This window comes from Ricinus communis, chromosome 1 (genome assembly GCF_019578655.1).
Source record: "Ricinus communis isolate WT05 ecotype wild-type chromosome 1, ASM1957865v1, whole genome shotgun sequence".
NCBI lineage: Eukaryota > Viridiplantae > Streptophyta > Magnoliopsida > Malpighiales > Euphorbiaceae > Ricinus > Ricinus communis.
Genome location: NC_063256.1, coordinates 29829807 through 29897430, shown reverse-complemented (window position 1 = coordinate 29897430; position 67624 = coordinate 29829807). Strand labels below are relative to the sequence as shown.

The 67624-nt window shown below is 33.2% G+C and overlaps 3 protein-coding genes, 1 long non-coding RNA gene and 1 other non-coding gene across 7 annotated transcripts; 3 read left to right on the top strand and 2 right to left on the bottom strand.

Moving 5' to 3' along the window:
* The first annotated feature begins 13222 nt into the window (after positions 1 to 13222).
* On the top strand, positions 13223 to 22232 carry LOC8276844 (oligoribonuclease). The gene is made up of 9 exons (XM_002515613.3): positions 13223 to 13418; positions 13560 to 13693; positions 13857 to 13991; positions 14347 to 14423; positions 15817 to 15898; positions 15961 to 16016; positions 18139 to 18225; positions 19763 to 19853; positions 21859 to 22232. Exons 2-9 carry the CDS (start codon positions 13582 to 13584, stop codon positions 21975 to 21977), a joined length of 759 nt encoding a protein of 252 aa, XP_002515659.2. The 5' UTR covers positions 13223 to 13418; positions 13560 to 13581; the 3' UTR covers positions 21978 to 22232.
* Positions 22233 to 38120: 15888 nt separating this feature from the next.
* On the top strand, positions 38121 to 38227 carry LOC112534241. Its single transcript, XR_003078542.2, has one exon. It is a non-coding gene; the product is annotated as a small nucleolar RNA R71 (small nucleolar RNA).
* Positions 38228 to 43473: 5246 nt separating this feature from the next.
* On the top strand, positions 43474 to 51602 carry LOC8276845 (ABC transporter B family member 14). Its single transcript, XM_015717179.3, has 10 exons — positions 43474 to 44043; positions 44338 to 44392; positions 46344 to 46519; positions 47028 to 47228; positions 47361 to 47620; positions 47714 to 48027; positions 48224 to 48447; positions 49082 to 49425; positions 49512 to 49942; positions 50105 to 51602. The coding sequence occupies exons 1-10, from the start codon at positions 43699 to 43701 to the stop codon at positions 51580 to 51582; spliced, it is 3828 nt and encodes a 1275-aa protein (XP_015572665.3). The 5' UTR covers positions 43474 to 43698; the 3' UTR covers positions 51583 to 51602.
* On the bottom strand, positions 46718 to 48023 carry LOC125370477. Of its 2 annotated transcripts, XR_007216492.1 has the most exons (4): positions 47886 to 48023; positions 47723 to 47772; positions 47450 to 47648; positions 46718 to 47152 (listed from the first exon to the last, which is right to left on the bottom strand). It is a non-coding gene; the product is annotated as an uncharacterized LOC125370477 (long non-coding RNA). The 2 variants fall into 2 exon arrangements; XR_007216491.1 differs by having other exon boundaries at positions 47450 to 47772.
* Positions 51603 to 51654: 52 nt separating the features above from the next.
* Positions 51655 to 56215, bottom strand: LOC8276846 (zinc finger-containing ubiquitin peptidase 1). Of its 2 annotated transcripts, none has more exons than XR_003078528.2 (5): positions 55759 to 56215; positions 54728 to 55681; positions 54429 to 54540; positions 51927 to 52041; positions 51655 to 51844 (listed from the first exon to the last, which is right to left on the bottom strand). XR_003078528.2 is itself a non-coding variant. In XM_025156750.2 (5 exons), the coding sequence occupies exons 1-5, from the start codon at positions 55818 to 55820 to the stop codon at positions 51761 to 51763; spliced, it is 1308 nt and encodes a 435-aa protein (XP_025012518.2). In that variant the 5' UTR covers positions 55821 to 56208; the 3' UTR covers positions 51655 to 51760. The 2 variants fall into 2 exon arrangements, 1 of the variants encoding a protein (XP_025012518.2); XM_025156750.2 differs by having other exon boundaries at positions 51927 to 52022; positions 55759 to 56208.
* Between the last annotated feature and the right edge of the window lie 11409 nt (positions 56216 to 67624).

Here is a 67624-nt window from a genome sequence, read left to right as displayed (position 1 = left end):
AGTCATGGAGAACTAACGAATCCGAAAAAATATAAATGGAGACCGGTCACCGAGAGTGAGTTAAAATCAAATAATCTAGGGACTATTGCTTCTTCTCAGAAAACATAGATTATTCAAATCAGTATATCAAACCATACTATAATCATACCCTACTATTTCCTTCACATAAAATATTAATCATTCGAATCAATATATCAACCATGCACGTAAATGCAATCCATATAATAATCAATACCATAATAAATAAATAAATGAAATAAATAAAAATATATTTTTACTTTTACGGGACGAGTGGCTCGGTAGAACCCTAAACCCCAATTTCTAGTAGCCTTTCGGCTCTCTTAATCCAACAGTCCGGGCGCCCGGAGAGCAAGCTCGATCAGGTCCTTACCTCCAACACACTTGAATTCCAAATAAGCCAGAGAGCATCGCCGATCGTGGACCTTAACTCCCAGAATTAATCAACTCACCTGCAGAGCAATGCTCGACCGTATGCATAAATCCATAATAATCTTATATCCATGATCATTACCGGTATGACGCGTCCGATGTAACCCATCAAAGTGGCATGTTCTACAAGCCACATTTCCCAATTCGCAATCATCACATATAATAAATATCATTATCCGATGAACTCATCCAACACATATCGGAAATAAAGATTAAAGATTTAAGATAAAACAACGTGCAATTTGTGAGGGGGAAAATAATAACGTTTGTCTTATTATAACATACTAATAATAATATTTTTATTATTTCAAATATTAATAATCAAGTGAAATCATTTATCATGCGATACTAATAATCATATTAAGCACAAATTCTAAATAGCATATTAAAATCAGACTAGCAATAGCGAAAGATTAAATGACTTTAACTCACGGGATTGGGCGACCTCCTAGCTCTCGCCCGGTTGGAGCAAGCCGAATGTATGATCATCTAATCACGGAAAACAATTTATCAAAATGCTGAAACAATCGATCATTAATCCTAGGTCTAGACTCCTAGGACTGACTGTCTAAGAATCTCGACTCGGGAGAATTCTACCGAAAATCCAGCAGAACCTCCCCTACAACACGAACATTACCCCCCGTAAAAATGGGTCCAGGACCTGCCAGAAGGACACTTCTAATATCCAACAATTTAAACAACGGGAGTCGGGTCCCCAAACTTCACTATTTCCCGACTCCGCCACACAGCACAAAATACAAGGCAGGCAAACTGACAGACAATTATTTTTGACTCACAAAAATCATCAAATATTCAATATAAACCATTAGACACAATTAAACCAAGAATTTCTAAAATTAACGGGCCAGAGAAAATTACCGAGACGCTCGATCGCTCGGTCGACTCGCCTCCGGTCGCCGGAGTCCGATCGACGATCCGAACACACCATCGAACTCACAACGACGCGCCGAAGACGATCCCTGCTTCCGATTTTTCGATCTGACACCCGATCATCCGGAGAGATTTGCGGACGATCTCGACCGTCGATTTGCAAACGAAGCCCGATCGCCACGAAATCAGTGCCATCGCGAAGCTTGAGCTGAGGAGAGTCGGGATACGTCCTCCGATCGTCCATCCTCCGCCGGATCTCACGGAAAAGCCCAAAACGCTACCGCCTCCACTTCGCGAACTCTCCTCCTACCACCAAACCGACAGCCGCCAAAAGGAAGCTCTCCGCGGGGAGTTGATCGCCACCGAGATCGGCCGGAACGGCCGGAACGATGTTTCTAAGCCACGCCACACGTCAGCGATTCCGCCTCACGCCGCTTTGCCGCACTCGCCGCCGACGCCTAGCGCAGATCGACGCCCGGCCGCCACCTACCGACGACGCAAAGACCCGGCCTCCTTCTTCTCGCTGACGCCTGCTTTTTCTCTCTCTTCCTCTCTTCTTCCCCGATTTCTTTCCCTTCAATATCGACATTTGACCCCTGAACTTTTCCTTATTGCAATTTGGTCCCTCAACTTTCTTAATTACTTACAATTTCATCCTGCAGAATTCCAATTTGACCCCCATACTTCTTTTTAGCCTTTCAATTAAGCCCTTAACTATTTAATTTGGGTCAAATCCGAATTATTGAAAATACTCAATTACAAAAGTACCCCTGACCAACATATTTATTTACAAAAATACCAAGCTCACAAATTTCCATTAAAACCCCATAAAAATAACATTATACTTTCAATCCTTATTCCAAAATAAATTTCCAATTTAGTCCTAACACACAATTAAATTAAATAATCAATTTCCAACTTAAAATTTAATACTACTAATCAATTATAATACCAATTTTCCAAAATTCTTTTATAAAAACATCCTTTATAATTTCTTCCAAAATTTTCCAATATATAATTTTACTTATATAAATATGCATTTGGGAAAATTTGAGTAACCAAAATATAATCATTTCTCAAATAATTTACTTGAATAATTTCTTAAAATTTCAAACTAATTGGGTATAGAAAATAACTCATTTATTTGATTAATATTAAATTTTTCATTAAATCATTTCAAATTAAACCCAATAATAATGAAGCTAAAATTAACTTAAATAAAAACTCATTATTAAATATATAAAAAAATTTCGGGTGTTACAAAGACCAACTATAGCATAAAATACTAAGAATAAATCTAAACACTTTAAGCCAATATTTTGAGAATGATCTTAAGGTTTATTAAAGAAATTGAATAACTAAAAAATAAATATGCAACTAGAATGATTAATATAAACTATATGATAAAATAGCATTTAGTCTAGCTTATAGTTAGTAATCCCCTTATTTTCCTTAAGTTAAAATCTAATGAATGAGATGGTGATGTCTCTTTTCCTTAAATCACTCAAGCTAATGATGAAATCTAGATTTCTTATATCAACATAGATTAAAGTAAAGATGATGTTTCTAATACTTTTAACCTAAAGATTTTCATAACAAATATTACTACTAAATTGATATGATGGTCAACTAATAAAAATAGATGAAACTAATATATATATGAAAGTAAAAAAATCATTTATTAAACTCATAATATATAAGTTTATACATAAATAAAGCCAAACTAGACATTTATGGAACTTAGCCTGACATACTTAATTCAATGGTCATTGTAATTAAATAGAAGGACATAAGATACTGAGAACAGAAAATTAAAACTTCCTCAAAATCTAAAGGCCCTTCAAGGAATGAAAAAAATTGATCCTCACTCTTAACGTCTTTAAAAAGTTTCTTTGATTCTTGAAAGAACATACAACAATACTAACTAGATGTAGAAGATGATGAACCATATGAATTCCTGCAAAGAGAATAGTAGAAGCCTTCCGCAAAGAGAACAGTTGAAAAAACCTCTCTTTGCTTAATTAACCTATACTTCTTATAGAGATTTTCTTTTTAGAGTCATATTCTCTCAACACATAACTACTATAATTATATTTATACTGTTCTAAACAAAATAAACAACTTAAAAAATAACTAGCCATTAATTACATCATAACTAATTAATTCTCCCTTTGTGGGCCTTGATAAATTCGGCTAGACCCGCGCTATTGGTAGTCCACGTATTCTATTCCAAGCCTTTTACAGTCGGAGTTCATTTAAAGTCCATTTATGGATTTTTGGCTCAAAGTTTTTTCTTTAGCTATTATTTTATGAAATTAGATAAAAAAAAAAAACTAAAATGAGGTAAAAACATATATTTTCACTATATTATATATAGAAATATATCATTAAAATTTTAAAATATTTTAAAATATTTATATATAATTTTGACATGTTAATATAATTCTTTTTATTGATTAAAATTTGTATACAAAATCAATTTCCTATCAAATCTAACCAAAAAGACAAAGAAGATATAAAACATGACCTGAATATTAAAAAATTGATTGTATGCAGCAGACCAATTGAATGTGTGGCACTGAGATTGCAATGCCTTGAGAGGTAACGGCCAACACTAATTTGATCAAAATTCTTGACCGAAACCGAAGAAATCTGAAACTCTAATTTATTTTATTGAGTTTTACAATTTGTCGTTAGCCATTTTGGTTTTCCTTTTCCTTTCTTTTGGTGAATTTATTTTCTCAGTTTGAGCATGATTACAGAGTAAAAGCTGACACTCCCTTTGGAATAATTTCCTTTAAAAAAGTTGATTGCTTTCGTATATAAAAGGGCTGCAGCCAGAAGTACGTGGATCTATTTGTTATATTCCTCAATCATGATATTGTATTTATAACTTTACAGTGGCGTTGGAATCCATATATTTAGCCGTTTATATAAGCAAATAAAAAAAATAAAAAAAAATTTCAAACATTAAGAAACGGAACCCTTATATTGACGTTGGAAACATGTAAATTAATTAGCAGTGTACTTTATATAACCAACATTATGGAGTTGGACTTCTAAAAATGAATTTACAATTAATAATTATTAATATTATTTAATAATTTTAATTAATTTAATTAATTAAATAATTTATAAGGCCTTTTTAGTAAATTTATATATTCCTACTTGTTTACACTTTTATATATATTATTTTTTTATTATTTGTTTACACTTTTATATATATTATTTTTTTACTCAAGTGTGTTGTACATGAATATTAATAATTAAATTTATTTAAATACTACTAATATAAAAATTGTATAATTCTTAAATTATAATTGATTCATATAAATTTCATTTTTAAAAACTAATTAATCCATTTATATGCATTGTGTAATAGTTGAGTTAATTTTAAATTTTTAAATAATTAAATTCAATATTCTCATAATTCAAATTAAATTTATACTTACATTAATAATCTATCATCACTGAGTTGATACATTATTGACCAAAATAAAAATTTTATTTCTCCAAACATCTCATTATATGTTTGTTTGGTAAATATGATTCATTCAATTTAAATATTCATGGTCTTCTTGATTAATATTCATCTCATAAATATATTGTATATTTTTTATTTATCTATATTATATGTGATAGTATGCACTACAGGGTAATCCTATCACGCATTTTTACAATGTGTAAATAAAAATAGTTCATCCGGTGCTATTTCACAATAAAAAAATACACATAAATTGAAAGAGTTTCTATTTATAGCTTATATATATATATATATATATATATATATATATATATATATATATATATATATATATATATTTATTTCTTTCTTTATTTAGTCCACTTGATACCAATTCCTAATGTACAAATTGAAAGAGTTTCTATGATTTTATCTATTTTAAGTAAAATTTATGGTTGGGTCAACATTCTAAAATATTGACTCAATTTTTTTTATTTTTAAATAAAATAAATATAAAATTTTATGTAAATTATTAACATTTTTTAATTATTGTTTCAAATTTTGGATTGATGATATAACTTTTTTAATGGTCAATATCCACATATTCGTTCAATTTGAAAAACTAAAAACTTTGATGCTAGCCAAAATATAAATTTATTGGTAATTTATTAAATAGATTTAGTATTTGATTTTATTTCTCTTAAAAAAAGTAGTTTTCATACATTGGATGTCAATAATTTAATTTTTAGTGATATAAAAAGTCTATGTAGTTTATAAGACATATAGATTTATTATATAATCACTTTGTTGGTTTTATCTTAATTATAATTTTTTATAAAATAATATAAATTTATATTTGTATATGTAATTATTCTCAATATTTAAATTTTATATTTACAAATTAAATTATAATTGAAACTGATTATTTAATTTTACTTAAGTAGTTAGATTTATAGACAATTATTTTCTATTTAAATACTTCTTATCCATTTAAATAAAAATAAAAATATTTTTTTATCTAACAGTAATTGAATTTGTTAATTTTCACATAATAAATAATAAAATAATCATTAAAATCTAGATGAAATGAATATAAAGACTTTATATAATTTATAAGATAAAATTTAAATTCAACTCTTTAAATAGAAATCTAATTATATTTTGCTTATAATATTATAGTTTTTTATTTCTATATAAAATTCACCTTTATATTTTCCTATTAAATTAGCAAAAAATTACCATTAATTATAAAAGTTTTTCAATAAATTTACCCTTTTTTTTTCTCTTCACATATATATATATATAACGCAACAATTCCAAAAACCATTTAATGGAAAGACATCACTCTTCCAGAAGAATGGATCCTTGAAGGTGCAACCCAACCTGAATCCCCAAAGCAAACAGAACAAAATACAAATCTCAAAAATATAACCCAATTCCCAGATGGAAAAGTAAAGCTTACATTCAACAGGAAATCAACCTCTTCTAGATTTTCTGATGATGATTCTTCAACATCGACCATAGATATTGGAAGGGTATCAAAAATACCTTATATTATTTATGCTCCTTACAAAGAACCAACTCCATCTCAAACACAACCCAGATTTTCAATATCTGATATACCAAGCTCAAGCAATATACTATAAAATGTTGATTACCAAAGCAATATCCCCAGACCAGTCTACAATGAACCAAAAAAAGAAGATGAGGATATAGAGATCGCCTCTACCCCCTCTTCACCATCACCATCTGCAATAACACAAAATCTAGAAGTAGAGATCAACATGATTTCAAAAGATTTTCAAATTGATAAAAAGCTTTTGCATGAAGATTTCTATTCAAAGAAAAACCATTCTAAAAAACCAAAGTTTTTTAAGAATTTTTTGAAAGAAAAAGATAGTATTCAAGAAAGATACTATCAATTTTGCATCCAAAACAAAGTCCAAATCAAATTTTTTGATTGGTTTCAAATCTATTGCAAAGAAAATGGTATCCTTTATCCTTTCAAAGAAAAGCTCATTAGTCCTGTCACAATAAGGAATAAGACTCCAGAGTGGAAGGTAGGAGAAAACCTAACTATCCGATTCGAACATCCTCCCTTAGGAAAATAACCATTCCTTATGGAGAGAATGAAATAGAGGCTACACCTTACAAACTGGTAGGAGAAGATCTTGAAAAGAATGTCAAGAATATTGTTCAACAGAACAATTTCTCGAACACCTATCTTAACACAATAGGAAAGCAGCTTGTTAGGATAGAAAGCCAGATCCAAAAACCTCCTATAGTCTTCACCTCTCCAATCCCTAGCACTGAGCATCCAAAAGAGACAAACCAGTCAGAAAAGCTCAAAAATCCAGTCTTCAAACCCTACCAAATCTCAAAGCCTAGCCAAGATCAATTTCAAAAGCAAACTGAGTTTGCTAGAACAATCAGAGAACAGCTTAGCAAATTAGCAACCTTTGAGTCGTCCAAAAATTTAGTGCCAGATACTCCTCAAAGCAGTAGGAATATCAGTACTATAGATCAAGCCAATGCGATGAATCCAATGATTCAGAGCTTGAAAGTGTCATTGACAAACCCTCCAACATCAACAGATTGGGATGGCAAGCCCCTAGATTGACCTGACATACTCCTAGGAATACTGCCCCAGATCTAGGAATAGAAAATAGGAATAATATCCTGACCCAATCTAGATTCAATGCCTCCTCTGTCTATGAATGGAAAATAGATGGAATGTCAGAATACAATATCCTTGGTCTCTTACAGCAGATGACCATGGCAGCCAATGCTTACAAAACCCAAAGCGGTACCTCTGATAAAGCTATTGCTGAACTCCTCATAGCTGGGTTTTCAGGCCAGCTTAAAGGATGGTGGGATTACCATCTCACTCAAGCTCAACAGCTCCAAATCCTAGGTGCTATCCAAACCACAATAGAATGAACTCCCATCTTAGATGAATTAGAAAATCCAATTGAGGATGCAGTGTCAACCTTAATCCTTACGATTTCCCTTCACTTCATAGGAGACCCTTCTCTTCTGAAAGATAAGAATGTTGAGCTCCTCAGCAATCTTACCTGCAAAAAGCTTAGCAATTTCCAAACCTACAAAGACACCTTCCTAACCAGAGTCATGCTTAGGGAAGATTCAAGCCAACCTTTCTGGAAAGAGAAGTTCTTAGTTGGTTTACCTAAGATTCTAGGTGAAAGAGTTAGGAATACCATAAGAGAAGCCTATAATGGCCATATCCCTTATGATTTCTACACTTATGGTGAATTAGTCAGCCTCACCCAGAAAGAAGGATTAAAGATATGCCATGACCTTAAGCTCCAAAGACAGCTCAAATGGGAGATGAAAAAGACTAGGCAAGAACTAGGTAGTTTTTGCAACCAATTTGAGTATAATCCCATAGAGCCCTCTACTACCTGCAAAGGGAAATGCAAAGAAGATTTTTCCAAATCTTTTAAGAAGAAATAATTTTTCAAAAATAGAAAGACTCCTAAAAATAAGGAGAATTTCTACAAAAAGCCATCTTCTTCCAAATTTCCAAAATAAAATTCTAAAAGAGATTTTAGCAAAATTACTTGCTATAAATGTGGCAAAAAGGGCCATACTTCAAAGTATTGCAAGTTTTTCAAAAAACTCCATGAGCTTCAAATAGAAGAAGAAGTTTTAACAAAAATTTCTGCTCTTCTTGTTGATTCATCTGAGTCAGAATTTTCTAATAGTGAGGAAGAATTTCAAATTGATGAAATCAAAACCTCATCCAATTATTCTGAAACAGATTCTGAAAGTATTTCAAAGAATATTAATATGCTCACTAGGCAACAGGAAGCCCTTCTTGAAGCCGTCAAGCATATTAATGATCCTCAAATCCAAAAACAGGTTTTGAAAGAGATTTTAAAAACTGAAACCCTTGTCCCTTCTTCTAGTAGGAATACTTATGATCTTACTATGATTTTGGATAAAGGGAAGAAGCTGAAAAACCCTCTTCCTACCGTCCAAGAGCTTCAAAAAGAAATCAAAGCTATCAAAACAGAACTCAAAGATTTGAAAGAAAAACAACAAAATGATTCTGTTTTGCTCCAAAGTCTGATCCTCAAACATAATAATGATTCTGATTCTGAAGAGGAAAATAATTTTCAAAATCTTGAAGTTTTTGAAAATGTCCCAGAAAACTTTATCAATGTTTTGAAAGAAATTACTTCAAGAAAATATTTGATCCAAATCAAGCTGATTTTCCCTGGTGATTTCCAGATAGAAACCATCCCTTTGTTTGATACAGGAGCAGACCTCAACTGTATCAATTGTGAGCTGGTTCCTAAAAGGTATCATCAAGAAACCAAAGAAAGGCTTACTTCAGCCAATAGTTCAAAAATTAAGATTGCGGGTAACACTGAAGCCGCAATTCTTAATAACAACATTGCTTTAAAAAATGTTTTTATTCTTACAAAAGATCTTCAGCAAACAGTTATTTTGGGAACTCCTTTTATCAATTTAATTACTCCCTTAAAAGTAACTACTGCTGGTATTATCTTTAAAGCTAAAGATTTAAAGATAGTTTTTCCTTTTATAGAAAAATCCAAAAAGAGAAATCTCAATCTCATTAAAGCCCACTCGATTTATAATTTTGAGATAAATGCTTTGATCAAAGGAAAACAAACCCAGCTTTCTCATTTGAAACAAGATATGGGTTTGAAAAGAATCCAAGATCAAATGCAAAATGATTTTGTCCAAAGAAAAATCTCTGATTTACAAAAGAAAATTGAAAATGAACTCTGTTCTGATCTTCCAAATGCTTTTTGGAAAAGAAAACAACATATGGTAGATTTACCATATAAAAAAGATTTTTCTGATAAGCAGATCCCTACAAAAGCTAGACCCATTCAAATGAATGAGACCCTAGAAAGCCATTGTAGGTTAGAAATCAAAGACCTAGAATAGAAAGGTTTGATTACAAAGCCTAGATCCCCCTAGTCTTGTGCAGCTTTCTATGTCAACAAGAATAGTGAAATAGAAAGAGGAACTCCTAGGTTGGTGATCAATTACAAGCCCTTGAATAAAGCCCTAAAGTGGATTAGGTATCCAATTCCAAACAAAAAGGATCTTCTTCAAAAGCTTCATTCTGCATTCATTTTTTCAAAGTTTGATATGAAATCAGGATTTTGGCAAATCCAGATTCATCCAAAAGACAGATACAAAACTGCTTTTACAGTTCCATTTGGCCAGTACGAATGGAATGTGATGCCATTCGGATTGAAAAATGCTCCTTCTGAATTTCAAAAAATCATGAATGACATTTTTAATCCTTATTCAAAGTTTTACATTGTCTACATTGATGATGTGTTAATCTTTTCAAATTCCATAGAACAACAGTTCAAACACTTAGAAACATTTTTCTACGTTGTTAAAAAGAGTAGTTTAGTGGTTTCAAAATCCAAGATATCTCTATTTCAAACAAAAATTAGATTTCTTGGACACTATATCTCCCGGGGAACTATCACCCCAATTGAAAGATCTTTAGCATTCACTTTAAAGTTTCCAGACAAAATTTTAGAAAAAACACAATTACAAAGATTTCTTGGTAGTTTAAATTATGTCATGGATTTCTATCCAAATTTAAACTGTCTTGCAAAACCCCTTCATGATAGGTTAAGGAAAAATCCCCCTGCATGGACCGATGAGCATACAAAGATTGTCCAAAGCATAAAAAAGCAAGTTTTAGAGATTCCATATTTACACCTAGCTGATCCATCTGCATTCAAAATTGTTGAAACTGATGCATCAAATTTAGGTTATGGTGGGATTCTTAAACAAGTTCAAAACAACAAAGAATGTATTGTCCAGTTCACTTCTGCACACTGGAACGATACACAAAAAAACTATTCAACTATCAAAAAAGAAATTCTTTCGATAGTTTTGTGTATTTCAAAATTTCAAAGCGATCTTTTGAATCAAAAATTTCTTTTAAGGATTGATTGCAAATCTGCTAAAGAAGTTTTACAAAAAGATGTTCAAAATATAGCTTCCAAATAAATTTTTGCTAGATAGCAAGCTATTCTTTCTGTTTTTGATTTTGAAATCGAATATATAAGAGGAGATTCGAATTCAATTCCAGACTTTCTAACCAGAGAGTTTCTTCAAAAACAGGAGTGAAAAATGCCGAGAAAATCAAAATCAAAAGAAGAAAAATGGACAGCAAGTTCAAAGCCTGTCCAAAGCCCAAAGAAGGAAATTTTGCCCTCTTCTTCAAAGCCCATCAGAACCTGGACCGAAATCATCCAGGAAGAAATTGAACAAAGCAAAACTGATCCGGCCCAACAACAAGTCCAAATCCAGGAATGGCTTGCACAACAAGACCCTGAATTCCTTAAAAAGGTTGAAGAATATTCAAAACAAATGGTACAATTTCAACCAGAAGCATCTCCAAAGTCATCCTCCTCCTCCAACAAGGGTAAAGGTATACTCTCTATCCCTTTTTCAAAAACTGAGATAGAAATTTTCCCTCAAAACCTATCTCAGAGTTCTAAAAGCATTTCAAAGCCCAACTCTCAAGAAATAGTTTTGTCACAAACAAAACGTTTTAAATCCAATGAATATCTAGAAAAATAAAATTTCCAAAATATTTTGACTGTTGAGGAAGGATTTTGTACAGAAAGCCCCTCAAAACTGGTTTCAAAGATTTTCCCCCCAGGATGGTATTTCAAGCCCTGGAATATTTCAAAGCCTCAATCCTATTACCAGTCTATCCTTGAGATAACTGGTTCTGCAAAATTCAAACATTTCAAAAAATAAAAAGACCATAAAGACCCTGCATATTCTACATGCACCATACAAAGAATCCTTCACCCTACAGATTGGGGAATGGATTTACACTCTTCAAGATCTTTTCCAACTTCCCTTCAAAGAACCTACCCTTCAAACCTCAATACTTCCTTCAATTATTGGGATTACCAACAAGCTTGGTTTAATACCTTTCTTCTCCAAAACGAAGGACAAAGCCACTCTTGGCTTTTCTACTTCGATACAAGCTTAATTCAAACTTCAAAGATCCCCTATTGGTTTAAACAATGGTGGAATTTTTATGGCAATGTTCCTGAGACCATAATTCCGGAAGTTCTACATTTGTTCAACATTTTCAAAGCCCACTACAAACCAAACAAAATAGAAAGACGTTTTCCCCCGTTACTTCTATTTTGTTCCAACTTTTTTCTCCCCTGGGTATGTGTTTGGTATTTCCATTTCAATCAAGCTCCAGATGGAGAAATCATCCTTACCCGTAGATTCAAAGTCAAATGGTGGAAAAAATTTAACCACCAAGATAAGTTATCTTTAAAATCAGTCCAAAACTTCCTTTCAAAAAATAGCTTCTTGCCACCTCCAAAAGAACAAACCACTTTCCTGGCACATAAGTCCTTCATAATTCCAAAGCTTGCAGCAGCTCAAATAGAAGAGGATTTCTTACAGTTAATCAAACAATTGTCGGAAACCGCTTCTTCCAAAGGAAAATCAAAAGCTTCATCTTCCTCCTCCAAAGACTACCAAGAATCGACCTAGATGGTGATTCAAATGAGGATGATTGTTTTGGGATTTTCAAGCCCATAAAGTAACATCCCTGCAAAGCCCGTGGGTTGAAAACCAGAAATGGCAGCCCAAAATATTTTGTAATGGGCCAAAAGCCCAATAATAATAATAAAAAAAAAAGACAAAAGAAAAAGAAAAAGAAGAAAAGCAAAAGATTCTTTCAAAGCATGGCCAACAACTTTCTGAAAAGGCGTAAAGCATCATTACAAGAATACAAAGACAAGTGGATCCATCTTCACTCCACTAAGAAGGTATCCAAAGCTTGAAGACCTCTATATAAAAAGGAGTTCTCCTTAGAAGCAGTCAGACTGAAAAATACGAAGAAGAACCTCTTGTGTTCTTCAAGTCGCACAAAGAAGGAGAAATATAGTGAGAAAAGAGAGAAAATAGAGAGAGAGATAGTGAGAAGAAACACTTTCCCTCTTGTATTCTTTTCTTCCTCTTGTAAGTTATATTTCTCTAGTTTAAAGCTTTCAAAGTTACATTCAAAGTTTGTATATTTGTTTAAAAGTTTATGTTCAAAGTTTGTAATTATCAATAAAGTTTATCTTCTTTATCTATTATTTTAAGATTTAATAAGCATATGCTCTGTGATTGCCTCGTCTGAGGATCTTGCACACCAGAAACTTGTTGATCTGTTTTTATTTCTCTAATCTTGGTACTTGATCTGTTTTTATTTCTCTAATCTTGGTATATATATATATATATATATATATATATAATTAATGATCATATGATATGACAAATTATACATGAATTTTTAATATATATTTTAAATGTAAAGGATCTATCAGTACAATAAGCCAAGATACAAATTACTCAAGAAAATAAAACTCGTGCTGACTCAGCTTGACCTAGCAAAACTTTCCCTTCCGTGCTCTTCTTCCTCTGCTTTTTCTTGCGGAAAAAAAAAATCAGCTCCCACCCAACAACGCTAATTTACTCTCTCTCTCTCTCTCTCTCTCTCTCTACTGCAAAAGAAAATCCATCGCTGTTACTCAGAGCAGCATAAGTCGAAAGCTCAGCATTTCAGGTAATAAATCTGGGGAGCAGGTAGCCGGAAGCTAAAAATTGTTTCAATAGTGACTGCTCTGCTAAATTTTTTTCAATGTTGATTTGTTTTGGTTACTGTCTTCGTCTAAATAGTGACTGCTCTCCTCTCCTCTGTTTATAGCTGTTTGCCCTAAACTGAAAGCATGGACCACCTTACCAATGCGTTTTCTGTGCTAGAGCTAGATGCTGAAGATATTCAAGTTGACGCTTTTACTTCCTCCTCCATTGCTAAACCATTCACTGCAAATAATGCAGGTATTAATGCCACACTTATATTTAAGTTGTAGGCTATTAGGATTTTTGATTTTTTCCTTGTAAAACTTTTTTGATTGTTTTGAGAATTATCTGATGGATTGGGAATCCAGTTACTTCTTCTATACTATTTTGGATTACACTTGTGGAATTTTATTTGTGGCAGGGAATAATAGGAGCAATGAGAATGAGTCTGCGTCTACTTTGATGGTTAGAAATGGAAGACAGAATGAAAAAGATCTAGTCACATGCTCAGTGGAGTACAATATGCCTCTTGTTTGGATTGACATGGAAATGACTGGTAAATTGTTTCACATTATGAATTGTTTTCTCCATATATCAATTTTTGTGTACTCTCATTTTATGAAAGAAAACTAGTCAACAGCTAAAATGAAAAGTTCTCGAGAAAAATCTAAAATCTCAAGATGATTTTACCTCTTCTAAATATTTTATAACTTGAAAGTTTATATATATTTTTGAAGTATTGAGTACTCATTTGCATTAATCGTGCTCACAGTCAAAAGCATGATTCTGAGCAAAACTTTGTTTTATTCGTTGAATTTTCTGTAATTACCTTATTTGCATGAGCAAACTATATGGTGATTGGAGAAAAAAAAATCTTATTTTCTCTTTCTTTTACTTGCGCTGCTGTGCAGGCTTGAATATCGAAGTTGATAGAGTACTAGAGATTGCTTGTATAATTACAGATGGCAATTTGACTAAATCAGTGGAGGTTCTTTTCTATTTATAGCATATTATTATGTGTGATTCATGGCCGTGGTTTTACATTTCTTATGTTCTGATTGCTGAAAGTGTCTTGTGCCGTTTGTAATGCTATAACTTATGCAATTTGTTATTTGTTAATTATAATTGCAATTTAGAACAAAGTGAGATTCCTCTGCCACTTTCTTTCCTTTTCTTTCTATTTTTATTTGCCAATTCTAGATAATTTCTATGAAATAATATTGGTTTGTTTGCAATTTTAAAATGACATTTTGAAGAGGTTATAGCTGGCGCTCATAACGTTCCATGAAAGTGTTGGAGAAGAGTGCATGCTTCTTTCTATTTGTATGTTTTATTTACTTGGGCCTAGTTTGACCAAATGATTTTTGGTAAATTTGGTAGAGGGTAAAATCTAGCAGCTCCGCACTTAGATCTGTTAGGTTTATTGTGAATTTCATGGAAGGAATAAACTAGAAGGGCATCCTGTAGAATAGAGATATGCATTTGTGATGTTAAATATTTTCTTAGATAGTTTTCCTGCTGGCTATTGGCTTTGACTAATTCAAGATGGTCAAATTCATTCTTGGGGCTTTTAGGTGTGGACCACATGGTATAACTTTTCCCTTTTTTGATGCAATTCCTTTGCGTCAGTCGTGCTTGGTTGCACCCTATTGTTGTTTTTAGTTCAAAATAAAATAAAATAAAGGAAAATATCAAAATAGAAAAAGAAATTGGTCCATCTTACATCCAAAGGTTAAAAAGTATAATGTAACAGACATTAAGGTATTGCGGGAAACAAGGAAAGAGGAAGTTGCTAAAGATGTTGAAAACAATGTGAATAATTTGATATCTTACTTCTACAGGTGCTTTCTCTAGAGGGCTTGAAGTGCTCCACTGTGCTAATTATACAACGTCCTCAATACTAGTCATAAGATGAAGCCATGCATTTGTGTACCTAATTGTTCCCTGAAGACTCTTTTATCATCATCTTTTATTTGGATGCTTAAATTTAGGACGAGAGAGTAGGAGCTGACCATGCCCTTGATTTAAGAGATCCAAGACACTGTGTTAATTTATAAGGTTCCCCAATGATATAGGAGAAATGGCTTGGGCTTTATTTATTAAGGATGGTTTCCAAGTCATAAGCTAATAATTTTAAATTTCTTGTTCTGTGATTTTTAATCTAATAAGTCAAGTTACTCTGGAATCGACTACTTGTCTATTAAAGAAAATCTTTCTAGCATTAATGTAAAGAAGGTGTTTGAATGTCTGCATGCTTGCATGTGCTGTAGTATTTGCATGTAATTATGTTGCATTAATTGTACTTTCATATTCTTCTTGATTTGGCATAATTGAAATATGTTGAATTGTATCCTATAATTCAATTGTATCTCCTGTTTTAGGGTCCAGATTTGGTTATCCATCAGAGTAAAGAGTGCTTAGAGCAGATGGGAGAATGGTGTCAAAGTCATCATGCAGCTAGTGGTAAGAACGCTAACGATTTCCATGCATTCTTGAAGGCAATTTAACAAGTCAACAATTTCTAGGTTTGACAGAGAAAGTACTTCAAAGTACAGTGAGCGAAAGAGAAGCTGAAACTCAGGTTTGCAAGATCTTTATCAAGTGAATGTGTTTGTTTTGGCTCATACTTACTATGATGACTTCAAATGAATATGTTGCGTATTCTATTGTGGTAGATTGAATATAGGATCAGACAAAAACTCTCTTGCTAAATGGATCAATCATGGAGTTAAATTAGTTATTGCATAAGCAGAGCAATATTGTTTTTCTTTGTGCATGGAGTGGTGTTTCACATGGTCTTTTAATAGTTTGAATGCATTTATTAAATCACCTTGGTGTATATATATATATGCGTCAAATGATTTTAATCTAGTAAGTAGTAACAAAAATTTTGACATGCCTTTACATGTATGGAGGGGCAGATTGAGACACCATTACTGTGGAAGAGTAATTATTAACGAAAGGGAGAAGGTGCATTTTTGCCCTCAATGTTTAGCTTGAAGCGCATATTTGCCCCTAAACTAAATTATGGCGCAAATAACTTGCAAATCACACAAAATCGATTATTTAGGCACCACCTTATAACTGTACCCTTAATGTCATATATTGCTGAAGTGGCAATTTTGATGGGTACCATATCTTCTTCAACCTTAGATTCACACTCCTCTGTCTCTCTCTCTCTTAACAAGGAACGATGGAGTTGGCATTGAGCAATATTTAGTCAGCGTTGATTGAGCTAGCTTTTTAGGTATTGATTGTGGATTTGATTTTTGTTAATGAACAATTCTTAGGTTAGATTATAAATTTTATTTTAATTGATTTTGGACTTTGATTATGGATTTTCTGGAGGGGATTTTAGAGAAAAATTTAAAGGGATGCTTTACAATTTGGGATTGTAGATTTGATTTTAGTTCATTGTGGATTTTTGGATTATAGATTTGGTTTTTATTGCTTTGTCTCTGCCTCATCCTTTCCAGTTACATCCTCGGCATAAGATCTCTGTATTTCTAATACTTATATATCTGTTTAGGTGGTTATGCTTCTTTTGGCTAGTTTTGGTACCAAAAGAAGTTTGAAAATGGGATAAATTTAAGGGAACGAGCAACTGAAGCTTGCAATGGCATATGAGGAAAGGATAAAATTAAGAAAATGAGCTACTGTCGCTGTTGATATATTTTGCATCATGAATATTATTATGTTCATAAATTTGTTAGAGTTTCTTAGAAAAAAATTTATAGGATGGGAATGATCTTTTCTTCTATTGTAAAAAAAATAAAATAGTAAAATAGATGCTTTATTTATGTTGGATGATGATCAAATTGATAATGAATAATAAACAATACTATTGGCATTTGGTGAAGTACAACTTGTATCAATATATAATAGTTATCCAAAAATCAGTCATGGTGTCTTTAAGGTTGAAGAAGAGATGTGAAAGGATAGGTTATGTGAGGAGTGTCAATTCAAGGTTAAAGAAGAGATGATGCCCAGCAAAATTGCCACTTCAACAATTCATGATGCTGTTAAATTCATAGTTAAATGAGGGGCCTAAATGTCCAATTTTCATGTGATTTACAAGTTATTTGCGCCAGAAATTAATTTAAGGGCAAATGGGCATCTTAGACCGAGCATTTGGGGGAAAAATGCACCTTCTCCCTTAATGAAGCAAGCTTGGACACTCTACATGCATGCTAGCTTAGTTAGATCGATAGAGAAGATGTGGTTTTATAGCATGTTATGCAGCACAATTGGATGACCATCAACATCTCCATTGACCTGGAGAGTAGTCCTAGTGCTGCTGCCCATATGTAGAGCTTGCTCTAGGTCTGACAAAGGACTTGCCACTGACCATCTTGTTTCAGGAAAGCATGGAAGCTTCATAGGGGCTTGCTACTTACCATCTTGTTTCTGTAAAGCATGGAAACTTTGTAGCAGCACTAGGATCTAGGATGTAATCAATGATCATGTTCCTTTTTCCTTCCATTTTAACTTTAATCTAGAATCTAATTATATAAGTTTGATTGTTGTTGCTTTACCATAGTCTCCTCATTTTATGTAACTCAAATTCTAGTTGACTACTTTGTTTTTCTTTTCTTGTTACTGTATTTAAAGGACTAAAATTTACTTATGTGTAGGTTTAGCAAATTAATTAAAATAAATAAATATATAAAGATGTTATATTATTTTATTTTGGAACCATGCAGGTAATAGAATTTGTGAAGAGACACGTCGGTACATATACGCCTCTTTTGGCAGGAAACTCGGTCTATGTGGATTTCTTATTTCTGAAGGTATCTGAAAGAATTTTCTATTCTTGTTCTTTTCCTCTACAAATGTTCTTGCAGATGTTAGTTTCAATTTTTTATTTGTACATTGATTTTTATCAAGATATGAGTTATAGCATCAATAATCAGCAATGATAATTTCAAAGTTTTAACCTTTCATATAATCCAAAGGCTATATTTTGATGCATAAAATAAACTGTCTTTTGTTTCTTCTTTTCCTGGACGAGAATATATTATCATAATGGGGAGTTAAGGTAAAACACCAATTGTTAGCAGGCATAGAATTGAAAACCTAGATGAGTGCTTTAGATGTACCTGATAATTTCTTTTGGCAAAAATCATAATTGGGCCCATGTACTTCAACTGTTTTTGTAATTAAGCCCCTCATGTTTAAAACGGTGGAATAACGATTTGATGTCATGAGCTCCCTAGCTTAACATCCTAGAGAATTTTTTTATTTTGACTTGACGCTGTTTAGTATTATTTACAAAGTGATTTATCATTATTTGGAAAGAAAAATAAGAACAGAAAATAAAAATGGAAATGTGTATAAAATAGAGATTTGGATTTTAGGGTTAGAGTTTTATCTTAATTTGAGGAAGAAAGGGTGTAAAATTTTCTTGGAGAAGAAAGATTGAAGTGGAAATTATTTCAGGGCTATCCTTGTGAAATTATAGAAAATTATTTATTTTAAGATCACTACTGAAGAAGAAGAAGCAATAGATGCAATGAGCAACCAAGATATAGGCAATTTTATCACCATCATGTAGTTCCCTATTTTATATTCCACAACCATCACCTCAACAATTTCAGCCTTCTGAACCACAACCACGACCACCTCCTCCCCCTCCAGCACTATCACCACAGTACCAATACCAACACCAACATTTGTTCAATAATCCATAATTTTTCTAGGTCAGATTTTGATGTTCTTAATTATTATCTCAATCACCACTAGATCTATGTTTTTTTTGTTGATTTTTATCTTTCATTGTTTTCTCTTTGTTTTGCAAAGAGATTGAAAAGAGAGGAATAGAAGAGAGAGAAGATGTGAGAATTTCTTTTTGTTATTTATCTGTTGAAATTCGGACATTATTACCTAAAATGCGATTCACACGACTTGTGAAGCAAGTGCCAAACACCACAAAAGTCTGTCTAGTTAGGTCATTCAATTGATTTAACTGCTCTCCAAAAAATAGATTATCACTTCATAATACTACCATTATCTTTGGTATTGAAAATATAAATTCAATAATAATTAGAATTAATATGAATTATTATTTGGAATTGTAAACATCTGTCAGATTCCAGAAAACTAGAGCTTTAATACATCTGGTGACTGCATATTTATGGTACTTAACTGTTTATCCTACTCTTGCATCTTGGTTTTCTGTTTCTTTTGTTAATTAAAAACATTAAACATATCTGCTACCTTGATGCTAATCTTGCATATTTTTCATTACTAGATGAGCATTCTCCAACTTTTGTTTTCCACTTCTATACCTGTTTTTTTTTTCCTTACCAATTTTTTCTTCTATGGCAGAAATACATGCCAGATTTGGCTAGTCTCTTCTCTCATGTTGTTGTAGATGTTAGCAGTGTTAAGGCTTTGTGCATCCGCTGGTATCCCAGAGGTAAAATATCTACTTGCATGCATTTAGTCCAAGTCATAATGATTCTAATAGGTGGATGAGTGGTGCAAACATTCATCTGTCTTGCTAAAATATTTGAGTTTGACTTGCATTTCCCTCGTGTTATTGTGTGATTTTTGGAGAGAGAAAGAGGAAGTTGACATCTTTCAACCGGGGCTTTTGAGCTTTATGTTTTCCTGTTGATCAATATTCTTAAAATTGATGAACAGAGTATTTTCACTACTTGAAGCACCACTTGGTCATTGCTTGTGTGCTTGGGCCATAGGCTAAAAGTGATGTTTCTTTGGGAACGAGTTCCCATTACCCTAAATCAAGTTTCATTTAACCAACTATTAACTTTGGGAACGAGTTCCCATTACCCTAAATCAAGTTTCATTTAACCAACTATTAAAACTATGTTAATGCATGAAAATTGAAAAACATTTAATGCCAAAGGTGCTAAAAAACAGATATTAAGATGGCATTTTTGTTAATGCTTACTAATTGGTGATCATAATTCAGATTCCAATCACTTTATTAATACTTTTTATAGCAGTAAAACATTTTACAAAAATTCAAATTGCGGTTCTTTCATCCTTGAGATTCTACAAGTGTTTATGTAAGATAATGCCCTTATATTTAAAAATTGTTAATTTTGTTTTTCTGTTCTTCCTTTTTGAGATTCTTTTGGATCCCTTCAAATTCGATTACTCTTTTTCCTGCAAACATGAGCAATAAAAGAAGAATATTATAACGGATAATTACAAAACAATTACCATTTAATTAACTATGCAATTACCAGAAGTATTTCACTCTAAAGAATGTTGAAACGGAAAGTTCAAATTTGTAGGATACACGAGTGTCTCCATTATAATGGATGCTTTATTCATTATTTATTATTTGGCTAATGCCAAAAATTCTCGAACCTTTTCGTGTCTTTTTTTTTTTCTTTTTTTTTTTTTGTTTCTGGAATCTTTTATCCAAAACTTCGTAAGGTTGGTTTCAATTCTATCCTATCGGTCAAAATTGGAAAAATGATAGTATTCTATTAACTATCAGATTATTTGATCGTCTCCCTTTTCCTTTCCCTCCCTCTTTCCTCCTACACTCCCCCTTGCTCTCCTTACCCTCTATAAAATCAATACCCCATCCCTTCCCTTATTTTGGCATCTCTCTTAAATTAATGGGAGATTTTACTGATTCAAGATTATAGTGATATGTAAAAGGAGAAAAAGATGATGAGGTGTTGGCATCAGAGAGAGACTGGGATGAAAGGGGTAGGTAAATGAGAGGGAGGGGAATGCATGGGGAGGAGACAAGAGAAATTAAAATAAATTTTATTATGATATCTAGTAAAATGATGTTCTTTTAAGCCAAATCTTTCTATTTTTTAAGAAAAATTTTGCATCTCTGGCTCTAGGGGTGAGCAAAATTCCAAATAAACCAATAAATAGAACCAAACTGGTAATTCAATCAAATTTTCTGATAAATTTTGTTTATTCGATTTGCAATTAAAAGAATTGAAACTCTTTCGGTTTGGTTTGGTTCTAATGTCAAAAACTTTGATTAACCAAAGAAACTGAAATAACTGAATTTATTTATTATTTATTATTAAAAAATATTAAATATATCGTAATATTTAATTTATTATGGTGAATTTTATGTAATTTGGATTATTTGATTCGCTTTTCTGGTTTATCCTCTTGTTTTGTTCGTTTTTTCAGTTTATCATCTTATTTGGTTCAGGTTGGTTTACATTCATATAAAGTTTGATAATTTCAGTTTGGTTATTTCGGTTTGATTTGGTCTAAAAAATTTAATCTGGTTTGGTTTAAATTCACAAAAAATTTGATTTATTTGGTTTTGAATTGAACCTACCGGGCCCCTATCTGGCTCTATGCCCATATTTGCTTTAATAAACTAGCGCATTAGCTCTTAGTAAACAACTTGCAATGCCTTGTTTATGTACTGAATTCAGTCTTGTTATGGATAATCTTTACCCTTTCAGATCATAAGAAAGCCCCATCAAAGGAGAATAAACATAGGGCGATGGATGACATTAGAGAAAGCATCAGGGAGCTCAAATACTACAAGGAAAATATCTTTAAGGCAAAATCCAAGAAGTGATCTGCAAAGCTGAATTCTATTATTTCTTTTGGTATAGCAGGCGCTACTCATTTCTATGCAAAGGCGGGTTCAATTTTGGTTAGGATCTCAGATTTTAATTGCTAGTGATGCAGAATTTGAATTTGGTTCCAACAAGCTGAAATTCCTGCTTTGCATGAATTATACATAAATATTTTAGGAGAATAGGTTCACACCGTGTAAAATATATGCCAATTAACACTTTATTATACATGTACAATTATGCAAGCTTTATTATATAGGGTCTCTTACGCAAATAACAAGCTAAAATTTTGCAAAAGTACGCTAAAATAGCTTTTGACTAAGGAAAACGTAGTATTGTCAAATCTTGTCAGAGTGTTTAGCACGTGAGTTGCATTTTTCGCTACTCATTTTTAAAAAAGAAAAAACTCTAAAAATTACAGCCTTGAATCATTAAATTGTGAGATTATATTTTTGAAGTTGCATTTTTTGAAACACAATTCCAAAAAGTTGTTGGAATCTCTTTATTGGAAGGGTGTGGTTAAGGCGACTCCCCAAAATTTTAAGGCTAGATTTAATATTACCAACACAATATTTGAGCTTTTAAAATGTTTTTCTTTTAAAAAATTGTTTAGTTTCTGATTTGTTATTATTTCCTATGATATTTTAAATTAATCATGAAAAAAGGACTACATGATTACTTTTTCAAATCATGTAGAAAATATTTGGATAAAATACCTAACATCATCTGTTTCTTAATTGACTAAAGAAGAAGTATTTATATATTATCTTTTACTTAATTAAATAAAAAGAACAATTTTACTATTGATTTATCAAAACTATTAAATTTCTAATAATTAAAATAATTATTTTATTTTCTTAATAAATCTCCTTTATAAAAGAATAATGGAGAATTTATAAAAAAGAAAACAAATTAAAGATGCAAACATGACATTGTAAATATCTGAGGTGCTAAATTAGTAATATAAAATTCTAGCCTAACCATATCTTATTGTCAACACCTACTTTCCGGATCCAGATATCAAGGGAATTAAAGAAAATTCTATGATAAAAGTTACCGTCTTTCTCGAGTATCGGGAGATTGAGGATGGGCAAATTCAAGTAAGGATGGAGAATAATTGGATCTAAAATTACTGTTCTAGAAGCAATTTGGATCAAATCAACAGGAAAAATTAAGTTTGGAGTGAAACGACAGTTTTTATAAGTTCAGGGACTAAATTGTCAAGATTTTTGAAACTTTTTTACTCCTTAGAGCCAATCGGCTTTGGGTATAGCCGAATCGGCTCTGTGCAGAGCCGACCGACTCTACACAATGCAAAATTGGCTAATTTTCAAAATTTCATGCCATTTTATGAGTATTTTGATTTTAAAATACCACAAATTAATAAAAAAAGAAGATTCTAGAAGGTATTTAATGATAATTGATGATTTTTATTGATATTTAAAAAAAATTATTTATTGGATATTATTAAGAAATTTTTTAAAAGATCGAAGCTTATCGTTCTGTTCTCTAGGGTACAAAACCCTAGCTCTATATATACATCGTTAAAACCTAATTATAGGATTACCAATGATCATCAACCTTTAGCAATTCATTTTAAGCTCATTTTAAAAACAAAGAGTTTTTTTGTGACTTTAGTCATAAGCCGCTAAGAAACAGAGAGTTTTTGGTGACTTTAGTCATAGGCCGCTAAGAAAGAATGAGTTTAGGAAATTGTTTCATTGAACGACATAATTTTTTTCCAAATCTTAGACAACGTTGGATTCTCATCCGATCTTCAGTTCAACCGCTTCATCGTCTCCTGAGACTCGCAGAACAACCATCTACGGTGACAACTTAAGGGTTTCCCAACATCCATCATCATTAACACCATCTTTCTTATTAAACTGGTTATTGTGTTCCTTTATGATTTTAGAAACATAATTAGGGTTTTCTTTGATCATGGTTTTTTTTATATGTTTATGTGATTATAATAGGATTTCTTATGAATTATCATGATAGGTATTGAATATGATAATATTAACATGCTAGGCATTGAACTTGATAATAAGAACATATATGATGTTGAATATGTTAATATGTTTGCCCTTAGATTTTATATTTGTTTAGTCAAATGATTAAGGTTGCATGTTAGATTTATGTTTTCTTTATTTTTCTTTTTGCAATTAAATTAGTTTTTTTAGGGTTCCATGATTTGGATTTGAAATTCGCCGTTTCACTTACTATCAGTATTGTATTTAGGGTTTGCATGCTTTTCATAAGGTTTATGCTTAATTCAATGTTATTTATACTTTTTGCTACATTTTCCTTGTGCTTTAATCAATCTTTTAACTTCTTATGCATGTGGATTTAGCTCTAGATGTGAAAAGTTGAAAGGATTGAAGAACCAGCCAGGAAAAGCCCCCTAAGCCGATCGGCTCTATGCCCTAAGATAATTGGTTGTTCACATTCTAGCTCTGATTTTTGAGTTTCTAATGTATTTTAGTGATGTATGTGAACTGTACTTAATTTTAGGTGTTTTTCTTTTAATTTCTTAGTTGTAGGATGGTTGTAATAGCTAGATTTAATTTCTTGTACTTTATTTTTGTTCTATGTTTGATGGATGCCAAATACCTGTTGTGTAATTGCCTAATTAAAACTAGAATATAGACATTAGACCTTAAAATTGGACCTGGCATGAAATATGTAGTACATTAGGTTAAAGGATGGTAAAATGGATTTAAATTAAAATCTATATAGACTTAGCGAGTTTTGCTATGCTTTGATTGAATTAATTGGGCCACATTAAGTTTGAGATTACTCAATTGGGTCTTAACATAAAAGATAGTCCATTTAGATTTAAATAATGAAACTCAAAGCATAATTTGTAATTGGACTAGACTAGGTGGGTTTTGTATATAATTGACTAGTAAAATAGATCAATAACTCTAAACGTGGGCTGGGCATAATAAAATGGGCTAGACTTAAGAAGACATTAAATGTTGAGTTGTATGCTTGTAAATATAAATTGCTATGTATATAGAGAATAGCCCTGTTAAACAATAAAATTAAAGATATGAGATACATAAATAAGGAAGTTGGTTTCCGGATTCATATATGGATTTGCGGCGTAAGCTTCCTTATGGAATCGAGAAACGTCACTCATTAGTAAAAGTGTCTCAGTCAATTTTTCGGGTGGCAATTCCCATCTCTGCGCTAGTCTTTATGATTAGTTAGCATGTTTTCAATTGGGTTAACAATCCTTACAGTGTCGTAGTCGCTAAAGACACTTAGGTGCGCGCCTGAGACTGCCGCCCACATGGGCGACTCTACTGGGGATAAGAGAAGCTGATTGAAGTGTATCTTTATTTTTAATTTTATTATTTAACGAGTGATTCTTGCATCATTTGCATGGTTACTTCTTCGGTCCCTATAGTCCCGATGGTGTTAGTTAGTGGTTCTTTGGTTCCACTCGAACCTTGGAATTATGACACTAGCCAACCATCACTTACAAGTAAGGATTGAATCTCCTTCGCGCATGGACCCTTGAGTGGGGAGACGAGCCAAGGAAGAACACTTTTTAGTTGTGGAACATTTTATCCTTACTTAAGACTCAGCTGACGTTAATGACCATATTAATCTCCCTTAGCAATAGTAATCTCCCTTAGGAATCCTATTGCTTGCTATTTGAGATGTTTTTCCTTATAAGTACTTTAGCCCATATATTGAAAAGCCTTGACCCAAAAACATGTGAAATTAGACCCCAGACCCAAAATATGTAGGCTTCATACTTATACTACAAAAGAATTTCTTGTTTGTTTTAAATCTACTTTGAAAGTTTATGGCATGCGCGAGGGGCCTATTATCCCTTGTTGATAAGAAGCCCATACCAAAATCCTAGGGAAGACTCATTATGAACCATGTGTAGGAGAAATAAGATCAGAAGGATGCTTTGTATAATGACTTTGTATTTGCTAACATTTTCTCTTTGTCTGTGTGCATATCACATGCATCATGCATCGCATACATCATACTAACCCTTTGTTTTCTTTAGCTATATAGACATTTCTTTGAGTTGGAAAAGGCAAGATAGTGGAAGGTTGGAGAGAATACCTATCTCACCCAAGATCCGAACCATGCTAGAACTCTTTGAAAAAACTAAGACATCAAGCTTCCATAAGTGAGACTGAAGCAACATCTGAAATGGCCAACGAAAAAGCTAACGACCAGGATGTTGAGATCCTTAAGAATGCTGCCATCAAGGATATAAGGCGTGTGATTTCGGAAGAGCTCCAACAACCTTTGGCTGGGATGGCTGCAAATTAAGCTCCACTTGTTGCTCCAATTGCCTCAGTTGCTCCAATAGCTAATTCTCTTGTTATTGATTTAGTTGTGGCTAACATTGAAAACGCTGCTGCTACTGCCGCCGCTACTGCAGTTGCTGCCAATGCAAATGCTGAAGACCCTGCTAGAAGGGGAGTGCCCCGAAACTTTTGGAAATTTGATAAGTTTATGTTAGACCAAGCCAAAAGGGAGACTGCCCTTGCCACTAATGAGCTGTAAGTGGCTTGAGCGCCAGGCTTGACAAGATAGAAGACATGCTAGAAATCATAGGTTTGGACCCGACCTATGATTTCGAGGAATTGGTGCTGACGGGCAAAGACAAGCTGCCTGCGAAGTTCAGGGTGCCCGAGATGAACAAGTTCAATGGGATTGGTGATTTGAAGATTCATCTGAAGTAATACGTAACTATAATGGGAACTACTCAATTGAGTAGGACTCAAATTATCAAGCTATTTGTGTTGTCTCTAGAAGGACATGCTGTAAACTAGTATCACAATCTAAAGAAACCCACCAAAGATGAATAGCGTGATTTTTGTAATTCATTCATTAAATAATATGACTATAATACTCAGTTGGAAGTGTCGATCAAGGACCTCGAGTCCACTAAGCAAAAGTCAAATGAGTCCTCTGATTTCTTAAACAGGTGGAGGAATAAGGCTAGGTTAATGAAAAATAAGTTCTCTGAGAGGGACCAAGTTCGTATGATGGTTTGAAATATTCTTTCAGGATGGATTAAGAGGTTATAAATGATGAACCCGAAGATCTTTATAATATGTATGATGATGGGCTTCAGGTCGAAGAGATAAAAAATGACAAAAGAAAGACTGTACGAACCAGCGGAAGACCGAATTATCAGGCTGGAGGGAGTAGAACTTTATATGTGAATGTTGTCCAGCAACTGAGGAAGTTCTCCAACTTCAGACAACCTTTCTTAAAGATTTGTGAGAGGTTAGCGCATAATGACATGCTCCAACCAACCACCCTTAAAAATCCACCTAACCTTAATGCACTTGGCTGCAAACCCAACACCTATTGTAAATTCCACCAAGCACCTGGCCACCATACAAATAATTGCATCCGACTGAAACAAGAAATCCAACACCTCATCAATGCGAAAAACTAATCGACCTAGACCAACCTAATGCTAGAAGAAACCCCTACCAAGCTGCAATAATACACCACCCCTAAATCAAGTGTCCATAATCACCCCTGACTTCAGTGAAGAGGAGTTCATGAACTCTTTACAAGACGTGTCCCAACCCGAGCAAAAGCCAAAACCAAGTAACCTACAAAGAACCTTCACCGAGTTAGGGGCACCATTATCTGTGGTGTTTTAACATTTGAAATGGAGCGGGAAACTAAAGCTTAATCACTGAAAAGTAGTCCTATTCTTCATAATGGTCAATATTATGAGTATCGCCATTATTTCAGGCATGTGACAAACCAGTGCAACTATCTCAGGCACGAGATTCAGAACTTAATTGATTGTGGAGAATGGCAAGTTGAGCAACTTCTTCGGTATGAATGAGAAGACCTATTAGGGCAGCCCTCATGTCCATTTTTTAAAGCCTCCTTCAGCTGACACTCAGATTGAAGATATTGTGTTAAGTGGCTGGAGTTCATACCATGATCAAGCAGCTTGTGAGCCTTGTCATCTAAGAGTTTGGAATTAGACTGAAAAGAAGTCAGTCATGGCCATTGACATTTGGTATAGTTCTGGGGATGAGTGTAGAGTACAAGACACTGGGGAAAATAATATCTAGGCTGACAGTGACACTGATAAAGAAGCCAAGCCAGTGGGTAAGGGTGAAGACACGAGAACTCAAGAGCTGAAATAAGTCGAGAAAGCGCTTGAAGATGGGGATGTTAGAATAGCTGAAGAAAGAAAAGAAGACAACCGACATCTGAAAACTGCTGATGCATTCATCAAATCATAGAAAGACTTTAATCTAGGCCTTGTCTAGTATAAGCATTAGCACGGAAACAACCCTCAAAGAGATGATCAAGACGGTAACTAACAAGACCACTAGGATGATCACTTTCTCAGATGAAGACCTACCACTAGAGGGAAGAGACTGCAACAAGGCTTTCTATATAGCAGCGGATGTGTGATGGTGGATGATGGGTCAACCATCAATATGTGTCCTTCTCGCATACTCCTTAAGCTACGGATGACTGTGAAAGATCTGAAATCATCAGATATGGTTATAAAAGTCTATGACAAAACAAAGAGAGACGTGGAAGGAACATTCTCAACACTGATAAAGACATGTCGTATAAACTCCTAGGTAGACTTCACTGTCCTAGACATCCTAGTAACTTTTGCACTATTATTGGGAAGGCCGTGGTTCTATGCACTAGGAGGACTTCCTTCCACTATGCATCAGAAGGTCAAGTTCCCTCATGAAGGTGAAATAATGACTATCAACACTGAAGGTGGTAAGATTGTCTCGGCCATTTAAGAAGCTGTCAAAGAGCTGGAAACTCCTACTGGATTCCAAGTTGCTAGTCTCTACGAGGACTACATGGATCCTAAAGTAGCCAGCATATTCAAGAAGATGGACTTCATGCTTAGAATGGGGCTAGGAAAAAACTAGTAAAGGTCAAAAAACTCGACATAGGCTGGGTTACTGTAAGGATGAAGATGAGGGAAAACTAAAGGGTAAGACTCTGAAAGACATAATCTTTCAATTCCCTTATATTTGGAACACAAATACGTCCATTAATTAATCACATCCCATCATGTCTCAATGCAAACTGTTCATTCATTCCTTGTTGCACTTTATCCTTCATTTTTCTTAAATATGGATCACTCATATGCTTTTCTTGAATTTTACTATCCAATAAAGGCTTGACATGCATACTTGTAAGAAGTATATCATCCCGAAGTGCAATTTCTACATGCAATGTTCTAAGCTCTATCAATGACTATACTGCATGACAAGTCATTCTAGCACTTCTCTCAATGGCTTTCCTACTCAAAGCATCAGCAACTTTATTGGCTTTTCCCGGATGGTAATCTATAGTACAATCATAATCCTTTAACAACTCCATCCACCTTCTTTGTCTTAATTTTAACTCCTTTTGTGTTGGGATATATTTCAGACTTTTATGGTCAGTGAAAATCTGAAATGTTTCTCCATACAAATAATGCCTCCATATTTTTAGAGCATGCACAATTGTTGCCAATTCTAAATCATGAGTCAGATAATTCAGTTCATAGCTTCTTAACTATCGAGAAGCATAAGTAATGACTTTTCCATTTTGCATTAAAACATACCCCAATCCTTGCTGTGATGCATCTGTAAAAATTACATATCCACCATTTCCTGACAGTAAGGTTAAAACCGGTGCAGAAATGAGTCTTTTCTTTAATTCTTCAAAACTTTTCTCACATTTAGCATCCCATTTAAATATCACATTCTTCTTCAGCAAGTTGTTAATGGTTTAGCAATGATAAAAAATCCTTCAACAAATCTTCTATAATATCCAGCCAATCCCAAAAAACTTCGTACCTCTGATACATTTTTAGGGGGTTCCCACTCCTTTATGGCTGCGATCTTTGAAGGATCAGGTTGTACACCATTTTTGGAAACAATATGCCCCAAGAATGAAATCTCTTCTAGCCAGAACTCATATTTACTAAATTTTTCATGAAGCTGCTTTTCTCTCAAAATCTACAATACTATTCTCAAATGTTCTTCATGTTGTTCTCAAGTTTCAAAATAAATCAATATGTCGTCAATAAACACAATGACAAATCGATCTAGATACCTCTCAAATATTTTGTTCATTAAAGACATGAAAGCAACAAGTGTATTTGTTAGTCCAAATGGCATCACAATAAATTCATAATGCTCATATCGTGTTCTAAATGCAGTCTTTGGTATGTATGCCTCTGCAATTCTCAATTGCCAATATCCAGACCTTAAATTAATTTTGGAAAATACAGTTGCTCCTTTTAACTGGTCTAATAAGTCATCAATCTGCGGCAAAGGATATTTGTTCTTTATGATAACCCAATTTAACTGCCTATAATCAATACATAATCTTAAACTACCATCCTTTTTCGTTATAAACAATACTGGAGCTCCCCAAGGTGATGTACTCGGTCTAATGAACCCTTTTTCTAATAATTTTTCCAGTTGCTTCTTTAATTCTTTCAACTCCAAGGGTGCCATTCTATATGGTGCAATTGATATTGGTGCTACTCTAGGTATAGTTTCTATCTCAAAGTTTGTCTCTCGATCTGGAGGTAAACCCGGTATTTCTTCTGGAAATACATCTGCAAATTCCTTCACTACTGGGACATTCATTACTCCTGGACTAACTTTGGATACATCTACCAAATTAGCCAAATAAGCTTCACAATCCTTTTTAATTAAATGGAAAGCAGCAGTAGCCGAAATTAAACAAGTTGAAACAATCTTTCTTTCACCCACAAAAACTATTTTTCTCTGTTCTGAGGTCTCAATAACCACTTCTTTTATGTGACAATCTACTATAGCATGATTTTTAGATAGCCAATCCATTTCCAAAATAACATCAAATTCTTTAAGTTTTATCACTACTAGATCCGCATATAGTGTGTTCCCATTTATCATCACAGGACAAGTTTTGACAACCTTATCTACAATTACAGTACCCCCAGCAGGCATTGATACAAAAATGTTATACCCCAAGGTTTCTATATTGTTGTGGTTTTTCAATGCAAATTCATATAAAATGAATGAACATGTTGATCCTGGATCAATTAACGTATAAGCATCAAAACCATAAATAGAGATTATACCAGTCACAATATTAGATGCAGAAGGTGCTTCCTGTCTTGTCGCTGCATACACTCTAGCTTGGGGCAGTGATTGCTGAGGTTGGCTTATTTGTCCAGCCTGTACCATGTTAGAACCTCCTCCTCGTCCATTCCTCTACCTCTTCCTCTACTTACTCCTCCGTGAGTCATATTTTCACCTATACTGCTCTGCCCTGTAACTTGACTTTCACTGGCTCAATTTTTACTTCAACAACCTTTAGCTATATGCCCCGGCTTACCACAGTAAAAACAAAGTATCTGCCTTGGTTGCTAACACTCCCCACTGTGAAACCTACTACATCTAGCACATGGTGAACTATATCCTCGACTAACTGAAACACCTCCCTCACCTCTCTTACTCTCTACCCTACTCTGACCATAACTACTTTGTCCGCCTCTACCTGATATCACTGTAGCAGACTTACTCATATTTTGCTGGCTAACCCCTCTCCCATAATATCTACTCCCTTGAGACCTAGAACCTCTAAAAGAAATATCTCTTCCTTTCCTTTTTGAACCACCATATTCATTTATCATCTTTCTTTTCTTAGCTGTCATTGCATCTTTCTCAATCAAACACTCTTCTACCCTCAATGCAGCCTCTAATAAAGCACTGTAACTTGGTGGCTTCAAGGAAATATTTTCTCAAATAGCCATTCTCAATCCTTTTTCAAACTGTCTCTGCTTTACATCCTCTATAGCCACTTCTTCTAATGCATATTCTGACAACCAAGATAATTGCATTTCATATTCTGATACTGTCATGTTTACCTGTTCCAAACTTAAAAACTCCATTTTCTTTCGATCTCTATACATTGGTGGTGTGTATTTATTTGCAAATTCTCTAAGGAAGTCATCCTAAGTTAAGGTCATAGGTCTGTCTTTACTTCCTGGAATCAGATCCCACCAATCTAAAACTGATTTTCTCAACAAAGATACAACATATTTCAACTTTTGCTCTAATGTGCATTCCAGCCTATCCAGCACCCTGTCTGTCTCCCGTAACCATTCTTCTACTATCTTAGGATCAGTAATCCCCTCAAATTTTGTAGCTCCTTGTTTTCTCAGCCTATCATAAGTTTATCTTTAGCCTCTATTTCTCTAACTTCTGCCATTGGTTGCATTATTGGTTTTTGGATTGGCTGAGTGGCTACCTGATTAACTATTTGTTGTAAGGACTTAAGAAATTGCTGCATTACTGGTGGCAATTCCTGAGCTGGTTGTGGTGGTGCATTTGTATGCTCAACTTCATGCATAGACTCAGACTCACTTAGGTCAGCAGGATTCTTGGTTGGCCCCTCTCTACTCATCCTATTCAAAATACAAAAACTTAGTTTTAATTCTTAACGGTCGGCCCCTATCTACTCATTCTATTCAAAATACAAACACCTAGTTTTAGTTCTTACATTCATGTGCATCCCTAACATGTATATGCATTCATGCCTCTAAATGCTTTTACAATTCTATCCTAATTGATTCTAAACCGTGCTCTGATACCACTAAATGTGACACCTGTAAAGGATGTTAGACATACATTATATGCATATGACTGATATATAACATGTCCCTTAATAACTAATTTTTAACTCATAAATTAATATGTATAACAAAAACTATTTATATGAGTCATACATATCACACACCAAAAAGCTTTCACTTTTTCTTTTATATACACATAATATACTATACATGATAATAAAATTCACTAGGCATGCCATATGTTCAAGAAAAACTGAGGATGACCTCCTGCTGACCCCCCTGACACAATGCTAGTGTGACTGATGCAAATGTTTCGTCAAGACCAATTATAATTCTTCTAATCCTGAAAAATAATGCAGAGGAGTGAGCCTGCAACTTAGCAAATGAATAACATAATTTCCTACGAAAAATAACACAATGAAGCATGTAGTATTATCAAGCATCAAACTGTTCGATATTTAATTATGACTTTATAGTGTATATATAAACATTTCATAGTAATTTCTTTAGGACAACAATGAACTTGTGAATTATATATAATTCCATAATAATTTTTTTTTATGGATCCCTATACGCACATAGCCCACCATAATCTTGTGGGAATTCCATATCGCATACAGCCTTGCCTCATTCACAAGTAGCATTGCGTCCTTATATTCATCCAACCATAATTTGTATATTTACATGTATGACATACCACTCCATTTAAATAATTAATATCTCCACGATACATAAGAAACCATAATACCCATGATATACAAAAATACACCATATTTCAATATGGCAGATTTAATAGTATACATTCAAAAATACACCAAAAATTCTACATTAGGAATTCCAAAATCATATTCTCCAGATCGGTGATATTATAAGTGTAAATTAATTTAAAACTGATTTTACATTAATTAGATGTGTATAGAAAGAGAAACATAAAAAACAATCCATCATGGTCAAGCTGTCAATAAAATTAAGCAACAAAAAGTATGATCCAAATTGGCCATCAAAACAGCAAAATCAAGCTTCCTCTATTTCTATAAAATTTATAAATTACACCTCATATTTTCTATAACAATAAATAGCACTCCATTTGGAGTTATAAAACTGCAGATATGGCTAAATTAAATATATTGTTCACATCATAATAGGACACCCGAATTCACCAATCCACATTCATATGTACAATCTCATTTTAAAAACAATCACCCATCAATACCATAATTAAAAATCACCATAAATAAAAATTAACATCTATTAATATATTATATACATTTTCCTTAATTAATTAATTTAATAAATAAATTATTTATGTTATATTCACATAGAACATTAAGTTATTCACTTACCTTTATTGCTCCCTTTCCTTTGCTTGTATTTACTTGGGCGTCACCCTCATTTCCAATTGGTTTAGCTGAAATAGATCATAATTCACGTATTTTTAAATACCCAAAAATAATAGAATTTCATCTAACATGATAATATTACTAAACTATCTAAATATATCTAACTGCCAACTATAACAGAATTAATAGGGTAAATTTAAAAATCTACCAAAACTTCTATACAACGAATTTCACGATGAAACTTTTCAGATCATTAACCTTATGTGTCTAAGAAGAAGAAGAAGAAGAAGAAGAAGAAGGAAGAAGGACTACCACCCTTTCTTTCTCCTTTCTTTTTTCTATCCATATTTTTTTAAGATTTAATTAACCAATTTAAGCCCTCTATTTTTACCATTAATCAATTTAATCCCTTAACTTTCTAATTCTTGTTATGGACTTAATTGTAACATATATAATCTTCTTCTATTTAACATTAGCATTAATACCACAGATGTCTCATGCATTTCTCATATCTATATGATATGCATGTTATAAAAATAAATGCAAATGCATTAGGTGGGCGTTACACCATACACCTTCTTATTATTCTATCGACAAATATTTTAAATATAAAAGAGTCTTCCCAAAAGTAATATTTCAAATCTGCAAAAATTTCTTCTTTTGTTGATAAGAATATTCTTTTGAAAGTTCCCTTACAACTATATAATTTGCAAAGTCAGCATACCATGGTATTGAAAAATCTGAATTACGTACCAAACTTGCCATAGCATAAAACTGTTCATTCAAAAAGTGATCATTAATATCCTTTTCATATAAATTTTCTAAATGAGGATTTTTAAGGCATGATAGATAGTCAGCTGCCAAGTTTTCTGCTCCTCTTTTGTCTTGTATCTCCAAATCAAATTCCTACAAAAGTAAAACCCATCTTATCAATCTTGGTTTCGCATAATTTTTAGAGAACAAATACCTCAATGCTGAATGGTCAGTGTATACTATCACTTTTGACAAAATCAAATACGACCAAGCAAAAATAACTACAAGCATTTCCTTTTCAATAGTAGTATAGTTTGCCTACGCTTCAGTTATTATTTTACTCGCGTAATAGATGGACTGGAAGTGCCTTCCTTTCCTTTGACCAAGAACGGCTCCAACTGTAAATTCACTTGCATCACACATTAGCTCAAGGGGCAGACTCCAATCTGGTGCTATCACAATTGGGGCGTTAACAAGCTTGGCTTTTACGGAGGTGAAGGCTGCCATACATTTCTCATCAAATATAAAGTCAACATCCTTCTCTAAGAGTCTAGTAAAAGGTCTAGCTATTTTAGAGAAGTTTTTAATAAACCTATGGTAGAAACCTGTAATCCCAAGAAAACTTCTAATAGCCTTAACGGAAGAAGGAGGTGGTAGATTCTTAATAATCTCAATTTTTACTCTATCCACCTCAATTCCCTTACCAGAGATTTTATGGCCCAAAATAATGCCTTTTTGTACCTTAAAATGGTAGTTTTCTCAATTTAGCACCAAATTGGTCTCCTCACATCTTATCAATACTTTTTCCAAATGCTACAGACATTCTTCGAATGAATCTCCATGGACAGAAAAGTCATCCATGAAAACTTCCATAATATCCTCAACCAAGTCATCAAAGATAGCTATCATGCACCTCTAAAATGTGGCTGGTGCAGTACACAATCTGAATGGAATTCTTCTATAAGTAAAGGTTCCGCAGGGGCATGTGAAAGTAGTCTTCTCCTAATCCTCAAGGGCTATTAGAATATGAAAATATCACGATAAACCATCTAAAAAAAGTAATACTTATGCCTTGATAATCTCTCTAGCATTTGATTAATGAATGGAAATGGGAAGTGATCTTTTCTAGTGGCATCATTCAACCTCCTATAGTCGATGCACACCCTCCATCTTGTCACAGTTCTTGTTGGGATGAGATTATTATTTTCATTCACCACAATTGTCATGCCTCCTTTCTTAGGCACTTCTTGTACTAGGCTTACTCAAGAACTATCCAAAATGAGATAGATAATCCTGGTATCAAGAAGCTTAATCACCTCCTTTTTTACTTCTTCCTTTATGTTGGAATTGAGACACTTTTAAGGTTGCACCATATTTCTGAACTCTTCTTCCATAAAAATCTTATGTGTGCAAAAGGAAGGGTTGATTCCCTTTATGTTTGTAATTTTCCATGCTATTGCTCTTTGTCTCCTCCTCAAGACTTCCAATAGCTTAGTCTTTTAGTCATCTAGTAATTCAGAATTGACTATTACTGGTAGCTTGGATCCTTCCATCAGGAACACATATTCCAAATGATCTGAAAGTTGCTTGAGTTCAAAAGAAGGAGGGTCCTCAATGGAAGGCTTCATCATTTCCTCTTTCGGCATCTCAATAGACTCGAATGACTTCTTTCTCATTAGCTTTGCTGCCTCAAGATAGGCTAGTTGTTCCAAAGCTCCTAACGTCCCACATTTTTCTTGTTCATGTACCATATGTAACTCCAGAGGATCTTTACCATACATAACTCTAGACGATCTTTAGCGACAAGAGAAGAAATAAATTCACAATCTCATGCTCAATTCTATCATCACTAAAATCCATATCATCAAGTATAAATGGATGTTTCATAGTGTTAGGAATCTAAAAAGTTACTTGATCTTCCCTAACCCTAAGTATAAGCTTACCATCATGAACATCAATGATGGCCCTAGCTGTAGCAAGAATAGGTCTTCTTAAAATAAGGGATACATCAATAGTTTCATCCATATCCATAATCATAAAATCCACAAGACAAATAAACTCATGGCCTTTATTAACAAGTCTTCGATGATACCCCTAGGGTATACAACAGATTTATCAACCAGTTGAATACTCATGAGTGTTGGCTTAGGTTCTCCAAGTCCTAGTTTCTTGAATAAATTATAAGGGATAACACTAATGCTAGCCCCTAAGTCAGCAAGTGCATTATTAACATTTAAATTACCATTAAAGCAAGGGATAGTAAAACTCCCTGAGTCTTTTAGCTTCTTTGGTACTCTCCTTTGAATGATTGTTGAGCTCTTTTTTTACAGTTGCACCATTGGCACTTCCTCAAGCTTCCTCTTGTTAGAGAGGAGTTCCTTTAAGAACTTAGCATACTTGGGCATCTGCAAAGAGCTTCCATAAAAGGTATGTTAATATGCAACTGAATAAAGAGCTTAAAAAACTTACCAAACTATGTATCCAATTTGTTCTTTTGAAGACGGGCTAGAAAGGGCACTCTTAGTTGATATTCTCTAACAATATGAGGTAGACTTCGGTGTTGCTTCTACTCTATCTTCTACTTCAGCCTCAATACCCTTTTGTTCATCATCAACCTTTTCAATCATAGTAAAACTCCCATCTACTTCATTCATCTTAGTTCTTAACTCCTTACCACTCCATAATGTAATAACCTTAAGCTGCTCCTTAGAGTTAGCTTCTATGTTGCTCGACAAGCTTTCATGGGGCCTCTCACTTAAGAGTTTTATAATTTATCCCACTTGGTTCTCCAAGTCTAAAGCGAAGCTTGTTGGTTTCTAAGAGTAATCTCAGTAGTTTGAAACCTTATTTCAAACGTCGAGATGAACTGCTCCATCATCTCCTCTAGATTACTCCTTCTAGGAGGAGCTTACTGCTGATTTTGGTATTGAGATCCTAGTGGTGGAGGTCTTTGCTTATGCTGATTCTCCCAAGAGAAACTCAGATGATTTCTCCATCCCGGATTATTGGTATTACTGTAGGGATTGTTCTGCTGCCTAGGAGCATTTCCCATATAATCAACCTGCTCCGGCTTAGCGAAAGTATTGTCATTTTAGCAATCTTGACTTTGATGACCACCCGTACACCAATTACAAGTCATAACTTATGCCTGTTTTCCAGATGAAGACATAGTGAAAGCATCCATCTTCCTACTTATGGCCTCTAACTGTGAATTTACAGCTACCTTAGAGTCTACCGCATGGATTCCACTCCCTTTGACTCGAACCTGCTCTTTTAGATTTTGCCACTGATAGTTCGTGACTGCCATATCCTTAATAAGATCCATAGCTTGCTCGGGAGTCTTATTGTTTAGTAATCCACCTGCTGCAGCATTAATAAACCATTTACTTATGTAATTCAATCCATTAAAGAATGTCTGAATTTATAGCCATAAAGGTAAACTATGGTGTGGACAACTCCTCAGTAAAACCTTGAAACATTCCTAACAATCGTATAAGGTCTCATTCTCTTACTGAAGAGATCTTGCTATGTCATTCCTCAGCTTAGCCATCTTAGAAGGTGGAAAGTATCTCTCTAAGAATTTCTCACCCAGCTGATTCTAGGTCATAAATGTCATAGCTGAAAATGACTTCAACCAATTATGTGGCTTATCCCTCAAGGATAATAGGAATAGCCTCAATCGAATAGCATCATCTGATACCCCATTAATCTTAAAGGTATTGCAAATCTCCAAAAAATCATCCAAATGGGTGTTTGGATCCTCATTGGGCAAACCATCAAACATGAAATTATTTTGCTCCATTTGAATAATGTTGGGCTTGATCTCGAAGTTGTTTGCCGTAACATTTAGTCTTACAATACTCGATGCAGCCTCATTAAGAGTTGGGCGTGCATACTCTTGCATGGTTCTCTCCCTAGGTGGAGCTGCGAATCTTAACTGTTCCCCTTCTTGGTTTGGTTCCCCTTCTTGATTTTGATTTTGTAACTCTGTCATCGTTTCAGCTAAAGCTCATTCTTATTCTTCTCTTCGCTACTTTCTCAGAGTTCTTTCCAACTCTGTTTCATAAACGAATAGTTCCGTCAAACTAGCTCAGGTCATACATAGATTCAAGTAACTAGAGAAAATACAAACACAACAAAGATAAATCAAATGAAAAAAATGCTAAATCACTAGCTTTTGAATTACTAATAATATCACAATAGAAAAGACTCCCTAGCAACAACGCCAAAAATTTGATGCACGTTATCCGCACATGGCAAAATGCACCAATTGTATCAAGTAATACAATAATGAATAAGAGTATCGCTCCACTGAGGACCTAATTTTGAGTATTTCCTTCAATCATACACTAATATTTAGCAATCAAAATGTTGTTTGAGTGTCATAATATTTAAAAGTAAAACAATCTTGAAAGCAAAAATTAAAACAATTGGTAAACTTATCAAAGATAAAGCCTATTTAGGTAGTGAATTCCACTAATAAGTTAAATATTTCATAAAACAAATAGCAATTAGTTCTAATCAAGAGTTGAGTTGATATTCCACCAAATTAGGTTTAAACTTTTCTCAAGTGATTAAACCCCTCATTCCTAAAAGGAGGGACAAGAATCTCTTCTCAATCCACTCACTTAGGTCATGCAATAAAATTAAGAAATTTTTAAACCAAAGAATCTTATAGATCTATCTGTAGTATCCTAATCAATCCTCAATCCTTAAGATATAATTAATTCTTAAAAAGTTATCTCGAATCAGTTCATTAAAATAAATCCCAATCAATACATCGACTTATCAATTGAAATAGATAATTAAGCAATCAAAGGGATAAAAATACTCATGAAAAATATTAATTGCATTAAATTTGAATCAATCCATACAAAATAAATTAGGATTCAATAAAATCCAAATAGCAAGAAAATTAGTTTATAAATATTACAATAAAGAAATAAAGATTAGGGAAAGAAGACCTCAAACTATTCATGGAAGATTAGAGATGAAAAACTTTAATCTTAAATCTTCAATCTTAGAAAATAATGAAGCAATTGATGTTCTTCCTTGAGAAATGACCAATCAAAATCCTAAAAATGAAAGAAAATTAAAGTTTCTAAGTGTTTATCTCTCTAGAAATAAATAAATGATGAAACCCCCCTCAAAAGAACCTACAAGTTCCCTTAAATAGTATCTTTTTATGTTCCACACGGGGACCATACGGGCACCAGACGGCCGTGTGACATCCTCAACTCAAATTCGCACTTGAGCCCATCCTCTAGGTCACACGGAAAGATCACACGGGCATCTCCTCTTCCCATTCATGCCTTAAACAATCTGCTAATGTTCACAACTCACATAGGAAGTCCACACAAGCGTGTACTTCCTGTGTCACACCTTCCTTCAATTTGCCACTTTCTGAACTTCACTCGGGTAGTCCACACGGGCAAGTTCTTCTCGTGTCATGCCCGTGTGGTTCTCTATCTTTTGCTAAATAAGTGATTATTGGATTGATTTTTGTGTATTTTGATGCCAAAACTCTTCTTGTCGTGTAAGCTTTGCCAAGTACCTAAAAAGGACCGAAAACAAACTCTAGCAAACAAATTAAACTCAATTTAAGGTAAAATCAAGATAACGCAAAGCTCAAAAGTAGGTGCTACTAGCACTTATTAGATTGGATACTTGAATCTTTTATTAACAATAATTGAGTTTACAGTTTTGAAGAAATTTTGATGATTTAAGTTGTTCTTAGGTTGGCATGATCTTTGCATTAATGAAATTCTTTTAAGTAATATCTTGAAGCTGAATATGATTATTCTTCATGATTTTTGCAAAGGTTAATTTTTAAGTTGCTATTTACTTGAGGACAAGTAAAGGTTTAAGCGCGAGGGTATTTGATAGGTCCAAATCATATATAGTTATTTAGGGTATTTTAGAGCTTTAATAGTATTTATATATATATATATATATATATATATATATATATATATATATATATATATATGGTGAAAAGAAGTGTTTATAACTCACTTAAGCTTCATTATCTATTTCGGATAATATTAGTCAAAGAGGAAAATATGAAAAAAAATACTCAAAAAAGAGCTTAATTGGACATGTTTATGTCAAGACCCAAGAGAGAGATGTGTGGATTGACTATTTTACAAGGTCTAGTTGAATCTTACATGACCAAGATATAATTTAGTCATTTTATATTATTATTAGGATTTATATTAAGAATTATTATGGGATAATATTTGGTGAAGAGAAGGATATCTATAGTTTTATCTATTAGATAAACTTATCTTAGGTATACTTATTTTTAGAGAGACTTATCTTGATAGAGGACTCTTCTATATATTTCTGCAGATCTAGATCTAAAAAAGAGAGGAGAGGTCTCTTACATCTGCTCTCTGTTACATCTCTTATCTATATCTATCCACCATTCTTATCTTTGCAATTCGCTCTACAGTTCTTTTTCATAAACACTTTAGTTTGGTTTTTAATTATTCTCTTAAGATTAATGAATCTTTTGAGATTGAAAAGTGAGGACTAATCATCTTCTTGTCTTTTATTTTTATGTCTTACTATTTATTTACTATGATTATGGGATTAAATATGTTAGGCTAGTTTTCTTTAAGTATTTAGTTTTGTTTATTTGCTTTGTATGAGCAATGTTCTTTTTATTTAATGAATGATTTATTTATCAACATATCTTTATTAGTTTCAATTACTTTTACTAATTAACCATCATATTAATTTAGTAATAATAATTGTTATAAAAATATTTAGGTTGAATATATCATAGACGCAATCTTTGCTTCAATTTATGTTAGTATAACAAATTCTAGTTGCATCATTAGTTTAAGTAATTAAATGAACAAAAACATCACTATCTCATTCATTAGATTTATACTTAAATTTAAAACAAATGAATTACTAAGTAATTGGCTAGGCTAAATATTATTTTTATCATATAATTTTATTAAAATCATCTTATTTGCATATTTACTTAATTAATTATTTATTTATTTTTTATGAATATAATATTCTCTCAAAATATTAGTTTAGAGTATCTAGATTTATTTTTAATATTTTTACGTTGATAATTAGTTTTTATAATAAATATTCTCATAGTTCCTTAAGAGATTGACCTTGCTGTATCTTACCGTTTTTCTATAAGAACGATTCGTAAACTTGTGAGTACGAATTAGACTAATGGCCATAACTGTTGATTTGATCGGTGGGGGGCGGTTTGGTTTCGTGAATCTCTCTTCATGATGCCCCATCTTGACCGATTTGATTTGGATAAAATAAGGATTGATGGAGAGCAACTCTAACTCACTGAGGCAAGCTCGTCCTGCAAAATGCTCACAATGACATGGAGCTTACCTTGCTAAATATGTTTTTTATCCATTGCGAGAAGTTCCTCCAGCCTTCTCTTTTTTGCTAACCCTCCCCGCCTTATCTCTTTCATCTCACGGTTAAGCTCTCGGGCTGAACCTCACTGACCTTTCTCCTTCCGATGCTTTCCTAAGCTCTATCAAGCTCGGATCTCTGACCCCTGATCTTGCTCCTGACTCCTCCTCTCTTTGCCTTTAGTGAGAGAGCTCTTATCAGACAAGCAAATTGGTTAATCAAGGATTATTTTCTTATTAAGGTAAGGTCATCCAAGTAGAAGGCTGCCTGCGCCCAAAAGCGATGATTCATTTGTTCCCTTGTCCATAGGAGCTTCGTGGCATACAACCAAACGACTCCCACTATATAGCCGCCCCTTTCTCTTTTTTTTTTTTTTTTACAGCCTCGTGGACGGACAAAAAAAGGGCAGTTACAAAACGGGGCGTAAGCACGTCACTCGCTGGGGGATGGGATTCATTGCATTCCTGCTATCAATTTCAATTTTCTATCTCCACCAATATCTTTGCTTGGCATGAGTACTAAATTAGACAAATCACATATTTTCCGCTATCAATATAAAATCCTAAGGATCAGCCTACTCTCGGTTTCCGTGAATGGGAAACACCATACCTCACGCTCTGATACTAGAGTGGAATCTTTTAAATTAAAATTATATGTGAATTTTTGTTCTTCACTTAAATAGTCATTTCAATGAATTGAAAAAGGTAACTAAAATATAAATAAGAAAATTGGAAGTGAATAATCACACCCTTTATGATTTCTGTGTTGATAAGAGAATCTATGTTTACACAGAAACATAATTCGATTTTTTAGAAAGTCTGAACTGCAACTTTCAATTTAATTAAATTCTATTTAGCTAATTATCTTGTTTAAAAGGCATGTTTACACACAGTGATGATTTATATTTCTTATACTTTTATAACTAATTTTATGTAAATATAATTAAAATAATAACTGGAAAGAAAGGAAAATTACAAGACATTGAAGATCTTATTATCAAAAAATATTAAAATATTGAATTTGATATAATATTATCAATTATATTATTTATTAAAATTTTATTATATGTATTTTGACTTATATTAGTAAACTTTTATATATAAAAATTTTAAATAAAGAAGAATAATTTTAATTTTTAAATAAAAAGTTTATAATTAAAATAATAACAACTATTAGGATAACATGTGAATAAATAATTTATAATAATTAATAATAACAATAATGATGATGATTAGTCAGGTTAGAATTAATTTTTAAAGATAGATGAAAGTTTCATAACATCAGACATAATTAATTAATATAGAGTAGATAGGCTGAAGCTAATCGCAGAAGGAATACTATATGGAGCGTAGTGCATTGTCTTGTGCGGTGGCAGCAGGCCAATGGATCTCTCTTGCGACATGAACGAAGACCAGTTCTGAGTTAGCTGGATGCTACCAAGAGCTAGATACCACTATTTCATTTTCATAAAATGGCATATGCCTTGTAATATGCTTTAATTCTCATTGTATACTGAGATTATAGACGTGAGATGTAGCAAACAGAAGTAGCTAGCAAGCATAACTGCAACTGCACGACACAACCTAGATTCCAGGTCCATAGTTATACGCAAAAATGATGCAGATTCAAGCCCCTCGAGTGATGATGGAAGAAGTAGAAGAAAAGAATAGTAGTAGGAGCAGTAGTAGTAACAATAATAATAATATTAGCAATAATGATGAGGTGGGAGAGGAGGAGAAGGAGAAGGAGAAGATGAAGATGGTGAATGAAGTTTTGCCATTTCACAAGCTCTTGAGTTATGCAGATGGAGTGGACTGGGCACTAATGGCATTAGGAACACTGGGTTCAGTAGTTCATGGGTTGGCTCAACCTATTGGATATCTTTTATTGGGGAAAGCACTTGATGCTTTTGGCAATAACATCGCTGACACTCATGCCATGGTTAAGGCACTTGACAAAGTAAGAGATTGTTATCGGGTGTTAAAAAATATATTTTATATTATAAACTGCTTTTGGTAAATCTATTTTTAGAAAAAGTATCAGTTATTCTTTTCTCCAAAAATAGTTTTTAAAACTAGAAAGATTTGAAAAAGAAAAAAATTCAATTGAAAAGTACATAATCCTAAATGGACATATGAATATGCGACTATTCCATGTTCTAATAGAAAGAATATACTTTCTTAATTCTCATTCATATTGGTATCATAGAGTTAAGGCTATATTTTCTTTTTTCTTAATTAATACTTGTCTCAGGTTGTTCCATACGTGTGGTACATGGCTTTTGCAACTTTCCCAGCTGGAATTCTAGGTATAAGTTTCAGGACCCGTCTTTTAGTTTGCTGCTGCTGCTTGTCTTCTCATGTTTGTTTCCTCAACCTGCTTGTACTAAGAGTAGGAGATCCCAAGATTTTTGTACCTCTGAATTCTTACATAACCAAGCATTTATTACACCATCCATAATCCTGAGTAATTAAGTACTATTATTCAAAATCTATGTTATATTAGTATAGGTTTAGTGTATATATTAAAATAAATAAAACAGTGATACAAATATATTAATATTTTATATTTTAATAATAGATTATTGACATATCATCTATTATTTAAAACTAATGAATATGTGTCAATAATCTATCGATTTTGTGTATAGATGGAGACATACGTCAAGTCTAGACAGAAAAAATTTCATTAATATATTATTGACTTTAATAATAAATTATTTCTTATGTGATTCATTATCAAAAAATTTATGAAAGAGAGTTTTAAAAATATTATAAATTTATTCTAAAATTATTTTGAATTTTTTAGCATATCAAGAATAATATGTTAATCTTATTTATAGTGATTTTTTTGTTATATCTAATTGTATGCTAAATTACTCATAGTAATTGATAGATAGATTAATTATTGAAATTTTTTATTATATTTCTATAAAAACATATAATTCTAAACCAAAAGTTCCAAAATATGAATAAAAAAATTCTCATGATATATATTTTTTTCTTATCAGAATAGGATGTCCATTTCGTAGAATTAATTTTAAAGTGCTTGTAATGCATTTTAATATTTTTTTAAACTTGCCATTATGAGTTCAATTATTTTTATCTATATTCACTTTCTGATGTTGGAACATGCATTAAAAGGAAGAACTTTTCCTTTTTCTTTAAGATACTTTTTTGAAAAAGCTGCAGTGATAAAATTTATTAATGATTACTAACAGTTTAACTTGTGCATCAGCAATCACAAAAAGAATAAAAAATAAAAAGAGATCGATTTTTTAAAGTCCTTGTTAAATAATTTCATTTCTAACCGTGGAGTATTTCTCACATAATCTATACTATGTATACACTAGAGCTTTAAGAAGTTTCTCATGTGTCCATAATTTTGTACATGAATTAATGTACAATTTTTATGTTTATTATAGTTTTAATATTAATTTTATTAGATATAATTAATATATTAATATTTTTTAAATAAAAAATAATTTTCATCTTAACAAGTAGCATGAATTATATTTTATTTTTAATTTATAAATATAATTAATAATGAAAACTAATACTGGAAAAATATAGAAAACTATTAGAAAATCTAAATTATTAAATTTAATATGATATCAATCAATTATGTGTTTAGAATTTTATTCTATATTATTGAATTTATTTTTAATCAAATATTTTAAACATGTAGATCTTTAAGATTTAAAATAAAAAAACAATTTTAACTTTTCAATTTAAAGAGATATTTATAATTAAAATAACAATAACAGTATAAACTATGCGTCTGGTGCCTAATTTGACCACTAGTAAATAATAATAGCTATTTGCCAAAAGAAAGCTTCTTTATTCCAACCGAGTAATGCTTGGTTCAACTACCTTGTGACAAAGGTACTTTTTAGTACTTCCAATTAATGGAAAAGCTATTTGCAATTTTCAAATTGAAGAAAACTGTATTCCTCAATCAAATAAAACATTTTCAAATTGAAGAAAACTGTATTCCTCAATCAAATAAAACAAACTTTTCCTAGATTTCCTTTCTAATATAAGTATAATTTATCATTCCATTAATGATAATAACATTCAAAATTTTGATTTAGGAGGAATTTAAGCTCTTGTAATACTAAAGTTCAAAATCATTCCTCAAAACGTTCAGTTTTCACTATACTTGCCAAGTACAATAGTAAGAGGTGCATAGAAAGCAAATGGTGCAGTATAGTATGATGCGAGTGAATTAAATTCTCATCTTCACATACAAAAATGCAGAGGTTGGATGCTGGATGTATGCAAGCGAAAGGCAATTAGCACGATTTCGATTAGCATTCCTGGAAGCAATTATCAACCAGGAGATTGGAGCTTTTGATACTGATTTAACAAGTGGCAAAGTTATCACTGGGGTTACCAATCATATGAGTATCATACAAGATGCAATAGGGGAAAAGGTATGCAATTCATTAGATGAGTACTCTGTTCAAATATAATGGAAAACTGATTGGCAAAAATGTAGCAATGATCGATTACAATGTTGCAAGGTTCCATTTGGGTAGATGCAACATTTGAAAAGGCAGGTGGATTTGAGTTTGTATTTCTAGTGAAACATCATATAAAATCAACACAATATCAGATTTTTAGACAAGAACTATGTGATAATATTAGCAGAGCATTTCTACAAGTAATTGAAGGATTTAAATAGTTTTATCATACTTGCAATGCACAAATAAACAGGTCAAAAAAATAAAAGGCTTGTCATTTAACAAACACCCTAATTCACTTCTTACTTCCTATCATTTAGGCTTTTAGTCTGTAGTTCATAGGTTAGAGATCACACTAAGTGCCCACCTTACTGCTTATATATGTAATCAATCTCTCTTCAAATTCTGAAGTACAAAAAAAAAAATTCACAAAGAAAAGGATGTAATGTTATGTGCTAACCTAATTTCTCTGCGGCAGTTGGCCCATTTTCTGTCGAGCTTTGCAACCTTTTTCTCTGGAATCTTGATTGCAGCCATTTGCTCTTGGGAAGTGTCATTGCTTACCCTGTTAGTTCTTCCTATGATTCTTGTCATTGGAGCCACCTACACCAAGAAAATGAACACTATTTCAGCAGCTAAAATGGTTTACCTTTCAGAAGCAACAGCCATGGTTGAACAGGTATTTAAGTAGTACGTCAGGCAGCACCACCATCTCAATTATCTTGAGCCTATGATACTGATCTAATGTCTGAAGGATCCTTCATGTATACTATTTTCCATTCCATATATGAGAATTGCTTATATTTTGCAGACCATATCTCAAATCAAGACAGTATTTTCATTTGTTGGAGAGAGCCATGCAATCAAGTCTTTTTCAGAGTGCATGGCCAAGCAGCTTACTCTCAACAAGGGGGAAGCACTGATAAAGGGAGTTGGAACAGGAATGTTTCAAACTGTAACATTTGTTTCTTGGGCACTGATCATATGGATTGGAGCCATTGTAGTCACTGTACAGAAGTCAAATGGAGGCGAAGTCATTGCTGCAGTTATGAGCATTCTCTTTGGAGCTATGTAGGTGTTATTTCTCCTCTTCATATTTCTGCCATAGAACAGACAATTAAGTGAAATATATATTTTCTATAATCATTCCTTATATTAATGCAGATCACTCACTTATGCTGCTCCGGACATGCAAATTTTCAATCAGGCAAAAGCTGCAGGAACTGAAGTTTTCAAGGTGATCAACAGGAAGCCACTCATAAGACACATATCAACAGGAAGAACACTTATTAAGGTTGAAGGAAACATTGAAATAAAAGATGTATACTTTGCTTACCCATCTCGGCAGGACAATTTGATACTTAGAGGCCTTTCATTGTCAATCCCTGCTGGTAAAACCATGGCATTAGTTGGTAGCAGTGGGTGTGGAAAGAGCACAATTATTTCCCTAGTAGCAAGATTCTATGATCCCTTGACAGGTATATCGCTCCTTCCCATTCCAAAACACGCACGCACACAATGTGAAATTCAGATGCCTATTTTGTGCATGTGCATCAACTTTTGAAGTTAATAAGCAACCAAATACATGCTTCCATAAAAGAATAAAACAGTTGCAGATTACTTAAAATTGACTACAGTCAACTGTGTGGCTAACAAATGAGGAAAAATGTACAGGAGATATTCTCATTGATAACAACAACATCAAGGATCTCGATTTGAGATTTCTTCGTAGGAACATTGGATCAGTTTTCCAAGAACCATCCCTTTTTGCTGGCAGTATCAAGGATAACTTGAAAGTAGGAAATATGGACGCCAGTGATCAACAGATGCAAGATGCAGCAATAGTGGCAAATGCACACTCCTTCATTTCACAACTTCCAAATCAGTATCTAACAGAGGTGATTAACTTGAACCCAATTTTCTCAGTAGATCAGTCACTCTTCTGAGAGCTTATCCATGTTGAAAACTAATAATTGAAGTCAACTCATCAATTGGTTAGTAAACGATTATGACTTTGATACTTTAATACATAACTAGGCATAACATAAGCAGCGAAAAAATTACCTTAAACAATGGTCAAGTTGTAGAACTGAGTGATTAAAAATTCTAAAAAACTCCTTATTTGTTCAAACGCGAAGAAAAAATTGTGGGTATCCAATCACAGTACGATTACTAAGAGATTTATAACCAGAAATGTTGTATTTTTCTTCCTTCCCCTTTGCTTAAAAGTCCAACAATGCAAACTTGTGATGTTCAACATAGTTCGTTCATTGAGAAACTTCATTAAAGTAATGAAACCTTTCACCTAAGTTTTCGTCAGTAAGATAGATGAGCTTTATTCAGCTATGAAAGGCAAGAGAAAACACTCAATAAAATTTTTAAAAAAATAAAAAAAATAGAAAAAAAAAAGAATGAAGAGAAATTAAAAAAAAAAAGAAAAAAAAGGAAAGAGCGCTCTTTGTAACATTTATCCACTTCCAGATGAAAGATCAATTATATCCATTTTGTCTTTTCAACTAATATGAGATCCAGGTAGGCGAAAGAGGAGTCCAATTATCAGGAGGACAAAAGCAGAGAATTGCCATAGCAAGAGCCATTCTTAAAAGTCCTCCCATTCTTTTGCTTGATGAGGCCACAAGTGCACTTGATTCAGAATCAGAGAAACTGGTTCAGTACGCCCTAGATAGGGCTATGGTAGGGAGGACAGTCATCTTGATTGCACATAGGTTATCTACCGTTGTAAACGCAGACATGATAGCAATTGTGGAGAATGGACAAGTTACAGAGACAGGAACACACAGCAGCTTGCTTGATACCAACAAATTCTACAACAACTTATTTAGCTTGCATAACATCAGCACAATTAGCAACTCAAGGTTCATTGACACTTCTCTATTCATTCAGCATAATATCCAGTAAGGAGTAAAAAGTTTTCAACTTACCTAAGTGGATTGGTTGACAGAAATACAGCTTCTGAAGATCATCCAATTATCAAACAACTTGCACCTAAATATAATGAAAACCACAACAGACCAAGTGATTTAAGCATGCATATGAGCCAGTCTCCAAAGCAAGAGGAGCAAAAAGACATAAGAAAGTCGGCTATATTCTTCAGAATCTGGTTTGGCTTGCAAAAGAAAGAGCTTTTAAGAACTGCCATAGGCTCCTTTGCAGCTGCTTTCTCTGGCATTTCAAAGCCAGTTTTTGGATTCTTCATTATAACAGTGGGAGTAGCATACTACAAAAAGGATGCAAAGCGGCAAGTTGGATTGTATTCAATAATCTTTGCTCTGATAGGACTGCTTTCACTGTTCACTCACACCTTGCAGCACTACTTTTTCGGAGTAGTAGGAGAGAAGGCCATGATAAACCTCAGACAAGCATTATATTCAGGTAACAATCACTCCTACATCCCATCGGTATAGTGATGATGTCTGATGTTTTATCCTTGTTTTTTGAACTATTTTAATCTTTAAGCCAACAACAGCATGAACATCATCCAATTGAATGATCAAACTATAAGATGATAAGATTACACACGACCTACATTTGCAGGTGTACTACACAATGAAATAGCATGGTTTGAGAAACCAGAGAACAGTGTTGGTTCACTTACTTCGCGGATCATTCATGCCACTGCTATGGTCAAAACAATAATTTCTGACCGCATGTCTGTCATTGTTCAATGCATCTCATCCATACTAATAGCAACTGTTGTTAGCATGGTTGTTAACTGGAGAATGGGTCTGGTCGCTTGGGCAGTGATGCCTTGTCATTTCATTGGGGGATTGATCCAGGCAAAGTCAGCCAAAGGTTTTTCACGTGACTCTGCTGCTGCACACTATGAACTTGTTACACTTGCTTCTGAGTCGGCAGCCAACATAAGAACCATTGCGTCTTTTTGCCATGAAGAGCACATCCTCAAGAAAGCCAAAACATGCCTGGAAAAGCCAAAGAAGAAGAGCAGGAAACAGAGCATTAAGTTTGGGCTCATTCAAGGTGTTTCCCTTTGTTTGTGGAATATAGCACATGCTGTTGCTCTGTGGTACACAACACGTTTAGTCGAAAGACGTCAAGCAACCTTCGAAGATGGCATAAGATCTTACCAGATTTTCTCTCTCACAGTACCTTCAATCACAGAATTATGGACATTGATCCCAACTGTCATATCTGCCATTACTGTACTAACTCCAGCATTTGAAACACTTGATAGGGAAACCGAAATTGAACCAGATGCACCCAAAAGTTCCCATCTCAAGAGAATAATGGGAAGAGTAGAACTTCAGAATGTCAAATTTTACTACCCACTAAGACCAGAAGTGACTGTTCTCAACAATTTCAGTTTACATATTGAAGCTGGGCTAAGGGTGGCCCTTGTTGGGCCAAGTGGAGCTGGAAAGTCCTCAATTTTGGCCCTTTTGCTCAGATTCTACGATCCTGGAGAAGGAACGGTGCTAATTGATGGAAAGGACATCAGAGAATACAATTTAAGATTGTTGAGGACACAAATAGGGCTGGTGCAACAAGAGCCACTTCTCTTTAGTTCTTCAATCAGAGATAACATTGCATATGGTCATGAGGGAGCTTCAGAAGCAGATATTGTCAAGGTATCAATGGAAGCTAACATTCATGAGTTTATAAGTAGCTTGCCTGATGGATACAATACAGTTGTTGGGGAGAAGGGCTGTCAACTTTCAGGCGGACAGAAGCAACGGATAGCGATTGCTAGGACTCTACTAAAGAGGCCAGCAATTTTGCTCCTGGATGAAGCAACAAGTGCCCTTGACGCTGAGTCTGAAAGATCCATAGTGAGTGCCCTGGAATCAATAAATCTGAACAGCAAAGAGAGCTCCTTGTACAGATCCACACAGATTACAGTCGCACACAGGCTGTCCAGCATAAAAGATTCAGATATAATAGTTGTTATGGATAAAGGTAAGCTTGTGGAGATGGGTTCTCATTTAACTCTTACAAAAATGTCTGAGGGCACGTATTCCAGGTTGTACCACCTTCAGAACTTGACAGAAAATTAGTGAAATGTTCTTGAACCATACAAGTAAGCATTAAGATGTACAACCAAAATGATATGCATAGAAGTCACACTGTTATAACAAATGGGAATCCATTCATTTTCATTAAGAAAAATTAGCCAGGAGGTTTAATTACATGATCGGAAGGATAAAATAGAACCATAGACATAAAGCTTCTCTTCTAGAATTCAATAAAGGTACTATCTATTGTCTTGAGCTTCTCTATCTCCTCCCTACTTGCTAATCCAGGATCAATATAGCATAACTGAAAAATGAATATAATGTCAAACATTCGCATTAAATAACAATGTAAGTCAACTGAAATAATTTGAAGAGGAGATTATAACCTGGTATTGAGGCTTCCTCAATGTATGAACTCCTCTTTTTATTAGCTTCTTCCATCCAACATATTCTTTAAGTGATCTTTCTAGTGCTGCCGTTCTCTATATTTAAGCAAAGAATCTGATAAATATATTGGACAATCAAAAAGATATTATATGTAAATTTATTTTGATAACTTCACATAGTTGGGTTAGAACATGTTCAAATTGAATTTATTTTTTCATTTTACCTGCTTTCTTTCCTGTAAACTAATGGACCTATTTTTAAAAGAAAAAAAAAATTTAAAAATGAATTGTACCGACTTATTTTCAATTTCATCGAGTTCTTTTAATTTTGTTAACTTTAGCCTAGCCTTTAGGATTAATAACGACTTTAACCAATTTAGTGAGCTCACAAAAAAACATGTGAGTACAACCTACAAAACTATCTTTATAAGCAAAAAAAAAATGATTTTTAATTCTTCCAAATTCTAATAAAAAAATTCTTTAAGTTTCTTTTCCTTACCGCAAAAGTAAATGAAAATATCTGCTTTGGAAGAAAAATGTTTAATACATACTAGCATTACAAAATAAGTAAAACTAAATTACTTTTGGCCAATTAATATAGTTATTTATGGTTTATATGTAAATTATCATTTTCCCTTCCTAAATTGGCTTAATTTGTTATAAACATTATAGGTTAGGTTAAAATTGTTATGATTAAAAAAAATGATAAAACTGACAAAACATGCGAAGTTCTGGCTTTTGTGGACTTTAGGTTGTAAGATAATATAAACCTGAAATCTAGCTGTTCTGTTCTTTTACCCATTGTTAGTAGTAAAATAATTAAGTAATGACAACACACAAAAGAATGAAAGAAATAGAACACCCACTCTTCTAAATTCACAGATACGGCAACATAAAGGACAATAAGATGGACACGCCAAATTTATTCTCATAAAGGAAAAGAAAGACTAATTGCCAACTTATTTAAGTGGCTACTGTAAAAAAGATCCTAGGATGGTGGCTTTTCTCCATGTACAATAGCTAACAGCCTGTATAAATATCACAATTACATGACAAAACTTAATAGCAATTTTATGAAAAAATTCTTGATCATTCTTTGAAACTAATTATAGAAGGGCTAACAAATTGTTAATTGGAGAAAGAACTGAACAAGAAAGAGGTTCAGGAGAAATTTCCAAGGTGCTCAAAGATTTCATGTCAGAGACATAACCATAAGACAGTTCATAATTTATGAAAGACGCAAACTACAAAGAGGGGTCTCTTTGCATAGAAAGATATCTCATAGTCTTCTGGGAAAGGCAGCCTTGGCTTGACAACCTTTCAAGACTCGTCAATGCTTAAAAGAAGAAACTTAGATCTTTCACTACTAAAACTCTAAACCATGGAATTGATTCTCACTAAGCTGGAGACAATGCTTGTAAGGGTCTATTCTTCTGCATAGGAAGTTTCCTATATCCATTTCACAAGAGTCTTTGAGAAATCAAAATATATAATGGCCAGTTATGTTTATGATTAAAAGCTGTTCACCAAGGTTTAAGCTCAATACAATTGAGAAAACTTCAACGTTCATAGTGACTTCACACAGGGATCCGCTTTCCTTAAATCTCAAGAAAAAAGCATCACAATCAGTTTAAACTGTTGTGGAATTACTTAGACAGCTATTGCAAAATATAGGTCTGTGTTGCAGCAGATATAACAATATCATAAAACCAATTTAGACAGGGAAGCAAAATAATTGTGAATTTTTTTATGGAGGTCATCCAAGGGGCTTGAAACAATTGAAAGGGTGTTTTACAGAACAAAGAATTGGCACAGCCCCAATTTCAGCCCTGATCACCATTTAACTAACACGGCTTGGGGATGAACAGCTACAGTGAGAAATTACGGTGAAACAGATAAGTACTCAAACTAAGTACTGAGTCTGTGGATCAGGACCTTAGCTTGTTGCTATCGGAAGTATAGTGCCACAGCCTTGGGACAGATCTTATTTCACAGCCTTGGATATATTTTCTTTCCCAGGAAAATAAGATTATTATGCAAAAAAGTGTGTGTCTGGGCGGATAAAAGAGTATTGATAGATTTCCAAAGACAAATTATAGTAAATTCACATCTTTTGCTCTCAAGTTCAAAAATTTCTCACTCCTGTATCTCCAATGTAGTTTCCTGTGAAATACATAAATTGTGAATGGGAACTATAGATTGACATACAATCAAGGGTCCTTCAATATCATGATATATTACATATCTTTCTATATACAAACATATTTATTACAAATCTGAAATGCAGTCTAGTATTTAAGCATCAGAGTTATACAAACAACTTGCAGTGATGACATGCAAACATACAATAACAGAAGTTTATGGAAAGAATTTCCTAATTTCAGGGACTGTAATAACACAAACAGGAAAAATGACGAAAGTGATTAGCATTTTGAGGCTGTTGTAAATCACATTCAATAATTAAACAATGATGTTGAAATACAATGCAAGTGTTATACTCACATGACCAGGGTCCAAAATCAAGAGATTGTATCGCAGCTTGCCCTTCAGTTGATGATTGACTTCAATCCCAACAACAGTTCTTGAGTGTCCATCATGTTGGAAGTATAAGGGCCTGTTCACTAACACCCTTATCAACTCGTATCATATTCAGAACCGAAACATTATGTGTGATGAAATAATAATAATTAAAAAAGAAAGGTATTAAAGAAAATGCGTCATGTTTTCCCAGAGCTTATAATTTTCAAGTGTCGATTATTGTCAAGAGTCAGCTACAGATAGCAGTGAAGATAGTTAATTACGCTTTGTCAGTAACAATAACACGTGAATGGTGGGCGGATGCTGTTGAGCTACCATCTGAAAAATAATTCCACACCCAATCAAGGAGAACTTGGGGACCCTCATTGTTCTTTATCCATTTATTTGGTGTAGTTTGATTTTTTCCACTGGCCAAGGGACTCGTAGAGCATTTAGTATTATCAGACGCGGAAGGATCTGGTTGGGAAACATCATGGTTTCTGCTAGTCAGATATCTATCCATTGGTCCATAAATCTGAAAGGCTTTCCTCTTGATTCTAACATTTGGTGAGCTGACATGCGCACCAGGAACAGAAAGGAAATGAGGTTTCAATTCATTGGGACCGAAATCAACAATTCTAGCCCAAAGGCCAAACGAACGAAAAAGAGCAGCGCATTCAGTAGTTCCAATCCAATTTTTGGAGCCATAAAGGGAATGGTTAAAATGTTGAGCACCATAAGTATCAAAGCCATTTTCCCAAGCAATCTCAAGCCATCTCTGGAGATAAGGGATATCAGGGACGAAACCAGACCCACCAAACAAAACCTGCTGAGCATCTGGTCTACAGGAAAGCAAGTAAGAAGAGAGCATTTGAATATTACGCCATCCGCAACCCCAACCACCATCCTCAGAGGGCAAGGTTTGATAATGATCAACATAACCTGACAACAAAACAGTACTAGTACAAGAATTCTTAGTGTCTAATTCCAAACACTTGCGCAGCAACGCCATCAAACCACCACCAGATTCTACTTTAACCTGATAACAGGAGCTCCTAGCCTGAAGAGCAATCAAACAAGATACCTTCTCATCTGAACTAGCAGTAGTAGTAGTAGTAGTAGTAGTAGTAGTGGTAGCAAAATGAGATGATTCTTCAAGGGCAAGTTGTTGGGCCAATTCCAAGTCCCTAGTAAATTGCTCATCCTCCTCTTCCCCTTCAAAGTGGCTGTTGGCATGCCTACTTCCACAAGCATCATCAGTATTTTTAAATTAAGCATCCCACAAACAAAAACAACAAATAAAATTAAGACATACCTTTGGAGTTGTGACTGTGAAAGTGTTAGGTGACACAAGGGACAACTTGCAAAGGAATCCATATTTCGAATTGTATTTACTTGAATGGAAAGAGCCCTTCTGCTAATTTCATATGAGCATCCTCAATTAGGCATTGTGCTTATATGAGTCGATGGGTTCATATATCACAGAAAATAGCAATTTTACCGGAGACGGAAGAACAACGCCATCGGTTTTTTAAATCTATGCTATACTTCAAACTACCCCAAGATTTCATTTTCTGTCTCTTTCTTACTGGGAATCTTTCTTTTTCCGCTTAATAACCTAAAAATTTCGCAAATTTTAGGAGGGTCGACTCAATTAGAAAATCTAAGGAGTTTGATGGAATTTGAAAGTGATAATATATTTAATACTAACTTTAAAAATTTTGATTTAATACATGCCTCGTCCGTGTTCTGTGTTTGTCATTTTTAGTTAGATAGCCCATAATACTTTCAGCATAACTTATTAAACACTTATATTTAAAAAAAGTTTAACTCATAAATACGTGGCAGCTTAAATGACGGAGAGTGTAATATTAAATGTTATCACGCGAATGAGCTTGTATTTTCTAATTCGACGTAAATGATCAATTTCCAATTTCTCTATCTTCTTCTTCTTTTCTTATAATTTTAGGATTTTCTTTTCTTTTTTTCTACTGGCTGATTCTGATCAATTGCTACAAAATTTCGTGTTTTCAATGTGTCATTTTGGGGAATTGACTAAATTGAAGTGTTCTTAGACTATTTTAAACCCATCCCGGTAGGAGATTCTTTGGTTTTAGGAAGTTTAGTGTAAGTATATATCTTTTAGGGTACTTAATATAATGTTAATATTTTAAAAATATAATTTGAGTGAGTTGATTAAGTATTTGCATTTAAATACTTGAATTGCAGGAGATTAGTACTTGTAGGTATTTTCTTTAGTTTGACCCTCATGTTTCTAAACATGCATGATATATAATTAATGGATTGCTAAGACGTCTCTAAAAAATTGAAGCTGAGAAAGAGAATACGAAGTGCAAATCGAAGCTTGTGGTGGTTGTTTTAGTCAGTTTTGTTGTTTTCTTAGGTTGGATTGTATTAATGGCATAATACAGTGTTGTTTAGGCTATATTTAGTTTAGGCAAGCAACTGTTGGTAATTATATCCGCTGATGGGATATGGAGTATTAGTTAACAAAAGCAGGTTCTAATGTACTTTCAATTAGAATGTTTTGTGGACATCTTTTGTGAAATGGTATTGACTTCAAGTTTGTTTTTATCATGATTGTCTTTTTTAATTTTAACTATTGTGATAATATTGGAAATGTGTTTTGATAAGTTGTGGACAATTAATAAAGTGGTATATTTGATAAGAAAAAACATAATTGATTTCATTCCCAAAATGAGATAGTAGCAACTAAAACAACCATAATTAAAGCTAAACACCCATGAGACAAGACCAATATTAAGTAAGATTCATTGTTATTACACTAGAAAAAGGATAAGGTTTACTATCATTACACAAGAAAAAGGACAAAAAATATGAAAAGCATCACTAATCTATGACTTCCATCATAGTGTAGGATCAATAGGTCGAGTTTGTGGAACTTCATGTTATGTATTAGAGGTTGTTTGTACATTTCTTTTCTGTGCCTGTTGCTGCTGTAGTTGACTATGTGTGATAACACTTTTGTCACAACCCGATCTGTGGGCCCGTGACTGGCACTAGGGAATGGGTAAGCGTAAGGCCACCGAATCCTGTAGTAAGCCTAACCACTCACTAACTTAATTATATCTCATCTAATATCACTGATATCAAATTTCTTAACTATTAAATTTTACATATTTAATTCGGTCTGCCAGTAGAATTAGGCAAGATCCAAAACTACATAAATTTACAACTGATAAGTCTATTATTTCTACTGCGGAGAATCTAAGATTTTACAAGTCCAACATACCAAATCAATTACGACACCCGATAATGAAGGAGTCGGGTTGCTAGATAAGAGCCGTGGGAAGACTAACAATCACAGATCTGAAAAACAATAAAATTGAGATTGTCAGTCTCAAGAGTTAGTTAGAATCATATATCCAAAAATAGTTACAAATACTTCAATAACCCATTTATTTAATTTGAAATAAATATTAAATCATGCAAAAATAAACGTGTCATGCCATGCTTAAATAAAAATAACTTTCACATACTACGGGATGGAGTACCTCAGCAGAACCCTAATCCCAACACTAAACATCTCGACTCTTTCTCATTCTAACAGAACTAGCACTTAGAGAGCAAAGCTCGACCAAGGTCCTTAAATCCAGTTCATTCACTTAATTATCATTAACACTTTTAACCTTTCAGCTCTCTTACTCCAATAAGACTGACGCCTAGAGAGCGAAGCTTGACCAAGGTCCCTAACTCTAGTCTAGTCACTTAGGTTTCCAAATAAGCTGGCGCCCATAGAGCAATGCTCGACCAGAGACCTTTACTCTGGCACACTCACTCTACTCAGCCTAGAGAGCAATGCTTGACCAGGGCAAATCCTAATTTACCTTTTTAAAATTTACAAACCTTTACCTCTTTATTTTCTTCCTCGATTCATACTGGTGTATCTCATTGATAACATGTTCTACAGCCGTCCCGTTCTGAGTCAACACAAAACAATAAAATCGTAATGCATAAAATAAAACTTATAATAATAGCGTTTAAAATAACTAATTAAAGTATTAAATCATGTAATCAGAATTATTTCATAAAATCTCAGCATAACACATATAAATAGACATATGACTTTAACTCACAGCTTTGACGACCTCCTAGTCTGCTCCGATGCCTTGGGTGGAGCGAGCTGAACTGACAGATTATCTAATCACGGAAAAAAAATTAATCAATAACGTTGAAACATTTGACAATTAACCCTAGGTCTAGATTCTTAGGACTGACTGTCTAAAAATCTCGACTCGGGTAAATTCTACCGAAAATTCGACAGAACTTCCCCTAAAATACAGACATTTACCCCCCGTAAAACGGGTCCAGGACCTGCCAGAAAACACTTCAAATATTCAACAATTTATTTTAACGGGAGTCGGGTCCCCAAGACTTCACTATTTTTCCTAACTCCGCCACACATCACAAATCACGACCTAAGGCAAACAGTCCGACAAATAATTATTTTTACTCATAATATTTTTTAATTCTCAATACAATTCAATAAATACATAAAATTTACCAATAAATTCTAAAATCAACGGGCTAGAGAATTACCGAGACGCTTGATCGCTCGGTCGACTCGCTTCCAGCCGCCAGAGTCCGATCGACGATCCGAACGCACCAACAAACTCGAAACGACGCTCTGATGACGATCCTCACTTCCAATCTTCCGATCTGACCCCCGATCATCCGAAGGGATTTACAGACGATCTCGGTCGTCGATTTTCAAATGGAGTCCGATCGCCACGAAACCGGTGCCATTAGGAAGCTTGAGCTAAGGAGAGTCCGGATATATCCTCCGATCAGCCAAAGCTCGCCGGCAAAGCTAGAAAACGCGGCTGCCACCCACTTTCTCTCTCCACCGCAACTGCCAACGCCGCCGGAAACACCCGGGATGGCATCCGAAAGCCGCTGCCGCCATTGCGCTTTTCATTGGCAGCCCGCACCTCAAGCCGCCAGCGACGCAGCTCTACTTTTCCTTCCCCTCGCGCCTTCTCTCTCTCCTTGATCCCCCTCTTTTCTTCTTTTCTTCTTTTCTTTTCTTTCTTCTCTACATCGACAATGGGTTCCTAAAATTTTCTTCTTTACCATTTAATCCCTCAACTTTTTTAATTACTAAAAATTTCGTCTTGCAAAATTTCCAATTAACCCTTAAACTTTTTTTTAGCTTTTCAATTATACCCCTAACTATTTAATTTGGGCCAAACTAAAATTATTGAAAATATACAATTACATATTTACCCTTACTTTTAAATATAAATTTATCAAAAAGCCCTTGCCGAAATATTTAATTATAAAAATACCGAACATACAAATTTTCATTAAAACTCCATATTAATAAAATTATACTTTTAATCCTTATTCCAAATTAAATTTCCAATTTAATCCTAACACACAATTAATTTAATTAATCAATTTGCTAAATATTTTTCAATTAAAATTTAATACCATTAGCTAATTAAAAGGCCATTTTCTCCAATAATTCTTTTATAAAATATCCTTTACAAATTCTTCCATAACTCTCAAATATAGAATTTAATTTATATATATACATTTTGGGAAAAAATTTGAATAACCAAAAATATAATTTATTTCTCAAAGAATTTACTTAATTAATTTCTTAAAAATCAAACTAATTGGATATAGAAAATAACTCATTTATTTGTCTAGCATTAAAATTTCTATTTAAATTATTCCAATTTAAACCAAATACAAATAAAGTAAAATTAATTTTAAATAAAGACTCATTTATTAATTATTATTAATATTATCATTATTAAAGGCAAATTTCGGGTGTTACAACTTTTGCCTTTCCACTCAAGTCCCGGTGATTTAAAACCTAGTTGAACTGGTTTAGATGCAAACTTCAAGTTTCTTTGAGGCACAATTACTATGCTACTACTCTGTCCAGGCTAGACCTGTTCATGGGCCTGAGTACCCGCCCGGCTCGGCCCGAACCTACAAAAAGCATGTACTCCTCGGGCCGGGCTTGGAATTTATATAAAAATCCAAGCCCGACCCGACCCGATGTCTAGTTTAGTTAGAAAAAAAGAAATGTCATACCTAGCACTCAAACCTGTGACCTTCAACTTATAATTAAGTGCTATATACCATTTAGCTACCTATTATTTATGTTTATAATTTTATTATTATTAATAATATATTAAACAGAACAAAACCCTAAATCTAAATCTAACTGCAATTTGGGACAGGTCTGACTCCTAGCAATGTTGTTTACCGCCTCCTAGTCTCCTTTCGTTTCTACAGCCCAGGTCCGGCTCCTTCTACAGCCTGACCCGAGCCCGCCCAGGCCTGACCTCTATTTACAGGTTTAATAATTGGCCGGGTCGGGCCAGGCTTTTCAAAAAATTTCGGGCTCGGGCTTGAGCTCAGAGATATTAAAAAATTCTCGAGCTTGGGCGGGCTCGGGCTTGTCCAAAATCAAGTCAGGCCCAGCCCGAGCCCGCCCAGACCCGGCCCATGAACAGGTCTGGTACAGGCTGGCAAATAAATTAAATAGAAATTAGATCAAATCAAACTTCATCTAATTGAACAAGCAGCTAGTGTAACTCACATTGAAAACTATTTATCCAGTTTCTTCATTGATATAACACCCTAAGCTATTCACGCTAACTCTTTTAGCCTAAGGTTGGGATGCATTACTAATAGTTGGATCTCTGCCACTTCCCAATGAACCTTTTCCAAAACCCCTAGCTCTGCCCCTCCTATTTGAAACTCTCCCAGTACTTATGGCACTTTCTATAACCCCACCATTGCTTACCTCACCCTTCATTAACAACTATAGAAATTACATAAAATGATCCGGGAAAGAAGTCAGCACAAATTGAAAATTTTAGAAAAATACCTAAGAATGGGTTGATGTCCTCAAATTATAGGCTGTTACATTTGGGGTAGGAACATGTGGGGTACTCACATTTGGGGTTGGCACTTGTTCACTTTTGCAACTCACACTTGCAGTCCTCACATTTGCAGTTGCACTTGCCTAGAAAAGAATATAACTTCCTCAATATGGCATGATACATAATATAAGACAATCATGAGGATTTAGAAGTACCTGTGTATCAGTTGCACCTTTGTTAGACACCTTTTTTTGTTGTGACCTTTAGCTTTATACAAGAAGCATGTCATTTGTACTCTTCTTGGAAATTTTCCAACTTTCTTTGGCTCATTCGTTGACTTCCTTCTATTCCTTTTGACCTCCCTGATTTCTTTGTGATTTTAGGAGGCTCAATTGGATTATGAGTAGATTTAAGTCACATCCTAATACCAAGTACATGTTGAATAGGATTGGTATATGCCTTTAAATAAGTCTCTCTCTTATACCAATGCAAAACATACTTAGAGATAGTATACTTAGAGATAGCATCCCTAAATTGCACAGCATTCTCAAAGACCATTCTAATTATCATATTGGCAATTCAGGGTCATAGTACACCTTTTTATTTTCTCTCATAGTAGGTAAATCTACACCTTCATCCCCCTCTTTAATCTCATATTCATTACTATACTGATCATCACTCCTATAGTACTTCACATTACCTCCAACTTTACTTTAATATTTATTATCACCTTTATTCTAACTTTTTTACTCCTGATCATGTCCTACTTTTTCTAAAAGTACTTTTATAAATCCATCTTATGCTTTCTTCCTTCTTTTCCTTTTTAAACTTTCCTCTACTGCCTCCATTACAGCTCTTAATTCATCATCAACATCACTACCTTCATTGTTATCCTCATCAGTAGCAACCAACTCTACACTCTCAGCCTCACTATCATTTTTAGATTTACAATCTCCCACACCAACACCCTGACCTTGACCTTGACCTTGACTCACTCTCAACCTCATTGTTAGACTCACTGTTCTTCATTGCTAGTTGCTTCAAATCTACTAGAAAAAGCCCTAGCATTTCTATTTATATTCTCCTTCTTACTACCCACACCTGCCATAGCCCTACTAATATTACTAAATATACTTTCACCTACAATAGGGTCTTTGTCCATATTATCATCAACATCTATGACCACTTCTGGCTCATCTACTATATGAGTGACAAATAAATCAATTATTTTATTATTCTTTAAACTACTTCCCCATTTCAAAATTGCATTGTCATTATCTAAAGCTACAAATGTGTCACTATTCACTACTTTATAAAATACACCATCAATAGTTGTGAACCCAAAGTCTCTAGTATAACCTAAAAACTGAAACAATGACAGCTTCTCAGGGTTCATATTAGGCACATATTCAACCCCCATTTTCCTAATATACCGTGGATGTGGTCCATGAGTTAGAGAACCACCAAGGTGCCACCTCAAGTGTATTGCCACATCTATATCACTTACCTAGAAAATATACAAATGATTTAATAAATTATCTATATATATAGTTATAAATACAAACAAAAAACACATGGACTACTGCACCTACCATTTTCATCGATTCTTAAAAGCCCTAATTTATATAACTATTCACCAAAGTACCATTAAGCTATAACAATTATAAGCATAGTTTTAAAGTTGTAAGAAACATACCTTTTCAATTAAAGCTTCGACAATATTCCTTCTTTATGAACTCTACAACTTCTCTCTCACGAATAGGGTTCACTGTCTTTCTTTAGTTGAAATTTACAACGTCTCTCTCACAACTTCTCTCATGCAATGGTATGCAAGACTTCGCGGTTACGGATTTCAATTTTGATTTGCAATATAATGTTAAAATCGAGGTTATGGATTTGTTTTAGTTGCTTAGGGATTTTAGGGATTGGATTTTTTCCTATCTCATGAAGTGTTGCAGTTGTTTTTAGGACAAGCTTCATTAGTGAGATTAATTGAGAGGAGTAAAAAAAAATTATTGACGTGTTTTCTAGCTCAGCATTACAAGCTGACATGTCGTTTATAATGAATAACTCGGCGCGCGTGTTTTCCAACTTCTAGCTTTTAAGCTACCAGGTGTATATGAGTTAGAAATTTCTTAAGTATAGGTATCTAATAGGTCAAGCTCAAAGTGTAGGGGATTATCTGACTAAAAGTGACAAGTACAAGGGGCCACGTATATATAGGGCAAAAAACTTTGCATAAATCATAGTGTATTCAATGCGGACTCCTAAGAACTTTTGAAAAGTCTATTAAAATTAGAGATATTCAATTACAACCTTTGTAAAGTCTATAAAGTATTCAAATGGCATAATTACACTTTTGATGTTTGAACTTGTCAAGAAATAATAATAGAGTGGTTGAATTTTTAAAACTAACAATTAACTTTGTTAACCTGTAAAAGAATAACAAAGTAATGTTTTTAGCAGGTGACTTTCAGGTTTCTTTTAAATTCTTGCAGATATGGATGAGAGAGCAAAAATTATTGAACATGTAAAAAAACTAAAGTGGATTTACTAGTGATATGGCCTTAGAGTAAATTTTATCTCATATATATTTTTGAAATCTCTTTTTCTCAACTCTCTTTCTCTAATCTTTATTTCTCTCATCTCTCATTATGCTCTCTTTATTTCTATTGTAAGGAAAAAGATGATGGGGTGATGGTGATCTTTACTTGTGTCAGAACTCAGAAGGATTATATAGAGAAAACATCATGGACTAATAGAAATTCAGTCATCCAAATTCTTAATCTCCAATTTAGTAATCTTAATCCTTAATCCTCAATTCATAAATCTTAATATTTTATTGCACTATAAAAGTCTAATGACTTAGTAAAAATATATTTATATTTAATGGACAAGTTTCATTATTTTGCAACACTTTATTATTAAGTGTATCTTATTTTTCATCTCATTTGACTTAAAAAATTCACGTCGGTATTTACAATGTGTGACCCATTAAAAATATTATTTTATTATTTCTTTTACAGGTCGCCACACTTAATTGTTAGTTTTAAAAGTTCAACCACCGGATTGTTATCTTTTTGACAAGTATAGACACCAAAAATATAATTATCCCGTATTCAAATAGTCATGGACTTTTATAGATATGGACTTTTATATACTTTAATGATTTTTTATGCATTGTTATGAATAATTTTTTTTGAAAATTCTCTTTCACTTTTTATCAAGATTTCAATAGACTTTTCTTTTTGAAAACTCATCTTTCTTCTTCTTAAATTCTCCTGTATTATCATCTTTATTCCTCTTTACTATATCCTCAATCTTAAAAATATATGAAAATAGATGAAACTTAAAAGCCAAAAATTATTTACTAATAATATTTATGTTAGCCTAAGTCCTTTCATGACTTAAGGCACTGTTGATTTTGACCTTGACAATTAAGTTGAGTACATTTAACCTTAGCTTTAAGTGTTTTTTGTAGAGGTTTATTGTTGGAGCTTAATCAAATCAAGTTTCCAATGTTGCCTTATGAATCGTGACTGCCACAAGTATGTCACGAATGCAACTTTTATAATCAACTTGACCGTTGAAGCAATTGAGGATATCGCGACTACGAGCCATGAATAACGCTCGTGAAATATAAATTTTAGAAGATTAGGTTTCACAACCACGAGCCAGTAAATCACGCCCAAAAGGCTAAAATTCAAGAAGGTAGTAGGTATCATGCCCGCGCCTCAAATCTTGCGAACACGATTTACATAAACCTCAAGTAAACTACCAACGGTTACTTTTGATACGGCAAATCACAGAGTGCTATATGGATTATAGTCATTGCCACTTTTAAGTTTTACGAACGCGAAAAAAGCATCTCGACTGTGAAAAGCTAGTTGCGTCTGCGATTAAGGTGTAGCGACCACGACTGTGCTCTGACAATGCATTTAATGCACTATCTAGAGCTAGAAGCAAAGATTTGGCTTATATATCTATTTATAATGTCTCTTTGATGGTTAGAGGGTATAAATACCCCTCTCAAGAGATATTTATGGTTGATCAATAACTTTCATAAGAGCCATATTCATTGTTACATTTCTCATCTTATTCTTACTATTTTTGTGGTTAATTGACCTTATAAAGGTTGTAAAAACTTGTATGCTCTTGTAAAGGATTGTTGTATAAGCCTAGATATTAAAGATACATGGAACTAGTTATTGAATTTTCCATTAAAACTCAAGAATAAAGAGACTTAGTGAGTGATTAATAGGGAAGAAGTTTAGTATAACCTTACTAAAACACCAAGTTGTTGAGTGAGCTTGTAAAATCCAAGGGTTGTAATCATGATTATAGTGAAATACTCAAATGTGACATTGAGGAGTGGATGTAGGGAGGATTATTTAAAAACCGCTATAAAGCTCTTGTCTCAATCTTTCTAACCCATACTCTCTATCTTTTTATTTCTTTGATTCCTTGTATGATTCTAAATCTAGGATTTCATCTATTTTTCGCGATTTGAAGTCACTAATTCAACCCTCCTTAGTTCTAAGGGATAATAATTTTCTTGTACTCATAAATCCAAAAAAGCTAATTTAAAATTTTTAATTTAATTTTAAAAAGAGCCCTTATAAAAATATGAAATTTAAATGAAAATTTTAGTGACTTTAAAGGATTGTTTTGAGCAAACAACCCCGTTGTAAACTTCTAGATTTTATTAGGAATATCATTTAGATAATTGTTTCTATTGGTAAGCATGATTATTGTTTAGGAATGGCAATAGGTAGGTTATGGATAGGGTAGTATTATACTATTATTGCATACCTAGAAGAATGTATGTCTATCCATATTCTATCCATACCCATCTGGGTAATAAATATTAAATTTGTTTCTATACCTGTAGGGTTTTGATTAACTCGTGGGTAATCCACTAACTAAATAGTTATCAAAATATAATAAAATCCTTATAAGATAATATTATTATGACTAAAAAATATTATTTTTATGGAGGTTATTTATTTATAAATGAATATTTATTAATTTTAAAAATCATGTTTTATTATTTATTGATTATTAATGAATAGTTTATTAATTTATCAATAAATAAATATTTTATTAATTTAATTACTTTTATTATGATTTATGTATGAGTTATAAATAATAAAAAATGTGATCAAAAGTTATTGTGCACATACATAGAATTCAAAAGATAATATTTATATATAAAAACAATAAAGGTTATATACATATAGACTAAATAAATTTATTTTGTTATGTACTAAGTGAGATTATTCATTTAGTACATTGGTCCAAGTTGGGATCGAGAGATTTTATTACTTAATTGAGGTTACTAATTTATTGATCATTTATATATCAAGATTTGATGGTATATTTTAAAAACCTAAGTAAACAAAAACATTAAGTACATAATTTTTAACTTATAATTTAATTTAATTAAAATTATATATAATACATTCAAACAGGCTATATTAAAATAATAAAATATTAAAAAAATAAATAATTAAATATTTTTCTTAATTTTTTAAATACAGTATATTAGATAAATAAAGTTAATAAATTTAATTATAAAGTCTCTAATAATCTGCATCCAATTTAAAAATAAATATTTCAGGTAAGGTATGTATAAGATATTATAGTATCTGTAATCTATCCATACTCGATACAACTTTTTTGAGTATGGGTTACTCATACTCATTACTCAGTCAACTCGAGTATTACCCAGTTTGACCCGGTAGGGTTCAGGTGGGTACCCACGGGTATGATACAAATTATCATTCCTATTATTGTTGGTTTACGTATTTGTCAAATAATTGGTAAACGTGATTGTTATTAGTTTAGGTATTTCTCAAATAGGTAATGAACAAAATATTGAGAGTATTATATGAATTTTGATAGTTTAATTGGAGACAAATTGTAATATGACAATTTCTTTTTGAAAAAAACTTTATTATCTTGACAAAAAAAATAATGTTTGTGTTGTGAGGTAGAAAATCTAAAAATAATTATGGATTTGACACAATAATAAAATAAAGTCCATTACTTTTGTATGGAGTTGCATATGATATTATGTGAAACGCTGCTTAAAGTAAACACATAAAAAGATAACAAAAGCAGAATGATTAATTTTGTTTTTAAATAATTGAATAATGGATAAATAATAGTACGTGAAAATCAATAGATCATCAAAAGTTTATTAATATCTAAAAAGGTTTTCTTAAGTAAAATATGTGCAAGCTAATCATAAATTCATGAACTCTGCAAAAGTCATTAAAAATTTATGAACAC

Excerpts from the sequence above, each read along its gene's own strand:
- LOC8276844 (XM_002515613.3), top strand. The coding sequence starts at position 13,582 with ATGGACCACCTTACCAATGCGTTTTCTGTGCTAGAGCTAGATGCTGAA. Across the intron at positions 14,424-15,816 it reads ATTTGACTAAATCAGTGGAG|GGTCCAGATTTGGTTATCCA; the intron begins GTTCTTTTCTAT and ends CTCCTGTTTTAG. Across the intron at positions 19,854-21,858 it reads CATCCGCTGGTATCCCAGAG|ATCATAAGAAAGCCCCATCA; the intron begins GTAAAATATCTA and ends TTACCCTTTCAG.
- LOC8276846 (XM_025156750.2), bottom strand. The coding sequence starts at position 55,820 with ATGGATTCCTTTGCAAGTTGTCCCTTGTGTCACCTAACACTTTCACAG. Across the intron at positions 55,682-55,758 it reads TCACAGTCACAACTCCAAAG|GCATGCCAACAGCCACTTTG; the intron begins GTATGTCTTAAT and ends TTGTGGAAGTAG. Across the intron at positions 54,541-54,727 it reads GTTATTGTTACTGACAAAGC|GCCCTTATACTTCCAACATG; the intron begins GTAATTAACTAT and ends GTTAGTGAACAG.
- LOC8276845 (XM_015717179.3), top strand. The coding sequence starts at position 43,699 with ATGATGCAGATTCAAGCCCCTCGAGTGATGATGGAAGAAGTAGAAGAA. Across the intron at positions 46,520-47,027 it reads AAGATGCAATAGGGGAAAAG|TTGGCCCATTTTCTGTCGAG; the intron begins GTATGCAATTCA and ends TCTCTGCGGCAG. Across the intron at positions 48,448-49,081 it reads CAAATCAGTATCTAACAGAG|GTAGGCGAAAGAGGAGTCCA; the intron begins GTGATTAACTTG and ends TATGAGATCCAG.